The sequence below is a fragment of the Pithys albifrons genome, chromosome 18, assembly GCF_047495875.1.
Source record: "Pithys albifrons albifrons isolate INPA30051 chromosome 18, PitAlb_v1, whole genome shotgun sequence".
In the NCBI taxonomy this organism is placed as follows: Eukaryota; Metazoa; Chordata; class Aves; order Passeriformes; family Thamnophilidae; genus Pithys; species Pithys albifrons.
Window position 1 is genome coordinate 7,070,004 of NC_092475.1, and position 72,089 is coordinate 7,142,092.

A 72,089-nucleotide genomic window follows, 5' to 3' on the forward strand; every position below is an offset into this window, starting at 1 on the left:
GGGATTTGATCTCTGAACCCATGGCCATGGTGGGAACTCAAATGCAAATCACAGTCAGCATGTTTGAACAGAACTGTGCTGAAAAATGTTTGATATAAAAAAAGTGCTGATAGCTGCTTAAACTCTGTCTTCCAAGTTGGGAGTCAATCAGATGAGTCCTTAGAAGCCTTTGCTGCACAACTCAACAGGAGGGTTTGCTGGAGGCATTTATTAATGGAGGTATTTATTAATGGCTTTCAAATGAACTTTCAGCAAACAGCACCTTGGGAGCCCCCCTTCAGCCTGGGCTTCAGAAACATTTTGAAATTAAATGTAACAAAACAGACAGCTAGAAAAAGCATTAAAAAAATCCCTCATAGGCAACAGGCTGCAAGGCCATTAAAATTCTGGTCATGGCTGGGAAAGCAGAATACAAAATTTGGAGACAAGGGGGAAAAAACAACTAACAGCAATTTTGAAGAGAATCCCATGTGATTGTGGGAGCATCAGCTGGCTCTGCCTTGGCTGTTGTTTATAGACTCTGCTGTGACCCCTGCCCAGCAGAAATAGAACATAATGAAAGAGCTCTGCCTTCTCCGACAGTGCCAGCCCCATGAAATGAAGGTCTGGGCTGCTCCCCTGAGCTCCTTCTACACCACTCACACTGCACCTTAATCTGCTGTGTTTATAATGCAAAAACTTCAACAGGTTCTTGGAAATTCAGGCAAATCCTGTAAAACAAAGGAATTATGAAGCCAGCAGTCTCCAAAGGGAGACTTAGCACAGTGATACAAGTGTCTGATTTCATGCAACTTCAAATCTCTGAATCAGTATCAGCACATCAAAATCTTTCCTTTACTCTGATGGTGGGCACCAACACATTGCTTTGTGATCTAAAATCTCATTTAATACAATACATCTACCACTGTGTTCTGCGGAAAAAAACATAGAAAAACTGGAAGGAATGATGAAGGTTCCAATCCTTCAGGTGGACTGATCCATCCTGATACCTTTGTGACCAGGCAGTGGGTAAGGGGTGGATTTCAATGCTCTTCAGTAAACCCTATTCCATCCCTTGAAAACATGAATTAGAACATACCACCTGGGCCTATGAAAACTAATTTTTTAGGTATTTAGCCATGAGTTCTAAGGATCAGGCCCATGTTACTGCAGTTCTAGATAAACATGTGAGCTTCAGACTGAAGAGAAAATCTGTTCTCAAGGCTGGTGAATGTGCTGGTTCAACCTGTGCACCTGGTTCTGCTGCAAATGAAGACACACGTCAAAAAAGACCACTGAGCAAGTAAAGAAATAAAACAAAAGCAATCAGAGTGTATCAAGCCTTCAAGATAATTAAACTCTAATTAAACACTGTTCTCACTTTGAACCACAGATCACACAATTTGAAGCAATTTTCCACAGGGATTTGACAGTCTCGTGTGGCAAAGGAAAAGCAACTTCCAATTGATTTTGTTTCACTCTGTAAGGAAGTAAATTGAGTAATACATGGGGTAAACAAATGCTAGAAATAACAGACCCTCCCCAAACAAAGACAAATGAATTTTTATTTTATATATTGTTGCTCCAGGTGGACCCTGGCCTTGGATCAATCCTTCCTGACTCACTGCAAAAGGTCAGCAAAGGTCTGCCACAGAAATATTTTCCTTGCAAAAACTTGTTTTTTCCAATCCAGCTCTTCATTTGGCTTACACAAGGCTGTCAGTTTGCTGGGATTTATGTGGACATCCCTCCCTCAGAGCCACCCTGGGTCCTCCTTGCTGCCTGGATCCAGGAGCATTCCAGTGTCTCAACACATGGAGTTGCTGTAAGTCTACACCCACTACAATTAAAAGACCCATGAAAGTCTGGCCTGGACTTCATTTTGAGACAAACACATGAAGAAAAGGGCAAGTTACTCATGAGCACCCTGAGGACTCCAGAGCAGAGCTCCTGAGCAGCTCCAGCTGGGACAGGTCCCTCCAACTCCTTACCTTTCACAGCTGGCAGAGCAGTTTTACATCTCATTTTGTCACCTTTTCCCTTCCTGCACTGCAGAACAGCATTTATGTGTTTCATTTATGCTAAATGTAAGTACACTTTCATTTTACTGACTGTGCCAGAAATAGAGCTCACTCACACCTCATTAATACTGTCTGGCTTTCAGCTGAGTCATTTCACCTCATGGAGAAATAAGTCTTTATGCAACTATTTACTTCAGTTTTATGGACAATATATTCCAAAAGGATGCACTGCCTTCAGCACCACAGGTTTTCTATATCATTTGTTCTCTCATATGGAAAATAATCTTGATTCAGTCAAAAGGAAGCAATAAATCATATTAGCAAGTGAATTTCTCTTGTTTCTCTTCTATAACATATTTTATTCAGTTGTCTCAAAGTACAGACAATTATCTGATTAGAAGCTGTAATTTGGTAAAGGCACGATTTCAGACTACACATAAAGAGCATGTTCACCTCCGAGGTGGGAAATGCCACATTTGGGAAGTTCATAGCAGAATATGAAAGTAGAGGACAGAAGGTTAGGGAAAGTCAGCCTGGAAATCTGCGAGACAACACTCAGGCAGCTGGCAGATTTTAACTGTGGCTGGGGTGCAATTCCACAAGAAAAAACCCAAACCAAAAGCACCTGAATGAGCACAGGTAATTAAAGTCTCATTTTTATGTGTCCTTTAAAGGATAATTTGTCCAGTAGGACCAGAGGTCTTCTCCGTTCTCTTTTATGTGGTCCTTATCCTATTGTTCCTGAAAATGGCAGGACTGTTCCTACATGAGCATCCTGGGGACTCTTGATTGTGGCTATGCCATTCTTGTTGTTAGATGTGGAAAATCAAGTATCACAATTCCAGAAGGGTTGGGAGGGACCTTAAAGTTCATCCAGTTTCACCCCCTGCCATGGGCAGGAACACCTTCAGCTGTCCCAGGTTGCTCCAAGCCCTGTCCAACCTGGCCTTGGACACTTCCAGGGATGGGGCAGCCACAGCTTCTCTGGGCAAGCTGTGATGTAGGAAATCCAGCCTGGACTGGGAATAGAGTCTGTGCCAAAAACTGGGCCAGTGTAGACAATGCCAGTCTCCTCACCTGAGCACATAAAATTCTTCTGTTAGCCAGAGAGCCCTTCTGGCACAACCCACAGGTTCCCTTTGGTCCCAGTGATAGGGAAGCGAGGAGGTTGCCACAAAGTAGGTAAAACCAGCATGAGGTATTTTGGGGGCTTCACCTCTAATCCCTGGGTTCAGGGGGTCAGGAGCACTGAGCAGGGACATGGGAAGGAGCTGCTCCCATTTCCATTCCCATTCCCATCCAAGGTTGGGATTCCCATTCCCCAAGGCTGGGATTCCCACTCCTGTCCAAGACTGGAATTCCCATTCCCAGGCCAAGGCTGGCATTCCCATTCTCAGGCCAAGGCTGGCATTCCCATTCCTAGGCCAAGGCTGCCATTCCCATTCCCAGGACAAGGCTGGCATTCCTGTTCCCCAAGGCTGGCATTCCCATTCCCAGGACAAGGCTGGCATTCCCATTCTCAGGCCAAGGCTGGCATTCCCATTCCCAGGCCAAGGCTGCCATTCCGTTCCCAGGACAAGGCTGGCATTCCCATTCCCAGGCCAAGGCTGGCATCCCATGGCAGACACTGGCATCGCGCCGCTCCAGTGGCTCCAGGAAACAGCCCTGACAACCAGAGCCAAACAGACTCCCAGATACTTTCGTTAATCCTTCCTATATTTGTCCCGTTCTGTGGCTGGAAAGCCCGGAATTCATTTCACCAGAAAGACTGTAACTTCTTTTCCTTTGTTGTTTTGTTTGGGGTTTTTCGATGGCTTAGAGCAAATCAACACCTTGCTCTTTTTATCTCTAAGATTTCCAGAGTGTTTAAACACAGGATAGCTGGGAAAACACTTCTATACAAACCCAAGCAGCCTGAATGCCTCAGCTTCTAAATCCCTTTTTTTGGCTTGTCCAGAGATAAAAGAACCCCCAGGCTAAACACTATGGAGAAAGCCACAAAGTAAACCTTTTCCTGGCAAGTTTATTTGCTGGCATTTGTAAATCCATAGAGGAAGTGTCAAGCAATCAATATAGCCCAGGTTTAGGTTCTAATTAAAGCCTCCTGTTTGAAAACAGCTTTTCCTCAAACACTACGGGGCTACTGGTAGTGATAGAATATTCCCAAAAAAATAAGAGAATGGTTCATTAGTGTTTGTGGAAAGAGAAGATCAATGTGCCCTTGTGAAAGTTAATGAACCCACAGAAATCCCACACCCTGACCCCTGCTGCCCATGCCTGAGGCTGCAGGATTGTTATGCACTCACTGGAATTGCTCAGCAACAGGACTCAGATACAGCTCTGATTGAATTAATTTTATCTGTGTGATTACCTAAATTAATGGCATTCTGGCTGCAAGTCACAAACTTCAAGAAATGCTTCTCTGCTTAAACATTAATGATGCTTTTCTGCTGCAAGGTGTGAGCGAAGGAAACCTGAACACCAACACTTGTAAGAATAAGCATTAACAGCACTACAAGCATGAAAAATAAAGCTCTTTCACTCAAATGCTAAAACAACCCACTTAAATCACTGCCCTCCCTCATGGAGGAAAAAGTGTTTTGTAACATTTTGGTCAAGTAGAAAATGGAAGATCTCCTTTATTAAAGAAAAAAATACACAAAAGTTTTGAACTGGGATGAAAATACCTTGAAGTCTTGAGTGCCTTTTGGTGAGTCCTTGTGAGATTCCATGGGAATATAAAATGGAACTGGAGAGGATGTTCCTCTCAGCAGCACCAGCATTTACAGCACTTACATTCCCCTGAGTGCTGGTTAGATAATGGCATTTACATTCTGTTACCTGTAATAGAAACATCTACAAAAAAGGAACATAATTGGAATTCTTGACATTAGATTTTTTTTCCCCCTAACACACTCGATTCCAAGATTAGCCTTTTAAGATCATTATTCACCAAGTTCTGCTGCAGTCTGGACCTCCTCCCTCTCCCCACTGTGCTATGAGCAGTTTGCTGGTTCATTCCGGCTCAAAAGCCAGAACTTTCCTTAGCATGGATTTGAAAGTGGGGTCAGCAGCTCAATTCTTTCTCTCTGATCCCTCCCTCTCTTCAGCCCCAAAACATATTCTTCCATCTGCAGTTATGACCTGCAGCTTGGCCACTAGTCTTTTGTGGGATGAAAGGGGCCAGGGTGGGCCATTTCTGCCAGATCTTGTGTTACCAAGAGCTGTATGAATGGGAGAGGTTACCCAGAGCCAAGGACCTGCTCCTCAGGATGACTCTGCACAACACTTACAAAAGTTCTCTGGGAAGCCCTGTGGATGTTCAAGGAAGAATAAGGTTGAAGGATATAAAAGGCCATGCTGGAATTCAGTGGAGCAGTTGAAACCAGTCTATAAAATTGTTATTGTCCTTTTTACACACAGCACAAGCTCCAAGGAGCCTCTGTGAAGGCCTGGGAACATGGAGGGGCAGACACTGAAGAAAAACAGCTCTGAACACCCAGCCCTCCAAAGGGGTTTGCAACACATTTTCTGAAGTACAGCTCTTCAGACAGGGCACAGCTCAGGTGCCTGGAGATTTCCACTCCAGTTCAGCATCTCTGCACTGGTGTACCAGGTACCATGGGCACCCAACGGGCACAAACAGCATGACCACACCAGTGCTGCACACACACACTCTGCTGTGCAGACTCAACATCCTGGCCCCAAACCAGGGAAGCTCCTTCCCTTGCCACAAAGCCATTAACTCCAGGAGCAGCAAACTCTCTCACTTCCCTCAGCCAATGATGTTGGTAACTGAGCCAGCAATGATGCAAGCACAACTTCATCTGTTGGTACCAGAAATTAAAACAAAGTAACTTCTTGATATCAGGTCATACACACACAGTAATTCAAAGCAAAGTTACTTTTAGGCCATTTTTCCATCTTTCACAGGCAGTTTCACTAGAAAGAATAATGTCAGAACTAGTTGATTTAATGACCCTTCATTTAAAGGCCAGGGTTAGAGGGGGTTTTTTTGTCTTCTTTGTAATTGGACTGTTCAAGTACAGATAGTCCTGCTGTATCAATCACTGCATGAGTGAAAGGTGAATAAAAGCACTTACTGCACTGTCATATCCATGATAAAACAACAGATGCTGCCAGCTCTAAAGGGAATACATTAGCAGAAGCAAACCTGAAAGATAAAGGCCCATTAGTCATAACATGCCTTTCAATCACTTATTTATGTTAGCAGTTCAGCTTGGAAATAAAGTGAACATAATCCTTATTTACAATAAATTAGGCTTATCTTTGCACTATGGTGTTCCTCAAACAAGGATGGCATATTGATTTTTTCCCTTCAGAAACACATTTACCTTCACCACACTCAGGGTTTGCTTCCCCAAGAGCCTCCCTCACCTCCAGTTCTATTACTACAACCCTCCTGAATGTAGAAACCCAACATCTTACCTTTATTCCAGTGTTTTACTTCACAGTTGATAATATGGTTATTAAACTGGGAGGTCCTAAGCCCAAACCAGCCAAAACCAGACCTTACTGGAGTGACTGGTTACTTCAGGATGCTGTAACAAACAGGTTGAATTGACTTGGAAACATCTGCTCCTTCCTTATTCCTGGAGAGAAATTCTGGTTAGTAGAGGAAAGTAAAGACATGAGAGAGCACACATTGCTTTCCCAGGACACCCAACAAGTGGTTGTGTGGCTCTGGATGCTGAGAGAGATCCTCAGCAAACCCTCCTCCATCCTTCCTTCTACTCCCCCAGTGCCTCCACAGGAGCTGTTTGTGATGCTGACAGTGATGACAAAAAGCACTGCACCACAAATTAAGGGGACTCTTTTATTTTAAACGTTTACAGAGATGGAAATAAATACAAGAAAGAGAAGATAGAGAGGGTGCTTTGAAAAGAAATCAATCAAGTCTTCATCAGGCTTCAAACAGGAAAAAATTGTATCCAATAGCTGCTTAAAACTGGCCACCATTCCAAAGCCAAGGATTAGATTAACAATAATGTAAATAATAAAGATAAGCATTGCCACAGACAAGGGGAACAGAGCAGTGAACACACAGCTGTAAAGGACAGAAGGGAACCACACCACCACAGGAGAGTCTCATGTATTTACAGCATACCTATCATACAAAATCATTTGGAAGTATTTAGGGAGTGATTTCTTCTCTGTCCAGCTGGAATATATAAAAGATACACTGGAGGGTTTGTTGGGTTTCTTCCTCTCCCCAGTAATAGTTTCTGCTCTCGGCAAAGTTTAAAAAATCCTTTGTATTGTAAGAATTTTTCATCCAAGCTGGACTTCTCCACATTTGCATCCTCATCATCATTATCACTGTCATCCACTGGGGCAGTTGGTCAGAGGACAAGAGTTTGTGAAGTTCTTTGCAGTCTTTTATCGATGGTCTGACCCGTAGGTTGGAAAAGTGTCTGTGCGGTGGAGTTTCACTGGGCTGGAAACATCTTCACCAAGTCAGATGCAAAAAAACAAAACAACCCTCAGTAAGACACAGGCACCTCATTCAGTGTTTTGTACAGGACTTCAGATTACAGAATTTTAATTAAACCCATCCCTGCTTCATCTGCTGCTTCCTCTCAGAAACACTCACACTTAGATTTTCTTGACCAATTCCATCAGAACAGAAACTTGTATAAAGAAAATTAATTTAAAACTCTGACTTTGCACCTTACATAAAAACTGTACTTTAGCTCCCAATATTAGCAGCTGATCTTTCCTGACAATAGAGAAGAGGACAAGAACCAATTCAGAAATCACCAGCCCAGGTTGCTCCAAACCCCATCCAGCCTGGCCTTGGACACTTCCAGGGATGGGGCAGCCACAGCCTCTCTGGCAACATCTGCCAGGGCCTGCCCACCCTCACAGAGAACAATTTCTCCCTAAACTCTAGTCTAACCCTGCTCTCTGTCAGTTTGAAGCCATTCCCCTTTGTCCTGTCACTCCAGGCCCTTGGAAATAGTCTCTGTCCATCCTTCTTGTAGTTCCTTCAGGTGCTGGAAAGGCACAGTTAAGTCACTGGAGCCTTCTCCTTTCCAGGCTGAACAACCCCAATTCCCTCAGCCTTTCCCCATAGGAGAGGTGCTCCATCCCTCTGATCAATTTGGTGGCCCAGAATTTGGGAGCCTCATCTAATTAGAGGTGCTGGGGGTACTGCTGAAGTGGGAGCCCTGACTGCTGAACAGCACAAGTCCTCCAGTGTCTCCTAATTCCAGTGCTGGACTGGAAGTCAGGGCTGACTTACTGCACAAAGACTTTCACCTCCTTCTCACAACAACATTCTCTTAAGATCCTGTTGTTCCCATTTTAACACCAAGCTATTTTTCTATATATAAACCAAGTGGTTTGTACCCATACAGTCAATTTATCTCATGTCAGCTCTGAATTAGTGTTTTAATAAAGGGTTCCACAGCTGGGCACAGGGAGCCCAGGGCACTGCCTGTGTCCGAGGGCTGGAGCAGCCCTGGCCCCGTGTGCTAGAGCCTGCCACTAGCAGCTCATCTTCCCATGCCCTAATCTACTGAACAACTGAACAGGCTCTTAATGCTGCTTTGTAATTCATCGCTGCTCTGGTTAACTCGGGCTTTCCATGTGCTGCCTGCCCCCTCTAGTGTTGGAGAAAAGGAACTAGGAAAAGCATCACCTTTTAGGGTTCTTTTTTTTTTTTTTTTAAGTTTTTTTCCTGAAAACCAGAGGACCAGACTAGAATACGGCTACATGTGTTAGGGCTGTAATTTTTAATCACAGATGGTGACATTCATTGTCATGGAGGTGCTAAATTCCACTAGTTATATCTAAAAAATAAAATAACTACCATCTTGAGAAACAACCAGTGTCTGAGAGGAGGAGAAAAAGAAATCAAAAAATTAAAACACTCTGAATGTTTTGCAAACCAGGATGTTTAAAAACATGATTTGTCAATGCTTGATATTGGTAAATGTTGTTTTCACATCAGTGCCAGAAAACCCTGCCAGCTCCTGAGGTCTCCTCCTCAGCACAGGTTTACCTGTGGGTTTTTTTGGACCAGGGATGCTCCTGGGTGCAGCACATATCTGAGGTTTCCTGCTAAGCACAAGTTGGGGTTATTTTGCTCCTGGGTGCAGCACACATCAGCCCTGACCATCAGGGATGACACAGAAATAACTCACACCCTGATGGCCAAGCTGGGCTTCGCTTTCTACTGGCCTGATGGTGAAGGGAAACTGTTTCAGTCCATCAGTCCACTAAGAGAAGCTGTGGCTGCCTCATCCCTGGAAGCGTCCAAGGCCAGGCTGGTCAGGGTTTGGAGCAACCTGTAATAGTGGAAGGTGTCCCTGCCCATGGCAGGGGGCTGGAATTAGATGATCTTTAAGGTTCTTTCTAATCCAGGTCATTCCACAATTCTATGACTTCTGGCATCCAAATGCTTAATCAAGTTCATCATCCATTCCATATGTTATGAAAGAAAGTTATAGCAGGTTCTGGCTCCCTCCTCTCAACACTCCAGGCTGCTGCATTCTCTTAAGGGTTTAGCCCATCTCCTGCTGGCTTTTCCAACTCCCTAACTCCCAGCTCCTCGATACCCACCGTTGCACCACCACTAACTCAGCCAATCTAAGGATCTTATGGTGAGAGTGTGCTTGAAATATGGGGGGGTTTAATTCTGAAAACACACGTGACTACGTGATGCTGACTGTGGTGTGAGGACCAGCAGCTCCTACTCCAGGTGCCTCTGGGGAAACCAGCACAAAGCATCAGTCATACACATCAGGTTGCTGCCACGTACACTCTCTCAGGAGACTGAAGTTCAGATGTGAAACATGCTCTGAAATACTCTGGGGCAGAGATGTTCCCCTGACAGCCACCCTGCCTGCAGGAGCAGCAGGGTTCCTCCCACCCCTTCCAGACACTCAGGAACCACTAGATGTCCCTTGGAGACCATGGTCAGACCACTGGGGAGCATCCCTCCCTCTCTGCAGCCCGGGGAGGTGCTCAGGCATGAGCGGCCTGAGCTGTGCTGCCCCTTGGGCTGGCAGCAAGGAGGGGATGTGGAGGAGACACCTGCCCAGCCTCAGGCCATGCTACAATGCACGGTGGCAGCACAGCAGCTGCTCAAGAAACAGCTTTATAGAATTACTTATCACAGTCATTTCCTTTTACTTTCCCTAATTCAGCTGTTTTTAAGGATGTTGCTGTTTTGGTTGAATGTTAGCAAGTACTCACAATGAATAATGAAGGCTGCATGGCTCTTAGCACCAGGCAGGCTCCAAAGGGGAGGGAGCCAAAGGGGTTTGTGTCTGGCAAAACCTCAGTGTTTGGTAGCAGAAAGAACTGGGCACATTTGGTAACTGGCCATCCTGTAGAAATGGTCAGAAAACCTAACAAATGAAGGCTTCCTCTCCAATGGGAAGCAAGAAGAGGTGACCCTTCTGAGGACAACCTCTCTGCCAAATTCTCCATCCCATGAAGGTTTTGCGAGCTCTCTGTGTGTAAAACTCTCCCATCACTCTGGCTGTTGATACAACAGATATTTCACCTGCAATATTTCTCTGTTTGGGCGAAAGAGGGCATTGCTTACAGAGGGACAGGATGGAGGGCACAGTGTGACTTCTCACAGCACAGAGCCTCAAGCCCCAGCTCAGAGCAACATGAGAGCCTCTCAGCACAGTCCCTGGGGTTTGCACCCTCATGTCTGCCCTGCCCTGCCCTGCCCAGGCTTCAGCAGAGCCTTTCTAACCAAAAGCTGAGTGAAGGCACCACCTCTGCCTCAGCCAGCCAGCCCCTGAATGTCACCCTCTGGTGACACAGGCAGGCAGGGCAGTGAGCCAGCAGTGCCCTGAGCAGTGCCCTGCTGTGCCCCCTTACCTTGCAGGCCGTAGAGCTGCCCCGTGCTGTGCTGCCGGGTGATGTGGTGCCAGTAGGCGCTGCGGGGCAGGGGCACCATGGCACTGAGGGACACAGCGCGCTCGCTCAGCTTCATCTGCAGCTGCAGGGGAGGCAAAAGGATGTGAGGGAGACACTGAAACAGCAAAGCCACCCCCTGCAACAACTTCCACCCAAATAACCAGCACAGCCCCTCCCTCCAGCCCTCCCTCTGCCCCCCTCCACGGGCAGCAATGCCTAACGGGGTTAGTCTCCACAGCAGCAGGGACTAACTGGGTTAGTCTCCACGGGCACACACCATGGGTTAGGAGGCCAGGCTGCTGTTGCACCACCACAGCTCACCTTGGTGCTCCCCTGGTCCTGGGCAAGCCCTGCTTCCCCCAAGGGGAGCGCTACCCCAAGCAGCTGGAACAGAAACCAGGCATCAGCAGAAGGCAGGACAGTGCTGGGATGTTCCCCCTTCACCAGCACAGCCAGCAGAGGGGCTTCCCAGCTACACCAGCAACTTCCCACAGCTAAATACAACCCCAGCACACTGAGAACCTGACTGGATACGTTTCATGTGTGAGGACAAGTTGTTCTTGTCAGTTTTGAGACACTTTATATTCATCTCCCCTCTCCTACGGTCGAGGAACATGCCAGCTGGATGGCACAGCAGTCCAACACGAGAGCCTTCACCCAGACTCCCTGAAGGAGCAGCACATCCAAGTGTGCTCAGGAGAGCACGTGGGCTGCAGTGCATGGCTGGGAGTCCCATCTCACACTTCCCCCTCCATAAAGGGCCTTCAGCTGCATTTTTTTACATAATCACAGCCCCTTGCTATTTATACTGCATTTAACACCAAAAATCATGACAAATACATATCATTTAACATAGAAATACTGACTACTTTAAGGCTTTTTTTCTTTTATGAATTCATTAAGATGTATGTACAAGCTGATAAAAATATTCAGATTTTATCATAAGCTTCAGAATAACCCTGAGATAAGCTCAGATGGTTAAAGCCTGGTGCTAATAAAGCCAAGTTTGTAGGTTTGATTCCTATATGGATGATTCACTGAAGAGCTGGACTTTATGATCCTTGTGGGTCCCCTCCAACCCAGAATAATCTGCGAACTCTGAGAATGTAGCTAAAATTCTCTTCCCAAAGCTCATTCAAACATACCAAGACTGCACTAGACTTTTCTATTCTATGAAGATAGTTTTTTAAAAAACATTAAATTTTTCATTTTAGTTTCACAGAACCAGAGGTGAAAGAACTTTTTACAAGAAAACCAGTACATTTTGGAGCAAAGCAAGCACAGAAAAGAGGTGAGGGCTGGATGTATCCAAAGAGACCAAGTTATTCAGAGGTGCCTTCTACCTCCAACCTCCTCTCTGTGCAGTGGAAGCCTGTGATGTGAAGGTAAAACTAAACCAACCCAAACCCAGCTAGAGTCCTGCTCTGAAAACACCCACCACCTCCACATCAGCTGGATGTGAATCACTGCAGCAGGTGCCACCTACACCATGTTTATCTCAGCTCCTCTGCAGTGCCACCACACACACCTGGGCACCGTGGAAACAACCAACCAGGGGTGTTGGACAGGGAATTCCAATCAGCTCTGTGGGATGGCGTTTCTCAGCTGTAGGTGTCTCTTTTGGAGGTTTCATTTACTGGTAACTTGGGCAGAGAGCTAAGACAGCTTGAGCAATAGTTCAGCTGTCTGCAGGAGACCAAACCCAACAGGCTTTTTTGGGAGGAAAAACCAGAGACACAGCCAGAGAACAACTAAATAATGACACAGCAAAGGGCCTGAACTCAATCAGCAGGGAAAGGTTAAAAACCCCAGAGCTGAAGATAAGAATGAGTGTGTTCTGTGCTGAATACACAGCATCTCATCAAACCACCCCGGAGCACGAGCACAGCGGCTTTAATGGGCATTGATTCCATTGCCACAATTAACCTGCTGCATCTCTGTGCCAACATCATGGGCAGGGATAATTTGCTAATGCCCTGGCTCTGTGCCACAGGAGCACCCAGATCTGGGAGAGGGTCCCACAGCTGGCACTGACATGCTGGAGCACGCCTGGGGACAGGCTGGACATGCAGCTCCACACATCATTAACACAACTAATAAACTGATAACCAGAGGGCACCACATCTTCACCCTCATCTGCTTGTGCTCAAAGGAGGGGGGAGAATGAACCTGAATATGGATCAGCAGCCCCAGAGAGACTCAAACACAGCACCCTGCACATAAAACAGGCAGCAAGTGATGCTCGGTCACATTTAAACCCGCCCAGCAAAGATGGGAGAAGCTGTGAGGGACAACCCAAAGCCACCCCACAGCTCTGGTGGCTACAAGAGATCCATGGAGGAAGGGGATGGAGCACTCCCAGCCAATGCCAGGAGCAGCCAGGGAGCTGCTGTGCCACCTCCTGACACTTCTTGTCACCTGGATGGTGACACCAGCTCTGGACCAGACACAGGGTGTTGGTTCCCATAAGTCCTGTGGCTCAGGGAGGAAAGACTATGTATTTTCTTTCTTGGATCCCACCTTAACAAATGGCCAAAATTGCATTAAAAATTATAAAAATTATGAAAAAGTACTGCTAAAAAAAATAAAAATCAAAACCCTAATAAAAATCCCCTGCATAGCAATGTTCTCTCAGATTATCTGTTTAACATGGCTCTGAAAGGACAGAAAAGAAAGATGATTTAAGATTTGTTAGGTTTGGTTGGTTTCCTCAGGCTGGACAATCCAATTTTCAGATTTTCCAGGATAACTTGCACTTGAAGCAAACCTCTCTCTTGAGACCTCCCTCAGAGAAGACCGCACTCACTGTGGTTTTGAGGGGACTTTCTTCCCAGAGAAGTAGATTCGTGTAAACAACCAAAATCAATCTGAACAATAATTGCTTAAGAAACATTTCTAAGTTCATTACAGGAAAACTACAGGCTGCTCAAGTAATAGAAACAACTTCAGAAGTTAAAGGGCACCAACATATTGCTGCTGTTTTCACTACTCTCCATCTTGCACTAATAGTCAATATTCCAGGAGTTCCTGAGCACATTTACACTCTTAATTCTGAATCTCTGTGGAAGTGGCCAGAGATCACAGAGGCTCCAGTCTGGCCAGGGGCACATCAGATGGAACAAGTGCAAAGTGCCCACTTCAAGAGGGAAGCAGAGCCAGGGAAGGCTGCAGGAAACTGGCTGATAACACCTTTCATGAAGCCCTGAGATTTAGCTGCCAAAACTGGGAAGTTCACAGTTATTATTTCTCAGTGAGATGTCAGGTTGTAATGTCTTTACTAAAGCAACCTGAGGAGAGAGCAGTCAAGTCACAGCACTGCTCCCATCAGTTTTCATGGCAACCAAATACTCCTGAAAATATAACCTGAAGAGGTGTGTCCTTTCCACTGTTTGGCAAGGCCAAAGTGAAAGGAAAGCAACACTTGGACGGGCTGAGTTACCAAATGGCCAGAATGGCTTCATGTCTCACTAAGCCAAGGCAGCTCAGGCATCATTATGCAAAGCCAACTCATTCTTCCCTTTAAAGGAGAAAAAGGAGAGATCTGTGGCTTCACTGAGAAGGAAAACAAGTGAGCCCCAGCTGTGGAAGTGCCCCAGCCTGGCCACAGGGCAGCAGCACAGCAGCAGCACATGGGAGGGTGAGGTTCTGCCCCAGGGACTCACACCCACGTGCCAGCTCAGGAGCCACAGCCAGCTCAGGCACGCACGGAGCCACACACCGCGGGCACAGGCAGGGACTGCCAGGGAGGTGGCAGGCACAGCAGAGCCCACGTCCTCAGCACAGCCTGGCAGCTTCATTTCACTCCAGCAGCAGGGAATATTCAACTCTCTCCTTTTCTTGCACAGGCTGCAGGAGCTCTCAGGTGGGTTAATAAAACCTTCCCCTGAGCCTTGGCTGATCACTCCAGTGCTGTGGCAGTGCTCAGGATTCCAGGAGCAAACAGAAGACACTCAATATAGCCTTCAATTCCCACCACCACATCTACTTTCTTCTGTTACTTACCCTTTCTGTAAATAACAACTCAGGCTTCACTAATGCAAACATTTCACACAGAGTAAGCAATTCTTGGAGACAGAAACAAATACAGACAGCTGAGGATGAAGTGCAAGCCTCTGAAATGAACTCCTTGTTGAGGTGTTCAAATGCAGAAAAAAAATACAGGGAAAATCCATCAATTTGAACAAAGAGGTACTTGATTAATGTTCTGTAATAAGCAGAATAAGCCATGTGAGTTCTACACTGATATAACAGTCCTCTGCCCAAACTCCTAAATCTGAATCCCAGATTTAGAACCTTGAACCCCAGAGAAGCCTCTGAGACTTACTGAGTATTTTGGAACCAGACAACATTTCTGTGGTAGACTTGGGAAACCCGTATTCAGGGGCACATGGAGTCCTCTGAAACAATCACATTCTGCTACCAAATTACAAGACTTTCAGTTCCTCAGAAACATGCTGTTATCCCCTGCTCAGCACTCTAGGGCCTATAAAATTAGATTTAGGGATTGTGTTCCTGAAAAAGCTTTTAGAGGTGCAGCTGCTGCCCATTGGAATCTACAGCAACTCTGCATCTGTGGAGTCTACTGGCACTTGTAAGATGGAAACTTTACCATACAGCATCAGACATCATCTATTAAAGATGCTGTGTCATAAATGCAAAGCCAACAGAAATCACCTGTAAACATATTCACTGCTGTTTCAGGACTGATCCCTGCTGTTGGAAAATGAAGTTGTGCCCTCAACAGGTCACTCAACCACTTCTGATCCTGGTGGGCTGCAAATGTTAGTTATGCTGACCTAGCCTGGGTTAATTTTAATCTGCTTAATTTAGTCACTCTCGAGCACTTATATCATCTACCCATCTGTCTCAATGTGGGATATTTTTGAACTACAACTCCTTTCATTAACTAAAAGATCCTTGATTTTAAACAAACCAAACCAAGCAATGATGGTGGAAGAACAAAAGAAAACCAAGTATTTAAAACAGTTTGTTCCCTTCTCCATCCCCTCAACATCCACTCTCATCTTTTCTTAAGTTTCCATAAGTAGCAATGAAATTTTCTGTTTCATCCCAGCTGGTTCATCCAATTAATACTGGAATAAATCATTACTACAACTTATCCCTGAAACCAAGAGAGAATTCCTGAAAGCATTAGGCATGGGGAACAGAAGTGCTTATGTTTACAGTAAGAGAAAGGACAAAGTCTTGTTGCAGATTACATAAACCAATTACTGCTGCTTGGCAGAGAGAGGTTGTTTATAGCCAAGTTCTTCCCCAGTTGTCCATTCTATACATTACAGAAAGCCTGTTATCTTCAGGATAATAATTTTACTGCCAGAGTCACCCTGGGAGTCCTGGAGTGCAGAGACCAATTGGGAAATGAGATACACAAAACATTCCTTCTCTCTCTACAGGCTTCGTGAGCAAACAAAAAATTGAATTAGAAGTTAATAAGATCCTAAAACACAGTAGGTGCAAGTGCCATAAAACTGCCTTCCTTAGACATAATGCTTTTGGAGAACCTTCACTATCTTTTCTGTTAGTTTTGCATTTTCCACTTCTGTATGTCCTACCAATCGTGTGTGTAATAGAACAAGTTTTAGATACAGAAAGTTTTTGTGGAAAACAGATTTCCACTGAGAGATCAGCCACACATCTAGTCCTCCCCCATGGTTTAATCTGCATCATATGACTCTTCCCAAATCATCCTCAGAGTCAGACATCAATTAGCAAATGGAGAACTGAGCACAAGCCACACCATTTTGCAAATTGATTGATGAGAAATGCTTCCAACCAAACTCATGATGCTGACTAATCAAAGGAAACTAATGAGAATGTGCACTGACAGGAGCTTATCATCTCTGTATTAATTCACACTTAGTGAGAGCTTTGCAAACACAAAGATCAAGGTCTGGAAGTTTTCCTGTTGTTTTGATACTTGAAAGGGAATTCTAGCTATACATAATAACCTAAACTTTATAATCAAGTAGAATATAATAAGAGCAATAACCAGACTGTAAATCAAAAGTTAACATGCCACTGAAGCCACATTTTGCTGGTTGGATATTGCACTGTGGGACCCCAAGCCTGAGCAGCAGCCGTACCATGGAATTTTTCACGCTCTGCAGCAAACGCTCATGTTGTTCTGCTATGGCCAAGGCAGCCGAGTGCACCTTCTGATAGATTGCTTCCCCATCCCTGGTCTGAAAGATGAACAGTCCTTCTCCTGTGTCACACATCCTGCCAAAGCAAGAGCACAAGGGATCCAGCTGTGAGATGGAACTTCACAGTTTGTTCCGCGAACAAGCAAAACTTTCCTGTGCTGCTCTATGAGTGTCATTGCACATGCAGGGAGAAACAGACGTGGTTGAAACAGGGAACAAAGTTATTTTCAAGTCTTTGCCCTTAGTTCTTAGCAGCCCTGGTCCAACCTTACTGCTTCAGACCAAATTGGTGTTGTCCCAAACAGGGACTCAGCTCAGCACTGCTGATCTATCACAAGCTCTGGAGAGGTCATGCACCAGACCCAGATTTTTTATATTTAGACTCCATCTGGAATCTGTGCCAGGTAGGATTAATTTGTCTTCCCCCTTCAGACTTTGAACACTGCTGGTAATGAGTTTTGCAGAGTTTTATCTTCCACTTGAAACAATAAATACAAATCCTCAGTGTCCCAATTGCATTGTCCTGATGCATTATCAGCTAAATGAAAATGTATTTCTTTCCCCTCCCTAAGAGGACCAAATCCTGCATAATATGGGAGAAGGAAATTTAAATGCCTTTTCCCTGTCCAGAGAAGTTAATTGTATAATGGGTTTCTCTTTTACTGTTGTAATTCTTTAATGTGCTTATCTAACATAAAGCATCCATATCCCCTGAAAATGATTTGACAGTTTAGTTCAATAAACCAGGGCTCCAACTTCAGCCAAAGTGTTCAGCTCATGACAAGTGAGCTGCAGCAGCAATACAGAACAACATCTGGAACACAAGGAATTGCATTCAAATGGCTAATAAATCCATTTGGCAAACCAAAAACCAACCAAACAAAAAACCCAAAAGAAAGAGGAGTCCCTTCTCCTTTATTTTAGTTTGCTTTTGGGACACAACTTGGCATTCACTGCTTCCAACACCAAACCCCATTTCCCCTGGTACAGACCCCATCACTCTGTGCCCAAAAGCCCAACATTGTACAAATTCTGAATGATCTGTCAGGAATTCTGAATGATCTGTTCATCCAGTTGTCTGGCTCATAGACTGTTTAAGTTAAGAATAACTCTGTATAGTAGCACACAATGCTGTCCCACTCCTCCTCCATCCTCAGGCACGTTTATTTGGCAACTGTTTCCATTCAGCTGGGATTAAGATAGTTTTTATTCCTTTTTATTTTTTTTTTCCATTTTTTTAGGAGCAGATCCAGACTAGCCTCTGGCTGAAGATCAACACCCTTCAGAAGAGGTCCACAGCACCCCCAGCAGCCCCAGGAAAGCCAAGCACACCCAATAAGCAGAGAAGCTCCACGTACCTCCCTGCTTCAAAGGTGAACCACGAGGGGTCCCGCCCGTAGCGCCGCAGGGCACTTAATGGCCAAGAGACGAGTTTAACTCTGGGATTCTGGATGTCCCAAAGACAGATATTCTCAAATGTTATCTGCAAGGTACATTCCCCATGCACATCTAAATTAGGGGATGGCATCAAATACACATTGAATCTCTCTGGGAGAAAAACAAAAGGTTAGTCTAAAATCCCTGCCCGTTACATGTGCAAGTCATTCAAGGAATTTCCTATTTTCCAGCTCTAATAAATGATCTTATTTCCACTTAGAACAATTAATTCAGTTCCTTCCAGTACTCAATGAGCTCCATGTTTGAGGCAGTCAGAATGCTGCACTCCAACATCTGTGCATTCAGAGCCTGAGGAGAACTGCACCAGCACAAACCTGCTATTTGCAAGCAACTACTAAAATTGTGTGCAATAACAAATACCTGGCTTGTGCAGGTAATTAGGTAATTTGCATAGGAAAGTGAAGTAGCATGGCCTCAGGTTTTGCATGCAATTACTATTATTTATTTTTTGCTTTACAGTGCTGCCAGAGAGTCTCGATCACTGACATCATACAAGAAAACACACAACAAAACATAGTTCCCATCTCCAAGAGCAACCAACTTTTCTTTCTCAGACAAGTGATGCTCCAAAATAATTCTAGTTACCTTCCTTATTATCTCTGGCAGCAATTAAAAATAAAAGGCAAAAATAAACCCCTGAAACAAACAAAACCAACCCCCCCAACCAGGAAGGAGGGCTTGCAAAAGCCATTTGCTCCTATTTATTTCTAATATTCATATGTACAGTGCAAAACTTTTAAAATAATGCAATTAAAAGTTCAAAAGGTCAATATTTATGTACCTACCACTCTGCTCCCTCTCTACTCCAGATGCCAACAAGTCAGGCTCTCCAAGGCTAATGTCATTAATCCGTGTTCCAAGACACTCCATCTGCAGCACCTTGCACCACTCATCTGCCTCAAGTTCTGTATAAATGCCCAGAAAATCTGTGTGTAGGTATAAAATCATTTCTAACTTCACAATTAATGCTTGTGTGTTTACTCATGTGCATTGCCATCTCACCCACCTGACTCACAAGCAAAGGTTTTGGAGGTGTCATCACTGAAATAAATCCCCACAGCATGTTTCTTTGTGCTTTTTGGCATCCTCAGTATATTCTTCACATTATTGAGCTCTGTGATCTGAAAAAGCACAATGGAGAATTTTAATTAGGAGCTTGAAAAGAGATATATCCATTACTGACTGGGCAAGGAAGGAAGAGAATTATATCACGTTGTAAAGGAGAGAGAGAAGGTGAGACAGCTTGAACATGCCTGTGATTGCTCTTAGAGAAATGCAGCCTTGGCAGGAATCACCTCAGACATTCACCCTGAAGACCCTGGAAGATGAAGCAGCCACGTCCTGCAGGTGTGTCCTGTCTGCACATGAGCTCCAGGGTGACACCATCCCAGCAGGGCTTTAGCCAAGAGGTGCAATCAAAGCTTCCTCCGGCCTGAGAAACATTTACATGAAGGGCAGGAGAAAGACCAACCTGATGTAGCAGAAGCAAAGGCAGGTGAAGAAAATCTAAAGCATTCACCCACTTGGAGGAGCAAGTTCTAGCAGAGCTTTCATCACAGAGACCAAAGCTGTGAGAATGGTGAAAGCTGCTCTGTAAATTATCTTCTGATGGGAAGCTGGGGATTTGTTAGAATGGTCCACTCAAAACAACAAAAAAAATCAGTTTTAGTTATTAGAAAGTGGTTTAGCTTTAAAGATTCAGATTTCTGTTGCCAAACACTGACTGGAAAAACAGCTTTCATACCTTGAAAAAATCAACATGGATCTGTTACCTTGTATATAGTTTTGGTAAATACACACCACAGCTCCTTTGTACTTCTGATGGGCACTTTTCACCCTCACAAAATGCAAACAACGCTCTGAAATTTGACTGAGGAGGAATTCTTCATTATTTAAATTAACTTTAAGGTAAAGGCTACCACCCAGACAGGGAATCAGGAAGCTGTATTTAAATATTCATTCTCAGAAAACATTTCACTGATTCTTTTACACAGTAGGTGTTGGGGAGAGAGAGAAAGGGGGAGAATTTAGCAGAGCTGTGCAAACCAACAACCTTTCTCTCTCTCCAGCAGAGAACTGACAGCCAAAAATCCCACTTCCAACAAAGCCCCCTGAAAAAGCTTTTCTTATTGTGAATGGAAGGAACAAAGAGAGCATCTCATGGGCAACATCTCTCCAAACTGAAAATAAATAAGAGCTCCAATGCCAGGAAACTCCTTCTGTGGGCAGAAGGACGTAATGGAAGGAACAGCCCATGGGGGACACCCCAAACCTCCTACAGAGCTGCCAAATGTAGAAGTCAGGTTTTTACATCCTCCAGGTTGAAGATTTGGAGAAGTGTCAAAACTGAGACTTCCTAATTGCGCTTAATTTTGCACGAGGATTTTTTGCCCTTCCAGCAAATCCTGGGATGGAAGCACATCCCCCAGTGCTCACCAGACACTGACAAACTCATTGCTAAGTGTGACAAATCTGTCACAACCTATTCCCATCGTGCTCATGACATGACAGGTCAAGCACAAATTGCCAGCTGCCAAGCTCCAATGTACTTTTCCGAGATGCCAAGAAAGGATTCAGATGCAGGAGGCAACCAAGAGCCAGACCTTTCCATCCAGGACAGCAACCACCTTGACATTTTCACTGAGCATATTCACATTTCCTGCAAGGGACTGTGCCAATGAAGCTTTGTACCCACAGCCCCAAAAATCAGCACACAACGTGGTCCTACGTTTTGGAACTGAATCATTTACTTGCCTTGGAGCTTTGCTAATGGAAAGCTCCTTCCTGAAAATCAGACCCATCACACTCCTGCTGCTGGATACCCCACTGTCCCCAGTACAAGGAATCCTGAGGATGCTGTGCCAGGGCTCAGGGGGCTCAGGAAAGGTCAGGGACCAGGGAACTGCCTCTCTGTGCTGGCTCAGGAGCCAAAAGCACCTTCAGCAGTGTCAGAGGTACCAAGTGACCCCCATCATCTCTGGGCTGGGGGAAAACTAAGGTTTTCTCCAGCACCAGACACAGATGGACAAAGTCTGGCACTCTGGGGCTCACTCTGAGGTCAGTGGCACAAGAGTTGCTTGAATCCAGCTTGCCTATCTTCTGCCTGGGCACAACCTTGTGGCACCTGAGTCTGGGCAAACAACATTCAACAAGCACCTGCCCTCTCTTCCTTCTGGGGCTGAAGGTGCCTTGACCTTTGAGAGAGCCAGAGATACTCTCCATGTTGGTAACAGCCAGAGGCCAGTCTGGACCAGTTTTAGCCAAGAAGCAATTTCTGCTGCCAAGGCTTAACATGCCACCTGCACCCTTGCGGGAGATGCCTCCTAAAGATCATGACATTTGACCTGCTGTGTCACCCAGCAAGGGGGTTCAAAACACCCTCCTTCTCCCAGATGACTAAACAGCCTCCCTGTTGCTCACCCTTGAGCAACAGATGGTTCCAATTGTCTGGCACATTCACACGGAGGAAGTGACAGGCTGCAAACACCCCCTCAGCAGCTCTTGGAAAGGAGTCAGGAGCAGGCACCAAACACCTGCAAGTATCTCAGGCTCAAGTTTTCTTTTTTTTTTTAATTTTCTTTTTTTTTTTGCATTTAAAAATAACTCTCCTCCTGCCAGGCTCTTTCAAAACAAGTGTTTTCATGATTAGCTTAATTCAAGTGGGTTTTATTTATCAAAGATTAGCAAATAATGTACATTTATCAATTTCAATCTAAAATGGTGCCTAAACCACAAATATCAGACCTAAGACAGTGTTAACAGAGAAATCACAAGAAGAATGGTATTTTCTAAGGGGTTAAATAGCTCCCTTGGCATAATTGTCCCCTTCCCTTTACTTTCAAGCCTCATTTACATTAGGATGAGAATCCATGTAACTGAAATACATTTCCTTAAATTAAAAACTCAAATACTTGCAGAGCTGCATGGTAAGAAAGATCAGAACAGGAACAAGGATTCATCATTCATTCCCAGCTGACAGAACAAGCAGACAGAGCTTCACCATGACAGATACACTCAGCCAAAAATCCTTCCATCCCTCCCATTCCCTTCAAAAACACGCAAAACACACAGTTTACTGAAAATGATCTTCAGCATGGTTTGAATTAGTGCATAATTCTCAAATATGGGCAGCCTTTCAGAACACAACAGAGTATATTTACTGCCTGCACAACTGCCACACTCAATGGTTCTCACACTCTTGGTTCTCTCTTGGCTTACTGAAAATTGCACCCTTCCACTTGCCCAGGTTGCTTCAAGCCCTGTCCAACCTGGCCTTGGACACTTCCAGGGATGGGGCAGCCACAGCTTCTGTGTCCAACCTGTGCCAGGGCCTCACACCCTCACAGGGAAGGATTTCTCCCTAATCTCTAATCTAACCCTACTCTCTGGCAGTTTGAAGCTGTTCCCTTGTCCTGTCACTCCAGGCCTTTGGAAATGGTCTCTCTCCATCTTTCCTGTAGCCCCTTCAGACACTGGAAGGCCACAATTCAGTCATCCTAAAGCCTTCTCTTCTCCAGGCTGGAAAATCCCAGGTCCCTCATCCTTTCCTCCTAGCAGAGCTGCTCCATCCCTCTGATCATCCTGGTGCCTCCTCTGGACTGGCTCCAGCAGTGCCATGTCCTTTTGTTGGGACCCCAGAGCTGGAGGTAGCTCTGCAGGTGGGGTCTCACCTGAGCAGAGGCACAGAACCACATATTTTTTTAATTAATTAATTGATTGCTTGATTGAAATAAATAAATAAATACATTAATCAATCAATCTCCAGGCATACCCACATCTACCTTTTTCCCATGGGAGAGCACATCTCAGCTGGGAGTTTTCTCTTGCTCACATACGGAATGGCACACACTGACCATAACCCCAGCACTGACTTGGAAGTGAAAGAAAACTCAAAGAAATGAAAGGCAGGAACAACCAGCCCATTTAGAGATTCAGTTTTTACCATCACCCTCAGAGGCTCAAGGTTTATCTTTCCTGTGGAAGGACACGAACCTGCCCCTGAGAACTGGCATGAGCCTCATGGCATTAGACTGAAGATACCAAAACATCCTGACAAGTTACCTTAATTCTTTTAAAGCCTTGAACATGACACTTCATTCACAGCTAAGCTATATATTCATTAAAATAAATGTTTAACAGCTAGTTATTAGCAGAGTGGTCAAACTTGAAACATTTAATTTGCTACCGATACAGTTTTGCCTGGAAAACAATTACAAATTACACAATTCTATTTTCCAAACGGATTATTCCACAACTAGACAGAAAGACTGTTTAAATTACTTCTGCTGTTTCAAGGCAAGATTAATACAACTGGATTAAAACTTAGACCTCCTCGAGGAAGTGGTGTATTCCTGTCAGCACTATGCAATTAGGTGGGTTTGTGTTGGAATATTAAGGATTCTTCTGGCACGTTGCAAAGTCAGAAAAGTAACTTGGAGAAATCAGAATGTCTTCCTTCCTCCAGTATTATTTTGTTAAAGCATATGGCAATTTGTGGTTGCTTGTTTACATTTAACAAGTGAGAACTAGACAGTTACCTGAAAGGCAAACTCTCTGCATAGATTTTATAGCCTGGATTTTAATTATTTGCTCTCCCTTGTGGGACCAAATGAATTAAGTGGGCAATTTGCTTTGTGTATGCAAATTCCCAGTTCACCCCGTAAGCTACAGATGACTGTTCTCAGACAACCTGTATTTTAGGACACTGTAACCTTTCCACTTTAAAAAAAAAACCAGAACAAAATTAGAAAGTATTTAAAGGTCAATATTATATCCAAAAAAAGGTACTTATTTTTGTTTCTGTTTTAACTCTTCAGTGGTGAGGATGGCCCAGATCAGGCCCTGCTGCAGGGCTGCAGACAAGGATACTTCCATCATGCATTCAAATGCAGACAAATTGGACTTCCCAAAATACCCCTGAGACACCTCAGGAACACTCCTGACTTCACGTGAATAAAGGAGAGACTTTGATGGATCAAGGTGCCAAGGAGATGCTGTATGACCTCAGCCCACTGACTGGTACCCCCACGGTGCCCCCAGCCCCAGTGCTCGGCTCAGCCTCTTCCCACTGAGAAATCAAAGGAACATTTGCACTTTAATCTATCACAGAAAAAAAAGGGGAAAAAAAAGCAACAGGATGAAACACTTCAGTGAAGGAGGCAGGTGCCACTGAAAAATTAGCTCCATTCATCATTTTTCTTTTCCTACTCTTTGCGGTTTTATGATGGATTAAACGTCTCCTGAGATCGATGGGGTGAGCGGGGGCTCCTCAGTTTTCCAGATCTGATGCTGCTTTCAACAGCATTTGAGAATCCCTCCAGAGTCCAGGCAGGAAATTAATGGTCATATTCCTGAAACACTGGTAGTCTGCTGGTGAGCTTTTCCTCCTACAGAATCACCTCTCAGACCGAACCACACTCACCCTCAGGTTCATTAGCACCAGCTTATGGCACAGTGACACCTGACACGTGAACAGGACAGGCTGGGCTCCTATTGGCAGGATTAACTTCCTTGTCAGAGACAGTGAAAGCAGCCACTGGCCAGCAGGGACAGAATTAGAGTTGCCACAGTAAAGCTGTGACATGGAGCTGTTGTTACAGCAGCTGTTCCTGCTGACCAAAGTGTACCAAACCAGCAGGGACTGTCCCACACCTCTAGGTGATGTCTCGATACCACCAAAAGTGGGTGACAAGTAGTGACAGTGCAAGGCTCTGTCATATTCATTATTTGTTGTGGGTTTTATTAATAATTAACTATGGTTTTCATAAGAATCAGCTCATCCACAGAGTGGTACAGAGCAGCAGTGACATGTTCACTTTTTTCAACAGCTCATATTTAATACTGTTAGAAGCTGCATCATTCACCACCTTAGAATTTCACACATTTACAAGGGTTATTTCAAAAAGAAACTAATTTTTATCCACCTCTGCTCTTTGTAAGTGAACGCATTTTGCCCAGAAAACACTGTTTAATATTCATTAGGTTCCTCTCAGTGAGGTTTGTTAAAAATAAACAAGGACCTGTCAACTTGGAGAGCTGGTGACTACAACCAGAAAACAGCTCCCCATCCCAGGGGACAAACAGGGACACTGCAGAGCCCCAGTGGCAATGGCAGCACTGCAGAAGGGACCCCCCACTGCCCTGGGCAACCTCATTTAACCCTCCCCACTGGGCATCACTCCAGTGCAGCAAAGAGGGGCGATAAACGTGGAGAACAAATGCCAGTGGCAACATTGTCAGGGCAGAGATCACTGCCCAGCCTCTCAGCAAGCACATCCACAGCATCCAGGCTGGCACAGTGCTGGGAAGGGAGATCCCTCTGGTTTACACAGAAGGATTACAGGCTCCTCTGGGAGAAAGAAACCTCAGCAATTACCCCACCATTTGGGGCCTGAAGCAGAGAGGTTCAGGGGAAGAGAGGGAGAGATTGGAGCTGGAGTTCAGCAGGTCCCAGGCACCAACCAAACATATAAGCTCAGACTCATCACCTGGATTGTCCTCAGCTTTAGACTCAGAGCTCAGTTGCCCCAGCTGAGCCTCAAGAGGACATTTAGGATATAATCTATCAGTTCCTCCCTGGAAGCAGTACTGTCAGGAAACCACACTGCACTCTAAAGTGTTTTACTCCTCTGAAAGGCAAACATTTCTCTGCCCACTTCCCCTCAAGACACATGGGCTTAGACCTTCCTTCTGCCCAGAGAAGCTGTGGCTGCCCCATCCTTGAAGTGTCCAAGGCCAGGCTGGATGGCACTTGGAGCAACCTGTGACAGTGGAAGGTGTTCCTGTTCAGGGCAGGGGATGGGACTGGATGAGCTTGAGATCCCTTCCAACCCAAACTATTCTATGAGTCTACAAGTGGCAAAATTCTGACAAAAAAACAGACAAAATACATGTGTAAGGTGTCCTACTGCTCTGACAATGTCTCTTGAGACTTCAGCCAAGACTAGGGTTTGCTGTAATATCTGTAACTATTAAATCACAGCTCTGATTACACACAGTTTCAGCTTTCAGAAGCAGAAAACATGATCTGTGCAGCCACTAAAGCAAAGAGTTGATTCCCAGTGACTGATGGTGGAGTTTGACCATCGTTTACTCCTGTCAAATAAGCTATTAGAGAAACCAAGAAATTAAATTTATGAAAGTAATACTTTAAAATTAAGAAACTGTTACATCTAGACTAAGCTTGACTTAAAGCTGAAAATCCCTCCAAGGTAGTGAGACTTGCCATGATGCTTTATAGTGTGCAGACCCAGACTGCTGATGGGTTATATTTGTGCAAATATGGGCTAACCTATAGAACTTCTTGAAAGAAGAGAACAAAGTGCAGCCTCTTTTAGATTCCTCTGGGATTTCATATCTGTTGCCCAGTGGGAACTCCAAGTTAGCAGTGTGTGCTGCTAAAATGTTGCATTAATACAAAGGAAGAAACACAGATTTGCAGCACTAACTGGGAGAGTCACACTAAGGGAAATGCAGGATTTCACACAAAGCTGGCAACTGTCTCCCACATAACAAATGAAACAAATGCACTACTCATTGCTTCTCAAAGTTGCTTAATATAACTTTGAATGAACTATTTCTGGGCCTGACTTATTAGAAACAGCCACAGGTTTTATGACCAATCAACTACAGAATCCATGGCATGTGGACAGACAAGTCTGAAGTCAGGGTCAGTGTTCCCTCAAGATCTCCTAAATGTGTGTCAAAGTGAGTAAGTGCAGATCACCCTCAAGCTGAGCTCGCACATAATTCCTCATCTTCCAGTACATCAAACTGTTGCCACCAATGATTATACATTAAAAGGTTTCTTATTCTCATCTCCATGCCCAGGAGAATTACACTTGTAAATTCACAGGTGAATGTGAACTATGAGAGATGCACAAAATTCTGGAGAAGTGACTGGAGGGAAAAACTTCATTCTTTTAACGCTGATGAATTTAACAAAGGTTTTCACATCATTATTGCAAGAAAAATGTGCACATTGTCCTTGTCTGCAGCTGGTACTGTCTTCCCACAGATGCAAAATCCTACTAAAATGGGAACCTCCAAGTGCCCAGCTTTTTGAATTCACATGTTTCCTTGGATGGTTGTTACTATCCATATGAAGAGCAGCAGCCACTGCAAAGTATTTCAGACCTGAGTTTCAAGGGCTGAGGAGAGGAAAGGGCAGCTGCTTTAAAAATAAAGTTATTTTCCACTTGCTTAGCAAGATGCTTGCTCCAAAGCAGAAAATAGAACACTCCCTCTGCCTCTACTTCACTGAGTGAAAGGACATATGAATGGATTTTAAAAGTTCCAATTTTCAGGCCAACTAATACATGTAAACTTTAGATTTTATTCTTGATATTACAATAAATAACGAAAGTTTGAGAACCAATCTTGTGTCTTACCTTGTGGTAGCATCTGAAGTAAGCAGCTCGTTCATCTGAGAACTTCTCCAGCCTCTTTGGTCCTTTGCTTGAAGCTTTTTTGAATACTAACCAGCATCTCTGGTAAATCTGGAAACACAGGAGAGTAAACTTGGCATCTTCAGTGGCCTGACTATCACCAATATTCACATAGAAGTTAAACTCATAAATCAGCTGTTGCTCTGGAGCTACAATTAATGACTCTCAACAGTTTAGAGAAAACACAAAACTAAGCTAAGGGTTAGTTACATCCTATTTCTTTGGAATTAAAATACAACCAGAATTTCTTAGGAAGGTGCTTGGGAGGAAGAGCTGTGATTATGCCTGCAAATGAATGCAGGGTTTTCTAGGAAACAGTGACACATTTTTCCCTGTGGATTTGTTCCTGCTTTTTGTCTTGCATGCTTAAGGCAGATGTGAAGAAAGCTTGAGCAGACAGTAAGGAATGGACCTTCCACTGCACAGGCATGAGAGGTGACACTCCACGTGTATATTCCATGGATAAGGGGAACTGAGGATACATAAGGGAGAAGGAACTGAATTGCTGGCAATGAAGAAGGCACATCAATTCACTGCAGAACTTAGGACCATTCTGACAACTGGAATTTTGCTCCAGGGTCTGGCTGAATTTAAATCCAAGTCATTTGGGACAGACAGCCTGACTGTGCAGAGTGGTTGAAAAATCACCTTTCCATCTACAGCATTAAGACACTTCTCTCTCCACCTTCTGTCACCATTTCTTGCAATTCTTTAACTGTAGGGCACTTTCTCCCATCCCCTTACGTTGAAACCACAGTGCAGAAGGGAAGAATTACAAGCCTTGCCAACTGTTCACAGCCCACACTTAATCAGTAATTCCAAACTAACACCTGGTAAGTCAGAAATAAATCAAAACTGCCACCAAAAATCAGTGTGATTTCAAAGAAAATAATCAGACCAGCCATTAACAAGTAGTTCACAGCACAAATTCACTGCAGGGGGAAGTGGTGAGACCCCTGAACACACCTCCCCAATTGGGCAGCATCTCCCCAGGAGTGCTGAAAGCCCTTCAGTGCAGTCAATGCACAGAAGAGACGATGCTGTGCCCTAGACAGGAGCTCATCACGACCCTGTTAGGAGCTACAAATCAGGTCCTTGATGCCACCACGGTCTAGCACGTGCCTCAAACTTGTCAGTGTTTCTTCAAGTTGAAGACAGCACCTGGGCTGTTTGTGTTGCTACAGCTGTTTTGACAGCAGCAACAAGAACCAGCCCCAAATGCTCTTTAGGTGCCTCTTCCATCATGAATGCTGAGCTCATTTATCCCTCAAATCAACATTTTCACTACTACTCCATGAATAGGAATTAGTTGAAAGCACCGCTGTAATTACTTCCACTGCAAACACTGGGGCTGACAGTGATTAGATAATCCAAACAGCAACTGGGGATCTGATGTGCTGAGAGACAACAGTAATAGCTGTCATTTACAGAACACCTAAAACTTACCAAGTTTTCCCCATGAGAGATCCTCAGAAAGTCTAACTCAGGATTGAATTCAAGTATCAAAAATTAGCATCTACTCTCCATGGTCTCTCCTGAAAATTCCAGCTCCTCACAGAGCGGGTACTAGAAAAACTCCAGGTAAATAATGTGACTCTTTATGAAGTGCATCACCCCAAACCCAGAGAGGTGATCCAATATCCATGTCCAAGGTCACGTCAAGACAGTTCTATTTTGGGCTCCAAAGATCATCTGCTATAAATCATTACCACAACTGAAGTCAAAGAAGTGACTTCAAAGGAATGATGCGATCCAAGTATCTGGATTCCTGCCCCTCATTCCCATGTTCCTTCTGGTGCTGGAAAGACACTGTGCAGCAAAGGGGCTACTGAGCTCAGCTGGAACTGGTTAGCTTGGAGCCATGGCATGGGTTGGGTTGGAAGGGACCTTAAAGACCACCCAGTTCCACCCCCTGCCACGGGCAGGGACACCTTCCACTAGCCCAGGTTGATCAGAGCCCCATCCAGCCTGGCCTTGGACACTTCCAGGGCTGGCATCTGGCTGAGTAAAGTGGAAACATTTCTTCTGATTTTCTGAGCCTTATAATTCAGTTGGGATTTGGGAATATTCTCATGCAGACAGGGAAACTGAAACCAGAGTCTTGCTGTCCTACATTATGATGCAAACCCTGGAGTGTCCTGGAGACAGGGCTGGAGAGGGAGACCTGTCAGTCCCCACCACCTCCCAGCTGAGCAGAAGAGCAAAATCACCAAGAGCTGGATTTCCAAGTGCCTAAAATGTCCTTCTTTATACATGAAGCACAAGTTGTTCCACACAAAACATTTGACTTTAGAAACTAAAATCTGCATTTCAGTCCAAAGCAAGTTTACGTCACCCCTCAATGCTTTTATTCAGGAACTGATCTAAAAAAGCATCTGGAAATAGCCAAATTTTTAGAAATTGGATCAGAGCCAAACAATCCCTTATTTGTTTGTTATTTAAGAGGGATCCAGAGGTCAGAAACAGCAGCACAAAGTCTCATCTGGCAAATTCCTCCTCCGTGAACAAGTGAACCTTTAGGGAAAGCTGCCTTGTTTTATTCAAGTGTTGTGTTTTTCTGCACTTTGCCCCAAAACAAAGAATTCCAATGAGCTGCATTTACAAGGACAGTGAACTTGCTGTCAAATAAACACAAACTCTGCTTTTTTAAAAGCAGTAGCTACAAGTTCTCTCATGCAGCTTGGGAGGCTTTCCAGAAACCCTGGGCTATTGCCAGGAACTCATTTGTGACTCTGATAAACTCTAGAAAGAGATAATCCAGTAAAAGCACAGCACAAGAGCTCAAGTGACTTCACAGTCTCTTCTGAACTTGGGCTTTTTCTTTTCTGTAGGGAAAAAACGCTGCCACTTTAGGCAAGGCTGGTGGGAAGCTCACACACTGAAGGACCTCAGCTGCACATGGACAATTAGTTGAGCATTTTGTTGGACTTCCAGGGAGTCTCCAGTGGGCTGGAGCTCCAGGTACAAGGTCCTTCCAACAGGGAGTTGTTCACACAGGCAATCAGCCAGCAACTGCCAAGGGTCTGGATCTTAATTCTTCTATTTAAAAAAATGCCATAATATCTCACTTCTGAGTCAAAAGGTTGGTAGGAGTCCTGAAACAGAATTTGTAGTTCAAAGGAAACATGAGGAGACTGGATCTAGAATTTTGCTGTGCCTGTAGAAAAATGAACCAGTGCCAACAAAGGCAGATTGCAGCTCATGTATTAAATTCTATTCCCTCCTCAGACATGTCTGAAGCAGATTTCCATCAGGAAGCTGCTTCCTCAGGAAAAGCTGCAGGACACTTTCTAGTAAACAGCTCTGGGCATCAACAGGTTTGATGCTGAATGAGACTGTGTGAAGACCCCACAATCTTTCCAGGAGTTCCCAAACTAGAACTGCTTAATCTGAATCTGTTTTCCCCATAAATTATGACTTGCCTCTACTTTTTCAGCCCAGCTTTGCCCCACACCCACTTCATCCCCGTACTGACAGCAGCATTAAGCTCTATTTAATTCTGAAAAACCACGATGTAAGTCTAAAATGAAAAATATTACAAACAGGTAGATCACTAGGAAGAATCACAAACCTAACTTGTCCTGTGTTCAGCAGGACTTAAACAATGCATGTGGACTGCACCACTGGATGGTAAAAGTTGTCTGTAAAGACATCTCTGCACTTGGCAACAAGACAATCCCCCTTTCCCTGAATACCCATTTAATGTGTGTTATGAGTCAGCAATATTGCATTATTCATTGTGATCAGGTTATAATGACTACATAAATCAAGGCTGGTTTACATCGAGCTATTTTCTTCTCTGAAGCACTAAAGAAAATAATCTAGATTTCTCCTTCCCCTGAGAAGAAACACATTTGTGGAGCGATAAAGCTCACTCCTTCCCCTCATTCAGTCTTCACAAACAATATTTTCCACTAGGAAGTCATCCACAGCTGCTAATAGAGAATGAGGCTGCAATCTTGGCCCTGTGATTACATTCAGAATGTTCACAATGCACAATATTGCTCAGTATTGCAGTTTTTTCATCAAGTTACACAATCCAGCTTTGGGACTGGCCAGAACTTGCTGTAAGGCCAGTGCACAAAGAAATTCCTGGCAGATATTTATGAATCTATACACTTTTTACTCTTGTTAATGCAAGTCACAACAGGTGTCTGCTGCTCTCAAGCACGAGGCATTTTAATCAGTATTTTCTCTTCAATACCCCTCCCCTCCCTACTGGAATTGTAACAACCAGAAGTGGGATTTTTGTTGATGGTTCAGGCTCAGAACTCAAAGCCATTCCTGCAGTCTTGGTTTAAACCACCAAACAGCTGGATTTGAGCCTGCAGATGCATTCCCATTTGGCACACTAGTTAGAAGGCAGCTTTGTTCTAAATCTTGTTGTTGGGTTTTTTTTGGTCCTTCATGATTACATGAGATTCACTCCACTGACAAGATTTACTGCCCAAATATCCTCAATAGGTGAAAGTCTGTGTGTTGTGATCTGGGCCCCACTGTCCAAGCCACGAGGGTGCTGAGGAGCAGCATCTCAGCCAACAGAACAGCTCCCCCAGGATTACCTGCCAGCCCAGAATTGGAGTATTTGCTTCACTTGGTGTCCCTGCTGTGCTCTGTCCCAATGAGCAGTGACAGGGAAACACAAGCACCATTTTACAGGTGTTACCTGTAACTGGCACAGATTAGTCACTGGTCAGACAAAGGGGGGAAAAGTGCTCCACAAAACTGCTGCTGGCACCTCGGACAGATTTCTGGATGGAATAGGCTCACTAAAGGACAAGAAGGAATTTGCTGATATATCCCAGCCTGCTGGAGGATTATTCTTTTAAGAAGTTCTGAAGGGACACTTGGGAGCTTTTGAGAGCCCTTTACAGTGAATTATTGCAACTGTCAATAGAGCATTTGCAGCAATATACCCTTTAACTGCTGGTGCAATCAGCAGCTGCAAGTCTGGAGTTCAGAGACATCTTCTTCACAGATCCTGGCCAGAGGATGAAGCACTTTATCAGTGAAATCTCTCTGATATACAATCTTTTTGAGGGTTTTGGCAGAACTCTATGGTTCAGCCCAGACAGCGCAGGGGAGACGCCTGAAACAGCACTGTGGACCTCAGGGGGCAGGGAAAGGGCTCCAGGAGTGCAGAGCACCCAGGAGGTTGGCACCTGGAACTGGACACTGAGAGCTGCTAAAGAAAAATGTCTTCAAGACAACAGGGCTTGGATTTAAACCTTGCTTATCCCACAGGTATCACCTGTGTTTTGCATGGGAGTCATTTCTTTCCCTCCTCTACTCGGTGCCTTGAATCTGCACTGGCAGGTGCTCCTTGTCTGCAACTCCCAGGAGACTTGGTGATGAAGTGATGGGTAAATAAATGGCACTGTAATAAACTCGACAGGAGATGAAATTGATAAGAAGTTGTGCAGTTTGGTGTGGGCAAAACAGAACATGACTCCATTTTTCAGTTTCTCTAATGACTACCTGGAATTTCAAGACCTAAAAGACTTTAAAAGCAAGACTTGAACCTCCATCTGCTCTTCCTGCAAAAATGGTGAGTTGGATGGAGTACCACTAGAAAGAGCATTACTGGGAATATCCTTCCACTTTCAGGCCCTTTTTAAAGGACCTACAGCCTTCAAAGTATAGGGTTGCTGGTTTGTTGGGGTCTTTTTAAAATCACACAGAGAGATTCTGGGCTGTGTAAGGCCATTAGAGAAGAGCCCTTCCAAAAGAAGAGCCAAGAAGCACTTAGAGCAGAAACCTTCTCTTGCCAGTGACAGCTTAAAAAAAGCCAGACTGGAGCTCAGTATCCGATTTGGCTCCTTGAACATCTGCTAAGCTTTATATGGGCACAGTTAATTCTAGGCATGAAACTGGATAGGAGAAAATCAGCCTAGGACTGTAATGAGGAAGAGAAAATAGTAAAGGCTTCAGTGCAACTAAAGGCTGACTCTGTGTAGCCAGCTCACGCTGACAGCAGCTGGATGTGCAGCTGGATGTGTCCTGCTGGGCCAGGCCATCAGCACAAATCCTGGGAAGCAACACCATTAATATCATGCCAGAATTAGGGAACTGCAGAATAATTTATGATGACCACCATGAATTATGGGATTCTTCCTTTGGGATTCTTCCTTTTTTAGTCACTAAATATCTGACTTGGTTACTTTCATTATACAGGCTATAGGGGCAAAATGCACCAGGCTCTGCTCGGGGGTGCCCAACAATGGCACAAGAGGAACGGGCAGGAACTGATGCCCAGGAAGTTCCATCTGGACAGGAGGAAGAACTCTGCTGTGCAGTGACCAAGCACTGAACAGAGACCAGGGAGGGTTTGCAGTCTCTTCAATGGGGATATTCCCAACCATCTGGACACAATCCATGTGCTTGGGAATGGTCCTGCTGGAGAAGGAAGGTGGAACCAGTGACCCCTGTGGGCCCTTCCAGCCTGACCCATCCCATGACTCTGTATCCCGAATTCCTGCAGGTAGGTGCACAGAGGGATCTAAGAGCAGATGCCAAAGGGATCAGCAGAGGGATTCCATCCTGGACATGAACTGGATCCTGCACAGAAGAGTGGGATCTGCCACAAGTTTAAAGCTACTCACCAGATGAAACATGTCACCAGTTTGTCCAATATTTTAGAACCAAAATTCAGTCAGTTCACCAGGAAAGGTTCACCTGAGGATGGGGGGAAGGTGTTGTTTGTTTATTGGTTTTTTTTTCTATTTGTTTCAAGTTGGGAGTGGAGGGACTAATATTAACTTAAAATGAGGATTCCAGAGCCAATATTTCCCTGGTGGACTCCAACTTTCCACTGGCTCTTGCAGTCCTCTTGCTTTTGCTCAGGCTAATCCTCACATTAGTTCAAATGGACAAACCCCACTCAAATTAATTTCTCATATCCCCAGCTGTGCAGCAAGAATTAAAGAAAGAGTTCAAGAGTTCACTCACATTTAGGCAGACACCATCCCCAAGAAAGCTGCATTAAAAAAGTCTATAAAAGCCCTGTCTTAATTTGCACTACTTCATTTAACAGAGAATAGCCACTTATATTTGACCATAAGCACCGTGCCAAAAGTCTGCCACTCAATGGGATGCATTAATTCAGAACAATCAGCTAACATCCATCCTCACCCCGTGGAGACATTAGTGAGACCATTTAGAGGAAATTTTCCTTTGCCAACCACAGGGCGTTCATAGTTCCCCAGACAAACATTACTTGGCAAGTAAAGGGACACTTTAACCTCCTACATTATGTTCACTGGGGAAAAAATACCACTGATTTTACCCAACTGATCTTCTGAATTGAAACAAGATACGTTATTTTCAGTAAAGAAAAGCAAAATACTATTCATTCCAATAGCTTGAGCTTCCACTGGTATTTCTGACAGCACTTGATAAAGTCAGACAAAAAGATAATAGGAACAGTCCATCATCTTCCATGGTATACCTAAAACTGCACAAACATCAAATTAAGATGTCAGCCTCAAATTAAGATGTCAGTCTCAAGAGCAGACCTTGCATCTGTTACTTTCTTTCAAGTGTTTCCACAAACACTGCAAAATGTTAATTTATCACTGATGCAACTTCAGGGCAATGGTCACATCCAGCAGCAGGAGAATTACCTTCACACTGCGAAATGAACTGATGATGAAAAGGCAGCAAAATCACCAAAGACTAAATTTCACCTGTTTATAATCAGCTTTTCATTTCCTTTTACTGCCTTTACAATCATTCCTGACACGCCCTTCTCTATGCAGAGCTGGTGCAGTCACACCACAGAGACTTCTGTCTACAAAAGGAAGAGGAAAGAGGGAAAAAGAGAACTGGGATCCACAACCAGCAGATCAGGGAAGTGTTGAGATAAAAGCAGGAGAAAAAGGGTGTTCTGGTCAGGTTTGCATTAAACTTGTTAAAATAAAATACCTTTAGAACAAGATAGCAAATGGGTAAGAACCATTTGTTTACTAGTTAATCCAGTTTATGAAAAAAAGGCAAATTTAGAATGTCATAGTTTTGCTTCACAAAATAAGCCCATCTTCCAGGGAAGAACATGGAAGGTAATTTATCAGAAAACATAGGCTGGAAAGCACAAGAAAAGCTGCTCCTGCTCCTAAAATGGGCCACCACCAAAACAGGAATTTCATACTCCAAATCCTGATCTGCATAATCTCTTGGAGAAAAACAGGAATAGTTCTCAGGTTTAATTTTGGGGGATTTTAGAGCGGTTTTTTGGAAACAAATTAAGACCTTTGCTTCTCCATCCTGTTTGCACAAGGCAAAAATTAGGATACCTTAAGAGAAGAAACAAAATGTAATTCCACCATGTGAGTTGCAAAACCTTCTTGTAACTCACCCAGAACAGTGCTGAGCACCCTGGTCCTCCAAAGGTGCCCAAATGGCAAGCACTGCTCACCTTCCTCCTGCTCAACATCTTTGCTTCAGTTCCAGAGGTAACCCCATAAATATCCCTACTGACTTGGACTGAGATCCCACCAACAGAGGGAATCCAAAGGGACTTGCTCATGGACCCAATGGCAGAAACCAGATGGAGCTGCATTAGGCTGGAAGAACATTTACTGCTTATTCTCCCCCTTAGCTCAAGGATAAAGCTCAAACTTTCCAAGCAATGTTCTGAATCCTATCCCTGCTGCCTCTGACAAGTTCCAAGCAGTAAGAAATCTTAATATCCGTGAATATGTTCTAACACCTTATTTAACAGCTTGCTAAAACTATCAATTTCCAGTGGGCTTAGTATCTTGGAGGTTGAAGTTGTTGTGTGAGAAATCTGTTCAGTTTTGCTCTGTCTCGAGCCTTCCACACCGAAAGGAGCTGCATAGGTGTTAATAAAACACAAGGGGTTTATTAAGAAAGCCGCTTCAAATGGAGATACAGGCAGGCAACTTTTCCTTCTCCTCACCCCCTCCCCCAGCCTTACATCATTCTTCTTTCCAGTTTTCACAGCTCAGGCTCTCAAATCCCCATATTAACTTCCTGGCACGCTTGTTCAAGCACCAAGCTCTTCAACCATATGGTTCTAGTCCTGCAGATTGTCTCTCCCCCACTTTACCTCTCCTCCCACAGGGTTTCACAGAAACACTGCTATGCAAAACTTGTAAAAGTACATGTCATTTGGAACGTTCCACACCAATCTTCTCAATGAAGTTTCCACAGAAGTCAGTTTAATTAAAATCAGGAACAGAAAACCACGAAAGCTTTTGACAATCAAAAATTTTTGCTGAAGTGGACAAGTCTTAAACTATATAAAAGTTTTCCAGCCTCCTAAGCATGAAGAAGAAGTTTTCCCATATAGTTCTAAAACAAATTATCTGCAATAAGATTAAATTACATGTTTCCTGAGGAACACTCCATGGCACAGAATTGTTGGATTTTCCCACTTTAATCTTTCCGCTGCCCAACATGTAACTTCTCACCCCACACAAATACATGAAGATTAACATCCTCCTCATTTCAGGTGGAAGTTTAATATTACCTGTAAAGCATTACCAAAGTAAGAAGTAGGCAATCCAGAAACTAAGAATTTTTTTTTTCACAGAGTTTTATAATTAATTCGGAAATTTTGGAGCGCTGCTCACATTACTCCACTTAAACATCTCCTAGGAACAAACAACAGGCTACGCAGCCATGGCAGCATCAGCTCCCTCCTGTCACAAGCTGAAGACTAAACCTCTGCAAATTCCTGCTGGGGCTGGCCAGAGTGCCCTCATTCTGTGTTGGAGGACACCCCTCACACCACATTCCTTCCCTCTGATGTGATTAAGATGTTTTGGGCCTGTCAGACCCATCCAGCAAAGAAACTGGACACTCACAGATCCAGTTTCTGTCCTCAACAAGGTTCACACTAAAGAGGGAGCAATCCCACTGTTGCTGTTCCAGCAGCCACATCTTTCCCAAGAGACCCAGTTACTATGAATTTTGACTTCCCAAACTTCACTAGGATCAGGAGTTCAGTGAGATTGGTTAAGCTGGTTCAGATCAGTGTTAAACTGTGTTCAGAACAGAGGCACCCACATAAAATGTTTCTACTGTATCTTAAAGTGGTCCTTGTCCCAGTGAGATCAACAGCACCAACCCAGTTCCTTCCAGAGGCACAACTGCTGATCATTTCTCTCCTTCCCTCCACTTGGAGAGTGACCAGAGAGGTGCAAAAAACCAAGTGACGCTGCTCCATCAGTCCTCAGGGCAAGACCACTGAGCAGGACAAGCTGAATCCCTGTCTCACACAGCCCCAGCATGGCCAGGAAAGGGCCCTGCAGAAGGTGCAGTTGGAAGGAGGAGGGTCTGGGATGAGCTCAGCTCATCTTCAGCCCTGTTGCCAGATGTATGGGCAGAAGTTTCTCCACCTTTAGTGAAGTGGTGAAAGGCATCATTTGAAACTGTCATCTGCACATTTGATCCCAGAAAATCTGGCCCCATCAGAGGATTCAGACAGAATTCCCTCCAGGCAGCACTGCAGGGACATGCCAGAGGCTGGACAATGTGTGTGCCATGACTGAAGCCCGGGGGACAATGGCTGATCTCTATGTCCTCAGGACACTTCCATGGGCCACCACTAGCAATGTCAAACTGCACTTCTGGGAGCTGCTCCAACACCACTAACCCTCACATGGGGTGCTCAGATCCCTTTCCTGGATCCAGCCCAAATTTCCGAGGAGGACCCTCTCTAAAAGACAGGAGGCTGATCATTCCTTGCATAACAAGGACGTGCCTCCAGCAGATGGGGTTCCAGCCAGCCCCCAGCACAGGCTGTGGATTTAATTAGAAGGGTTCTTAAACAGATACAGCAGCAAGAACAGTTCTGAGCCTCATCTCCCAAGTGCAAAGTGGAGGGTACCCCACGAGACAGGATTGTGCAAAAACCTATTACAGCACTTCCTTCTCCAGACAGAGGCACAAGAAATAAGATTGCCAGGTAAAAAAATGACACTTTACTCCTCTCTCCCTCTTTATTCTCCGACAAACAGATCAAGAAGTCTGTGCAGACCTGCGTTTTAGGAACAGACATTTGGCTGTTTGCACAGCTCCATAAAAGTCAATGGATCCTCCCAAATGAGTGGTTTTAATAGCCTGCAATAACTTGATAGTAATAGAAACTTGTGGAACAGACTCCCAGAACTCCACATGCAGGAAATACTGTCATAAAATCATGGCAGTAAAAGAATAAATCAGGCTGCCTGTTAATAACGTTCAATTTTGAGAGTTCTGCACATTAGTCTCAGTGTTCAGATGGTTTTTCTGGGTTGTAAACATCCAGTGTGTCTAGTTAGTGATAGTGGATGTTTTATAGAGATAAATAGGTTGTAAAGCTTTTCCAAAAACAACAAATTGCCAGGACTGTTTGTTTTATGCCTTTCTGTCAGGCAACATCACCAATCCACGTATGTTGATTCTGCAGCACATGTTGTCCTATAGTACTCTAATTTTAATAACTTTTTTTTTTATAAAGGGAAAAACTTTGTCCTCTTCTAGAATACAGCTCACCTTAAATTTCAAATTATTTCAGCATTTCCCATTCTGCTTTTAGACACCTGGGAGGCTTGGGAAGGCTCCTGCTGTATCTGTGAGAAACAAAGCTGTTTTACTGGCCCAATTCTTGCATCTTCACCAGGAAACGAAGACACAGACAAGCTGAAGAACATGTTGAAAATAATCAGGGAGCAGAAACAGTTCCAATGTTAAAGTGCAGAAAGCATCACAATGTTGCACTTCTTTTGTTTAATAACAAAACAAAACACTGCAGATGCCTCAACAACTATTTATAAGCCTCAAAAATGTAAAAGATGTTGTCCATCCTTGCTGTTGGATTTTTCCTGGAAGATTGTTCAGTAATGCAGTGCACACACAGAGTTTTAACCCACCTTGTACCACATGAGATCAAACACCACAGCACTCAGAACAAAGCTCACATTCTGATAAACCTGCTATACTGATGAGGTTTAAAAGTGATGCTGTCTGAGAAACGGGGGTAAGCTGGAAATACTTGCACACAAGCCAGATGTGCTCACAGCAGACAAAGTTTGAGAAAAACTACTGTCATATTGGTCTCACCTTAAGAGGTTTGCTTGGAAAGGTGTTCCAATCCCACCTGGAAAGCAGCACCATGTGTAAGGCACCACAGACACACCCTCTATAAAGACATCTATTTTCTAAACAAGCCAGAGAGATGTTTCTGGAAGTCAGTATTTTCTAGTCAACTGAACACTGTGCAGAGCCAAACCAGGCTGTGCAAGGCTTGGCATAGCTGTGAACATGCACAGGTCCTTAACACAGACATCTCTGCTGGCCACCAGCCCATCTCAGCTGGTTCTGAGGCCCTTCTGTTAGATCAGCACTATTTGCTTTCAGCTGAAGACAGCTCAGGGCAGTTGCTGCTCGTCGAGGAGATTGTTTCCCTCTGACAGCAACAGAACTTCATCACTTAATGCAACGAGACACTCTGGGAGTGCTACAGGCATTCCAGAAACTCAGAGCTGACAGCCAACCCCACGGCATCTTGCTCCAGCAGGCTCCCATACATCAAGAGGCAGGGACAGGCGAGATGCCTGCAAACCCCACAGGCTCTTCCAACAGGAATGGCATCATCTTCAAATGCCCTGTACACAGGAGAACCACCAGCACCTTCATGGTGCCACAGCATCAACACCCCAAGAGTGCTGCCTGAGGAACAGGCTTTGGGAATGTCACCTGCCAGCACGTGGAGCCTCCAGCACTTACTCCTGCTCAACAGCAGCAGCAGGGCATCCCCTCAGAGCAGCTTCTGTGCTCCACAGTCCTTGCTCCAATTCAAATGTGGCATCCAGCAAAGCTGGGTTTAGCTGCAGATGCAGGAAGGGGAAACTCAGCCTTAACACCAGGGAGTTCAATAAAAGTGGGAAACTGGAACCAGCACACACCACTGGGACCCTCCCAGCCCATGGGGGAGGTGGGCTGGTGGCATTTCAACAAAGTCTGTCAAGTGCCTTTTCCCTTGTAATGCTCTTCAGGCTCACCAGTGTTACAAAACCCCTCTATTTAAAGGCTTTGTTCCTGTTTTGACTTTTAATTGTTATTTGAACACTCTGTTGAACCAGTCCAACCTAAAATGAGAGCTCAAGTGTGTCCACAAGCAGTGCACATCCTCCCACCCTACAAATGGAAAGACAAGAACTCATTTCTTTCCTTAAGGAAACATCTCCATAATTTATTCCCCCTCAGAAAGGTCACATCTGTACCACAGAGTGAGACACAATTTGAAAACTGTAAGCTAAAAAAAAGCCCTTTTAGATCCAGAGGCCACAAAACAACTCCCCTGCTTCATATACAGACACAAAGCACTTCATCAGCTGAGAGGGGACTGCAAGAGCACGAGTTCTCTTTCCCAAAACACAGGGCCAGTGGCTGGTGGTCTGACAGAAGCACTTCTCACAAAGCAAAGCTGATTTTCTCCGTTTTAAAGAACTCTGGAAGGTTGTGCTTTTCCACTGTCAGCACTTTTCTAGCACACAACCTCCTCTGTATCACTGCTAATGACAGAACACACAGATACACCATTGGCTGAGAGAATTATTTTTCTCCCTATAAGGATGGAGAGAATCAGAAAGAGTGAGCTTTCCCCTGAATATATTTGGCTCTGCAGAAGACACATGTGATACAAATGTTGCTATGGAAACTATTCTATTAAATAATATTAAATTTACATATTTAAAGTGCGTAGAAAGAGTTCAGGTACAAAACTAATTAGCCTAATTTCAACCTTGAAATTACAAAGTAGGGCCTACCAGAACTGTCACGTTCCTTTTAAAAGAGGTTTGCCTTTGAGCAAGCTGCTTCTCTGCACCCCTTCCTTTGCAAACGCAGCACCTGCACCCCAGTTACTCTGAAGAGTCATTTCTTGACATAATTTAGACACAAGCTCTGCTCCTAGTTCCCTTGGTGATGGAATTACCACAGTATTTCAGAGGCTAACCCAGAGCTGGATTCAGTTGGAAAAGACAATGCACTGATTACAGCTGTGCCACCATAATGTGAAGATGTATTTTAACAGCTCCCACTTACACCTTACTACACACTGAAATCCTTCTCGATTAAACACAAGTCCTACACAAGGCTGGAGTAGGCTTGTCCTTCCTAATGTTTTCACAGCATGGCAAAGCTTTTTGAAAGTTAATATTTTAAGGTCTAAAGTATTTTTCTTGGGTTAATTGTGATTACCCATTTCTGCTTGGGTATTGTAAATCAGGAGTCTGGGATTTTAAGCAGTTCAGAAAATGCTACAGGAAGAAACTGCAGCCACATTTCAACTTGTCTGTTCTTGAGTCATGGGCCAACACTCCAAGCTGGAAACTACCAGGAGAGAAAAGCATGCTCAAACTACATATTTTCCAGGATGTGAAAAGGTCACCTCTCCCCCACAGCACAGGAGACCTAAAGCAGTGATGGCCAGATCCCAGCCCCAACCACCTTCCCTCCCTAAGGTGCTCCACAGCACGGGAAAGCTGTCAGGAGAGAGGACCCAAGCCAAGGGCAGCAACTCAGGGCTCTGCACTTTAACACATCTATGGTCCAAGGAACGCTCTGGGATTTCTCTTTGACTCCTTCACAAAAGCACTTTTCATCCCCCCTTTTGCGTTTTCCAGCCACTGATAATGATACAAACCTTTGGAAAAAGAAGGAATGAGATCAAGTAAAGAAACTGCCTTTTCAAGGGAAACATTTAACATTTGTTCCATCTCATGGGCTCTTTATCATTATCCATTTCTCCCCCTATTTTTCACTCAGGTGTCACATGCACACCTGAGAGGGTATTTAATGTTTCCCCACCACCACCACCCTCCGAGTGGTCTGGAAAGCCTTAACAAAGGAAAGGCACAGGCATTAACAGAAATTACAACTATCTCAGAGTTAGAAGCACCTTATTCACATGTCCATTGAGTTTCACTGTTACAGTATGGAAATACGTATAATAGTTTAATCTTACTCACTGTTTATGCTTCAGCAAACTAAACACTAATACACATCCAGTAATGAAAAGACAGTCATGGCACACTAATTCTGCTAAATTTACTACAAGTCCTCTTGTAAAGATGTGATCTCCATCTGCCACAGAATCACACAGCTCAATCAACTGTGCCTGCAACTCCAGGTACAAGAAAACCAGGCTGATGGGATGCTTTTAAATGCTTCCCTGTTTCTGAAAAAGCCAGGGAGACACAAGTTACAAAAACTGTGGAGAAGTCATTGACCATGGAGGAGCCGGCAAAAGCTTTTAGAGGACCATGCACACAACCCCGTCACAAACCCTGATGCAAAACTCACACTATGGACATTCAACTGCCAACCTATCAGTTCTCAGTAAACACAAGAAATTAATTCCTTTCCAGTCCTGAGTGGCAGACACACTAAGGAAAAGATTTTCCATACACAAAGCCTCCCTCCAGGTGCATCCCCTTAAGCCACGCTGGCTCCCTGAGGGACTCAGGAGATGTGGAGCAGCTCCCATCGCCTGAGCGGCTCCAGGAGCTCCCTAAGGGAGCAGCAGCCCGGGAGCAGCAGCCCATGAACTGGAGGCACAGACCAGGATTCCAGAGCACATCCCATCCCACGGAGCAGGGAACTGCCCTGCCACTACCGACATATCCACAACCTACAACCCAAACTGGGGACACGCCACGGTAATCAAAGAACAGCCTTAAAATGAGTTTAAAATTAAATACGGAGCTAAAGCGGGCTTTGTGGATTTCCATTTTGCGCAACTCGAAGGAAGTTTAAAAAGCCTTGAAGACATCGCAAGGTCTTCACCTGTCCCACGTAAGACCTCAAAACCTAACCTGCAGCAGGAACAGCAGCACCCGAGCAGCTCTCAGCCCTCAGAGCTGCCGCAGACCCTCAGTCCTGGGGGCACTGCCACCCCCAGCCCCGCACTGCCCACTCCGAAGCCGGCGGGGCTGCCGCGCCCGGGGCGCTCGGAGCGAAGCGCTGCGCCGGGAGGCGGAGGCAGCGCAGCCCAGTCCAGCCCAGCCCAGCATCCCCGTCTCCCGAGGGGAGAGAGCGGAAAAAATATATATAATGTACATTATATATTATTATATATTTAGGTGCCTTTATTCTTCTCCCCCGATCATTTGTTTCCTGTGTCCCTGCGGAGACACTCGCTGAGCTCAGTCTGCAAAAAGAGGACAAAGGAGCGGCAGGGAGGGGAAAAAATAAATACAAGAGGCAAACCGGGGCAGGCGGCGGCACTCACCCCGAGCCGCCGGCTGCGGATGCGCACGTAGCCCTGCTTCACGATGTCGTTGAAATTGGAGGCCATCCTTCCCCGGGACAGGCGGCGGCGGCAGCGCCGCTCAGCCCTCCCGCATGTCGCGAGCAGCCGCCGGAGCCGCGCCCCGCACCGCCCTCCGGAGAGATCCGCACCGCCCCGCACCGCCCTCCGGAGAGATCCGCACCGCCTCCCGGTGACACCCGCACCACCCCGCACCGCCCTCCGGACACAGCCCGCACCGCACCGCCCGTCGGAGCGATCCCACCGCTCCACCCGCACAGTGCGCACCGCACAGTGTGCACCGCACCCCTCCCCGAGAGCCCCGCGCCGCCTCCCGCACCGCTCCCCGGAGTGCTCCACCCTGCTCCGCTCCGGTCCACCCCTGAGCGCCCCGCACGGTGCGCCCCGGGCTGCGGGAAGCGCTGCGCCCCCGGCCCCTGCACTGCCCCCGGCCCTGCACCCCGCGATGGCCCCTCCAGCCCCAGAGGGGCCCAGCGAAGGGTAACCCGACCTGCCCCACCGGGCTGGCCCGTGGAGCTCAGACCTGTGGGTCTCGCCAGGAAAGTGGGTTCCCCAGAAAGTTGTTCAGATGCCTGAAATTCGGCCAAGATTCTCCAGAATCTCCTCCTAAAGACGGGCAACCTGAGCTGCTGCCCTGGCCATGCCTCATGGCGTGGAAATGTCACACGAGCCTGTTTTCTAGGCAATGTGCAGTTGCAGTGAGGGCTGACTTAGCCTGGCACTGGGTCCTGGGGTTGCCTTCTGCTGCTCCCAAGTTCTCTATTTCCAGGAACGTGCAAATACTGCCAAGTACACCAGCGATCCAGAGGAGGGGGGATCTGGTGACTCTACAGGGTTTACCTGTTAGTGGTGCGCTATAAATACTGTGTCCTGGAAAGAGGAACTGTTCATCTCTTCATAACATCTTTTAATAGCATCACAAATATAGGCACTCCAAGGAGGTCAGCCAGAGGGATGACTTTGACTTTGGGAATTATCCTGCCATGGAAATTACAAAGAGCAGAGCAGAGAAGCACCACAGAGCACACAAGGAGCATAGAGCCACAGGGTGGGTGATGTCCACGTTCAGTTAGTTGTTTAGTGGCCACAAAAGTCACCTCTGATAAAACTGTCCCCTTTCTGGTTTAAATATGTAGCTCCTTCAGTTTGGGGGCAGGCAGAAATGATGCTGGTTGCTCTGCTGTGGTGCTCTCAGTTCTTGCTTGAAGGGGTGATTACACTTTGCAAGGCTTTGGGAAATATTAATTGATGAAGTGGCTTATGGAGGCAGAGTGTAGGACTCTTGCTAAAGGGCTAATTCACTCAGGATAAAGGAGGAAAGCCTGCAGTCCTTACTTGGGTATTTTACACTTCTGGTGCCTTTTCACTGAGCTATTTTACTGAATGCAGAAAATGGAAGAGCTTCAGCCAGAAACATGAAAACCTTTCAAGCCCATGAACCAAAATACACCAGAATTGACAATATTCTGAGGCAAGTCTCTCCATTGGGTAAAATGGGTAAGGCCACCAAGATGATCAGAGGGGAGCAGCTCTGCTGTGATGACAGGATGGGAGAATTGGGATTGTTCAGCCTGGAGAAGAGAAGGCTTTGGGATGAACTAATTATGTCCTTCCAGGACCTGAAGGAGCTACAAGATGGAGAGAAAAAATTGCCAAGTGCATGGATTGACGGGACAAGGGGAATGGCTGCAAACTGCCAGAGGGCAGGGTTAGATGGGATATTGGGAAAAAATCCTTCCCTGGGATGGTGGGCAGGCCCTGGCACAGGGTGCCCAGAGAAGCTGTGGCTGCCCCAACCCTGGAAGTGTCCAAGGCCAGGCTGGACGGGGCTTGGAGCACCCTGGGTGCCCATGACAGGGATGGATTAAGATGATATTTAAGGTCCCTTCGACCCCAAACCATTCTGGGATTCTGCGTAATCAACAGAATTGCATAGGACAAAATTACCGATAACAAAAAGGTACTTTTGTTAAATATATTGCAGAGCCCAGGAACAGTGCCAGGGCCAGTTTCACAGTGCCACCTGTCAGATTTCACTGCTGGCCCAAAGCTAGAGAAGTTCAGCCCCTCAGCCTGCTTGATCTTGTACAGAAGTGGGTGCAGTGCAGAGGCATATTTCACAATCTCAGGCACCATAAAAATACTAATGCTGGAAGCATCAAGTATGTTCTAAACCCAGGATTAAAGAAATTAAAAAAAAAATAAAAAAAGAGAGGCTTATTTTGGTTTCAAAGGCATTTGTAGCAGGAAAGAAATTACAGAGTCACTTTAGGTGTCTTTTCAACAAGTTCAGACGGTTCTTCTAATCCCTTCCAGTGCCTGTAAACACACACTGCTGGTTTCATTAGTCACTGGCATATTCCTGCAGGTAAACACATTCCTAAGAGCTTTGCTAAGTAAAGGTGGATTTAAGCCTGTGCTTATTCTTTGATGAATTAGGATATTAGTGTCCACTTACATTTTCACTTTGAACAACATAAATCCCTTACATATGCTGTGGTTCAAAGAGAAAATGCATTTTAATTCCCATGTGTGCAATATGTTCCAAGAATGTGCCAGGAAATCTCATTGTTCAGGTTTTCACCTCAATGCTATCACTAGAAAAAAATTATTTCCCCCCTTTTTAATATGCAAATGTGTGCTCTGGTTGTTTTGACAGGAGTCTTTCTTTCAGCTCATTTCTATTGACCATTAGCCCTCCCTACCAGGAAATGCTTTATCTATAGTCATGTTTATCTGTATTCCAAACCGTCTACAACATTTTAATAAGCTTTCATTGAAATTCTTTTCCTTTTCATGTCAATGGTGTTATTTCTTAGGAAGATGAGAGTCAAAGGTCACTTTGAAGTACCAGCCTGCTGTTAATAATTTAAGTGGATTATTGTTATATTCTAATCTCATAGTAACTATCATTGTGCTGCCCTCCAATGAGCTGGTTTGCTTTTAGCCCTGTGCAAACAGAAATCACTGTTACACATTTTAACTGAAAATGAAGGGAACTCTCAGTTTTGCCCAAAATGCCATCCTGACATTTTAAAAAGAAGTTAAATTCACCTTATTATATTTGCAGCACATCATCCCCTGTGTCAAGGGTATTATTTCATCACAGTGTACAGGTGGAATTTGACAAACATCTCTGAGACTTCCCAGGTTAAAGGATGAGAAATGCTAGGGCCATTTTGAGGAAGCAATATTTTCCATGGGAGTTATTTCCTCGAACAGATGGAGCTGGGACTAGTCAAGCATTTCCTGACAAAAAGAAAAAAAAGTTTATTTGATCACCCTGAAATGATTTGCTGGAAATCTATAACACACATCAATATTTTTTTTATGAAAAGCTCCCATAACGTTTTGTCTCCATAAGGTCAAGATGCCAACATTTTTCTGCTATAGTTTAGATTTTTCAGAGTAGTTTAGAGATGATAACATCACCAGGAATTGTCCTGACCTTTTCAAGTGCTTTGAGGTTACTGGAATGCAATATTTCAAACGCAGTATCTCCATGAAAAGCTTTTGGACATTCCTATGTCTAACTTTGTTTTGGTGTGAGATACATTTTTGACATTTCCCTCTGATTTTTGCTGTGGGAATTCTGAATTTGGACTAGTTCTAACTGCAAGGAAATGCAACAGATAATGAACAATAAGTGACTGTAATTCTTTATAAAAATTGATGGTTTTTTTCCTGTGTTACCTCAGATTTTGACATTCCTTATTCTCCTTTTTGCAAAGGCAAACTTGCAGTACTGCCTTGGATCATTTAATTTCAGAAAAAGAAAAAACCCCAAAGTTTATTCTGTTTTTTTTTCTTTCACAATGCAGAGATTTGATTAGTTCTGCCTTATAATTGTGGCTTGTTCTGCCACTGGTGCAAACAAACCACAAGCTGGACACACACAAAATTGCTCAGAAATTCACCTTTTACGTCTCATTGTGCTAATTTTGAGTGAAAGAATTCTGCTGAAATGAAGATTTTTCTCTGCTGTTACATCTTCTTCTGTACATCTGTGTTTGTACATCTAAATCTTTGTTTCTAAGATTCAGTGAGGCAGCTCTTGCAATGTCCAGCTCTCAGGCTGAGGAATGGTGTGTTGGGTCACAGAATAAAGGAAACCTCCATAAAATGTGTGCTTTTTGAGCAGCCTCCCTGGTGAAGTGAGGGCAGGACCCTTGGTTAAAACATCCTCATTTGCTCCAGGGATTTTTGAATATATTAGGCCTAAAATTGCATTAGTGAGATGCACACAGAACTTACTGGCAGAATTACTATGCAGATGTCAGTCAGTGCCAAAACATGAAAATTCATGAGAGCTGAACAGTTAACTTAAAAAACCCTCTCCCATAACAGAATGTGGGCATTGAGCTGCTTGTGCAGGAAACAGGAAAGTGCCTGCCAGCATCAGCCACTGATAATCAATATTTAATGCAAATAAATAATCTATTAACCAGGCTAACATGCCATTTTGCACAGCACCATCCCAGAAGCAGGCACTGAAATTGCCTTCCCCCTGTATGATTCATTGAAATCATTCTGCTCCACGTAGACCAAGGTGAGGAAATGGAGGATAGAGCAGGGGGTTGGGCAGCAAACCAAATCATCCTTGCACTGGAAACTCTGGTTCTGATTGTAATATTTTGTCCCTAACAAAATTACTGTCAACACAGTGCATGTTAAGCTAGAAATAAATACATGCTGACTGAGTCTGCAAGCCAAGTGAATCCAGGGGAACATGAGCTATTGAGAAACCCACCATTCGTTTCGCTTGCTTTGTATTTCTGTGACACTTACAAGCATTTAAGCACTTTTTCAGCCTCACTCTCCCGAAGACAGACAGCAAGGGACCTTCCTGCATCTGCACAAAGTGGCTGGGGGGATTAGGCAGGGCTGAGTGGGGGGTCAGGAGGTCACCAGCCATCCTCCCTGTTCCTACAGGAATTTCTCAGAGCTTGCAGTGTCTCTGGGAGCGGCAGCTCGCTCTGATCTGTGGGTAGCAGAGCTGGAGTGAGGCAGCCTATGCTGATACACCTTGTATTGATTAACCTTGTATTGGTACAGCCTGTGCTGATACACCTTGTATTGATTAACCTTGTATTGGTACAGCCTGTGCTGATACACCTTGTATTGATACACCTTGTATTGATTAACCTTGTATTGGTACAGCCTGTGCTGATACACCTTGTGTTGATTAACCTTGTATTGGTACAGCCTGTGCTGATACACCTTGTGTTGATTAAACTTGTATTGGTACAGCCTGTGCTGATACACTTTGTGCTGGTACAGCCTGTGCTGATACACCTTGTATTGATTAACCTTGTATTGATACAGCCTGTGCTGATACACCTTGTATTGATTAACCTTGTATTGGTACAGCCTGCGCTGATACACCTTGTATTGGTACTGCCTGTCTTGGTACACCTTGTATTGGTACAGTCTGGCTTGATACACCTTGTATTGGTACAGCCTGTATTGGTACAGCCCGTATTGATTCAGCCTGTGCTGATACACCTTGTATTGATACACCCTGTGTTGGTACAGCCTGCAGGGATACAGCCTGTGCTGATACAGCCTGTATTTTTAAGGACATTCTGTAGGAATCTAAACCTTCTGGAGAAAAGGTTATTCCAGCACTCAGGGTGTGGTATGCCTTGTCAGTGCTGGAACAGGATGCTGGTTGCTATTAACACTGTATTTAAATAAAGACTTTACTATTATCACACTGCAAGGAAAACATCAGCTAAGTTTCCGTTGAAACCCAGATGTTGAGGATTTTGCTTGAAAATTCAAATAGATACTTCTTTGCATTACATCACAATTTTAAACGTGAGAAGCTGTTTCCAAATGAGCCTTCAGTGTATACATTTATAAATATTCCAGCACCCACTGTTTCCAGGGAAATTTATTTCCTGTTGCTTTGCCCTAAATCCTCATTCCTGAGCCAATGGCAAGCTAATTTGAAGCCTGTGTTAACAATAATGGCTACAAGGCAAATTCTTATCTTGACTCAGTGCAGCTTTCAGCATTTCTTGCCACTTGTCTACAGAAAATTTACGCCTGAAAGTTTTTTGATCTTTTTATTGCTGTTAAAAGACTTAGGAGAAAAGTTTATATTCTAATTATAGTCTTTGCAGATGGCATTTGGAAATGATATCAAACAGTGTCAGTTTGCAGTGCAGTTTGTGATTATGTGCTGCCTTAGTAGCTTTGGGGACTGGATTTTACCAGTTTCAAGGTTAAACTTCCACGAGTATTTACCAGAACTGGGCATATGAATAAAATGAAGGATATGAAAAGAAAGACCATTTCCAATTGCAGCAGGACCTGCAGGTAGGAAAGGCCAAAGCTCTCCCAGTGCCCTGGAGCTGTTGGACAGGGAAGGTGTGATGGGTGGATTTTGTACTCGTGTCATTCTGCCAGTGCACCCTTTGCATGGAGGTGATGCAGGAAGGGTTGGGCTTTGTAGTGCTCTAAAAGCCTAAAGCAAGTTATTTCCAGTTAGAAGAAAGAGAAATTGCTAGAAAAAAATGATGAGTGATCTCAGTAGCTTCACACTGGAAAAGATGTCTGACTAAGAAGAGGTAATTTCTGACAGTCTTTAACTGGAGCTGAGACAATTGACTGCATCAATCACCCTCCTGAACCCTGGACATGTTTGGTTCATGTGTGAAAACCTGCAGGTCACTTTTGGAGAAGGCACCCCAAATTTGCAGATGTGCTTTGCTAACTTTGAAGGTGAAAATTCAAAATAACCATTATAAATCAAAAACTAACTCAAATAAGGCAGTCACTGGCAAGTCCTTCTTTTTGTGGCATGCAAGCAAACCTGGAATTTGTATGTCAGGGTGAAACTAAAAATATTATGAGCTGTTTCAGAGTGATGAAAGCAAATGACAGGCTCTCTGCTCAAGAATAATCAGTGCTATTGGAATGACAGTGTGCAAAATATTGTGTAAACTTCTGTGAAGTGCCCAGAAATGTCAGTATTTTAAACTGAGTCACCTGTGCCCTTTCTGTGTGAAATGCTGTGTATTAATTGCATTTGCACTGATGAGGAACTTAAAGTCTTACTGAGGATTTAAGGGGATTGTCAGTGTTCAGTCACGGTGCTCCCTTCTCTTGCTAAACTCATCCAGCAAGTCTGATGTAAAATGGGAAAGGATTCCTCAGGGAAATAGCAGGAGAATTCACCTCCTGAGGGCTGGGAATATTGCTAGTGGTCAATATTTTGAGGAGCAGATTCCAGCACAGACATAGGTTGTTTGAAACAGGAAAACTTTGCCAAAGGGTTGATTTCAATTTAGTGTCAGGTCACCCAGAAACAATGCACAAAAGTCAGGGGTTTTCACTGTAGAATATCCCAGTAAAAATATTTGTTTACTGTTCCCCAAAGTGTAACAAATTTTCCAACAAAGCTGCCATAATTGAACATCTGGTTGGTTTTGGGTGGAACTTGCAGACCCTCCTCATACAGCTCCTTCCCCCGGGAACTGAGGAGAATGACTTAAGGCCCAATTATCTTGCAGTTTACACCCAAAATATTGTAAATTGCACCTGTCATGCAAATGATTTCAAATGAGGATTCATTAACACCGGTGACTTTGCTTGCCAAGGCTCAGCTGGCTCTGGGGACTCATCAGTTGTCCTAAATGGTGGATACACACATGGATTAGAGAGGGGAGAAAGGCACAGGCATAAATATACAAAGAGCTCTCATTCATAAACTAAAACAACAAAGACAACCTGAGAAACTTGCAGTGCCCAACATTAACAAGTCCTGTCAGCAGTGCCTCTGTTTCCTCACTGATATTTAATGTTAAATAAACTCAAAGTTCATTTTGTCATCATTTGTGGCCAGACACATCTATCTCACTTCATGTTCACAGCATTTCAATGAGTAGTTTACAACATGTTAAAAATGTTAAATGAATATTAATAATATGAATTTGGGTGGCCAAAAGCACTGAGCTAAAAGGCAGGAATTATAAGATGCAGTGCTGCAGAATTACTAACCCCCTGCACAACCTGTGTGCTCTGTAACCCATAAACTGTGTGCTGAAACTTCCAACACTGTATTAAAACTTCAGAATATCTTGATTATGGGACTCTTAAGGGTGATTTCAGCTCAGTCAATTCGTTCTGAGCCACACTTCCAGCTGCCACCTGTCAGAAGAGGACCCCCTGGGTGGGGGAAGGTGAGAAGCAGCAGCCCAGGCTGCATCCAGCACAGTTCTTTGCAAAACAGATATCCCAAGGCTGAGGAAGAGCATTTTCTCTGGGCACCCTGTGCTGTTTTATAGCTTTGCCCACTCTTTGACACGAGCACAAAACCAAACCACAGCTCACTCTGCTTTAAACAGATTATTCTGGTTTCCCCTCTGAACAATTAACTGCTGGGAATTGATGACCAGCACAGGTCGGGGGGTGTGGGCAGTTCTCTGCTATTTTGTACCTCCAGCCCATCATTATCTGCTCAGCTTTGCATTGATCTTGTTACAGACATTCCTGTAAACAGCAGGAAATTGGATAGAAGGACTCCACATACTGTTTAGAAACAAGTTAAACCTGCCAACTGTCTTAAAGTATTGAAATTCAAATTGTGGTCATTCAGGGCCAGTCCTTGTGAATTTGTACACTCTGAGCTCAAGGAGCTTTCTCCTTCAGAACAAACCACAGCCAAAAAAAAACCAAAAGGGAAGGGAAATAATTTTAAAATTGCAACTAATTTCACTGTAATAATGTTGCTGTCCCTTTAGGTTGCCAGAGCTTGGAGTAGGAGTGGAAAACTGGCAGCATACCTGCTCTTGGCACTGGTGCAGGACTTCTGGGCATCACTCTCGTGCTTCAGAAATCACCTGTGTGCATTGGGCTTTTCAGGAGGGCTTAAAGAAGCTCAACTCTTAATGAATTTTCAGTGGGCTTTGGATGCCTACTTCTGTCAGAGTCCTTGGAGGGACTTTTATTACATTTTGAAGGCTTTGCACCGTGCAGGAGGAGCGTTCAGTTTTATCATTTTGCTGTAGAGGTTTCAGGCAGGGGCAGAAGGGGCAATAAACAGAGTGAAGAGCTGGGGCTTGCTGGCAAAAGGGAATGTAGGGGCTGCCCTTGGAGAAGGTGCCACACTCCCCTTCCCTGCCTGTGCTGGGGTCAGATGAGGGGAAGGATTTGTTCCTCTCCCACAATTCTTGGCCATTTTTGACCATGAGCACCGAAAGGCTACAGCCCTGACTCATCAAGAGCCTTAACTGTGAACCTAATTTAATGCACTTCCATAGTGATATTCTAAATTAATGGTCTTACTCATGTAATAATGTTTGTGAAGTGCTCAGGCAATGGCTGTTCCAGGGCCTCGTTCCTGGAATGATGGATGAGTAATTCTGAGGCCCTGATTTTGCTCTCTGTCAATAACAGTAGTTATGGGTTTTTTTCTGGAGAAACTGGTGTCTGCTTGTTGTAACTTTATGATGAGCTTTTGGTTGGAGTCTCAGTAAAACTAAACTGGCAGGATTTCATTCCCTCCAGCTGAACAATGTGCACCAGAAGACATATTGGTCTATCCTTTGTCTTGGGAATTTTCCTCATGGTTTCCAAACCCAACACATGTTACAAACTTCACATGTCAGAGAAGCCCGGAATGGTTGGGGTTGGAAAGGACATTGAAGATCATCTCATTCCACCTCCTGCCATGGGCAGGGACACCTCCCACCAGCCCAGATTGCTCCAAGCCCAGTCTAACCAGACCTTGGACACTTCCCAGGATGGGGCAGCCACAGCTTCTCTGGGCAACCTGTGCCAGGGTCTGTCCACCCTCACAGGGAAGGATTTTGTTCCTGTGTTTAACCTAACTTGCTCTCTGGCAGTTTGCAGCCATTCCTCCTTTCCTGTCTCTCCAGACCCTTGGAAATAGTCTCTCTCCAACATTCTTGTTAATCCCTTCAGGTCCTGGAAGCCATAATTAGGTCAATCTGGAGCCTTCTCCTCTCCAGGCTGAAGAACCTCAACTCTCCCATCCTTTCCCCACAGCAGAGCTGCTTCATCCCTCTGATCATCTTGGTGCCTCCTCCGGACTTGCTCCAGCAACTCCATGTCCTTCTGTCCTGGGACCACAGAGCTGGAAGAGGCTCTTACCATGTCAAGTACTTGTCCACAGTTAATCTTTTATTTCAGGATCTCACACATGATCCAAAATTTCCCTACAGATGGTGGGGGCAGCAACAGTGACATCCAGGCTGGCAGGGCAGCTCCTCTGGCCCTCAGCAGCTTCTCTGGCAGCTTCCTTGTCAAACAATTCCTTCATCTGGAGAGATGTCACCAACTAATACATTTTTTCTGGCTGTTTGTTCCCTCTTTTCTGATCATCCTGCACCTACCCATCAGGCCAGTGGTGCATCTGTCACTTGATGCAAAGGTGGGCAATTTATCTCCCATCAAACAGGTGGATCTGTTGGTGGCTCCTGGGGGCAGTTTGTGTCCCCTGGCTGGGCCAGGCAGATCAAACAGCTCTGTGGTTAATTGGAAACCCGTCTGGGAGATTGATGGAGCCCTGAGATTGATGAGCTTTATGGAAAGAAAACTCTAATTCCCAGCTGTGGTTCAGTCCAGGATAGCAGAAGAAATGCTTGTCTTTAGTCCTGGCAGTAAATAATGGATGAGTGTTGCCATGGCAGTGGAGCAGCGTGTGGAGCTGAAGCAGGAACTGCTGTCACATCCCTCTGCTCCTTCCACTCCCTGACACTTCATTTCCTTCACCTGAACCAAATGGTATTTCCTCTTATGAAAATCAGTAGTTTCTATTACACTGACTTGGGGCAGATTTGCTAAAAATCATTTTCTGTGTAATATTCAGTGTCACCCAAAAGCTACTCAGCACATTTTCTCCTTTTTTTCCAAGTGGAGGAGGAATGTTTGCCAATAAACAAAGGGTATCACTGTGATTCTAATGGTCTTTATAAATGTGGGTATTCTCATGAGCAAAACACACTTAACCCCTACTTTTAAAGGTCCAGTTGTGAGGTCTCTACCTTTAAAAGTGAAAGCAACTGGTGATTTTGTTCAGTAAAGATCTTCAGTGGCTTTTCTCCAGAAGCTCTTTTTCCTGTACATATCCAGCTTCAATTAAGGAACTTGACTGCATTGCATTGTTACAGATGCTTGGAAAAAATAGAATAGAGGACAAAACAAAATAACTATCCAGTGGAATCTCTAAATCCCTTTTAGACATATCCAGGTGTTACCACTTCTCAAAACTGGATTGCAAATGTGAAAATTAGAACCTTTTTAAAGCCCCAGCTCCTCGTTTAATATCACCAAAAACTACTTTTTCTTAATATTTTGTAAATCCTCATTTCTGAGTAATAACCTGACCCTGAAAAATGGCTTGCTATGAACCATCTTTTAGGTCCCAGAGTCAGAGTCTGTGGGAATGGAGTTTTGATTTAGTTTTGCACATTTCTTAATGGACATCTCAGTCTAAACAACCTTAAGAGTCCCAGAAAACATTTTGCAACTGTCATATCTGGCCATTTTTTGCTTGTATCTTCATTTCTGGAAGAAAAGCAGAAAACCTATTATATATCTTTATGTTGACTTCACTTCCTGACTCTTTTTAGGGCCTTGGAGTTCCTGCTGCCAGCTAAGCAGGATGGAAAATTCATCTAGTCTGTACTTGGTAACCTCATTGAACTTCAGCAGCAGCACCAGGAGCAACAATAAAACGCTCTCATATGTGGACTTTCTCATCTAAAATTCCTAAACTAATCCAAAAGGAAGATTATCCTTTCATTCAACAAGTTGCAGTGGGCAAGATAAGCAATCATGCAAGAAGATTAGAAAGACTCCAAAATATCCTTGTAAAATAAACTATTAAGGCTTTGATGTTCCCTTATCTGCCAGGGAAAGAGTCCCCAAACAGTACAGAACATAAACAATTGCACTTCAGAACTGAAAGACACTTTTTTAAGTGCCTGTGTGCACCTTTTTAGCCTTTAATAACTGAGCCAGTGTAAAATACAGCCCAGTTTTTAAGCACAAGCCACACAGTTGCATTCAAACTGCATCTACATTCCAAAAACATCAATATTAAGCAAAAAATTGTTTATCAGGAATAAGAGGGATTTTTTGCCAGAGCCTGGAGTGACAGGAAAAGGGGAAATGGCTTCAAATGGACACAGTAGATTTAGGTGGGATATTAGGAAGAAATAAACTGCCATACTACATAAAAGGCTCTTGGACCAACAAATCCATGTTCCATGCCTGCTCTAATCTGTGTGTCCATGCACATATGGAATTGGAATATTTCCAAAGCATTTGGCCACAAAAGCTTCTCAAAACCGATGAACTAGAACCCAAAGTACAGTGGGATGAAACTCAAAAGCATGTCATGAAACTACAAATAAGATCAAAAGAGTTTCAGATTTATTTAAGAAATCAGTTAAAATGAAATGGAATAACTACAAATGGCCACATTGGCAGTGCCTTTCATTTAGAGAAGATTTCATATGGTTAATGGTAATTACAGAATATGTGACAAATTAACTCAAAAGAAGTGAAAATATATATGACAGATAAGAGCAAATATTACACTACTGCTTCCAACTCCTAAGTCTTCCAGTGACAAGAATTTTAGAACCAGTCAGAAATTAGTTTTGAAAACAAATGTTAGATAAAAGCAGTATTTGGGGTGATGAAGCCACTGTAGTTTCAGAGGAATCAGTCAGTTTGATGTCCTCTGGCACTATGGATCTGATCAATCTTGAAGGTTTTTGTTAAAGCTCAGAATTTAAAAAACCTTAAAAAAGAGAGTCCAATCAAAAATCATATTTGTGCTTCCCATTCCTTTCCTGCAACTGTTGTCACTGTCACACCAGTCAGGGGTTGGGAAGAACTGGAAGAAATTCCAGAGAAAATGGAATTTGCAGCAGCTGAACTGTCTGGGGCTCCATGTGATTTCTCGAGAGAGAAAACCCACTGTCTTTCCTTCCAACAGTTGCCCAATAGCCTTTTTTTATCACTAAGCTGTGCAATCTTGGCTCTTGTCCTGACCTCAACATGTTAAAACCAGTACAAATTCCAACCCAAGTGGTGCTGCCCTTCTGTGGTCTGCAAAAGGCAGCTCTGCTCTCAGCACAGCACCAGCCAGAAAGGGGCAACATTTGGGATGTGCCACCCCAAACCCACAGGGCAAAGGGCCTTCTTGGTGACCTTGCACAGGAGGAAAAGAGTGTGTGGTCCTTTCCTCCAGCACAGCCAGAGGCCCTGGTGGCAGCACCTCCCGAGGGAGACATGCCTGTTTTGTGCTTCAGAGCATGTTTGATTACCAGAAACATGTTGCCTGAATCACTGCCAAGACAAGGAGCACAAGACAGTTTAAAGCACCATTTGCTTAAGCCTCACAATTGCATTAAGCCCCATAATTCCTCTGTCATGCAGGTAAATTGCTGGGGCAGGGCTGTGGTGTGGGGCTCAGGTTTTTTTAGTTGGTTTTGTTGTTTGTTTTTTTTTTCTTTTCAATGTACAGGTTCTGAAATGAGGGCAAAATTTTAAATCGCTTTTTTATATATATACAATTTTACTCTTTTAGCATTATCTCAGCTCTGCAAATGAGGAGATGGAGCATTAGGAGCACGACACCCAGCCCAGACAACAGCTGGTGGAGGCTCTCACCTCTCCCTAAGAGCCAAGAGGAGGAAAAGCAGAGCAGTTTTGCAAGAAGAAAATGATCCAAGACACACTGGGAGTTTAATGGGATTTGCATCAAACCTGTAATTCGCTGAATAAAAGAGAAAACAATAGGACAAAGAGCTCCATTTTTCTCCTGGCTGATAAGGCTGGAAATTGGGAAAAGCCCCATTTTCCCCAGGAGGAATTAACAAGATTCCAGTGATCAACATCCCTGGTATTGAAAAGCAGGTTATGAATGAGGGATCAGGAGAAAAGGATGTGGAGCAATGACAAAGAGGGCCATATTTTATTTAGCTAAATGGATATTTGCATTTCCCCCATGGGGAAGTAAAAGCTGAGTGTGGCAGGTGATTTTTCCTGTGTAAATGTAAGTAAATACACTTATGAATCAAGGGGATAAATCCAGCCCCTCACACCCAGCACTCTCTTACAATCACTCTTTCAGTTGAGGCCATTACTGAATAAAAATGTTCCTTTAGTTCCACTCCAGTTTTTCACCTGTGACTGCCAAGATATTCCCAGCACCACAACCTGTGTGGGAGCTTCTTGGTGCCTGCTCAGAAGGCAGAGGTGACACAGAACCAAGAAAGTAGCCCATGGAGCATCTACTCTTCTGGGATGTGCAGTGGTGATTTAACCCCAACAGCTGAATTTTCTGCAGTTATTTTCATATGGCACAGTTAGGATGGGCTGTCACGACTTGATTAATGCCACAAGGTGCTCACCATAAAGCAGCCCTTTAATCTGAAGTCTGCATGGTCACAAGTGTCACTTGCTCCCACGTGGGGACCAAGAATGTGGGTGACAGGGAGAGGAGGGGGATTTCATTAAAATTAACAAATTATTGGTGCAATTCGATGTTAAACAGATGTCACAGTGCAGACAGCTCATGTTTCTAAACCTACACATTACATTTTACCCTGGAGTAATGATTTATGCAATTAAGATGATTTCTTCATCTAACCTCTCTCCCTGTTTTCAGGTGTTCCAACCATCTTCATTACACTGCAGCACCCTCAATGCAAAATTTATAGCAAGACTCAAATCTCAAGGAAATTGGTGTTCAGTACTTTTTTAAAAAAAAGTACCTCAAATTAAGGAATAAATACAAGAGATTTCACTACTCAGTCCTAAAAAAGTTGGAAGACTGATTTTACATCTCTCTGTGCCATCCCTCTGATCCATCACACAGACCACTGACAACACTGTAGCCATGCTGTGTCTGAGCTACATTCTGTGATTCCATAAGGACCATTAGTGTGTATTTTTTAGGACACAAAAAGAAATTTTTCTCAAGTCAAATCTATTCCTTCTCATCCCACTGACTCAGTCCAGTGCATGTCACAGTCCTGCAGGGAACCGAATCACAATGGTTTGAAAGCACAATCTGGTGCCACCTTCCTTTGATGGATGTGCTCATGAATATGGACCAGAAACCCAGCACTTGCCTGTTGGGCCAAAGATGATCATCGTGTGGTTGTCACACCAGCATCCCATACCAGTTCCCAAGGAGAACTAGCACAGCAGCATCTGCCAGCACATTCTGGGGAGTTGCAGAGAATAGAGACACTGTATAATTAACAAGTCAGCACCCTGCAACTACCCTGAGGCAATGTGAGAGCTAAAAATGACTGGAGAAATGTAAGGAGTGGCAGAAGGACCTGCTATGTTCATTCAAATAATGAATTTGCTTCAAAGAATCGAGTGGAGCTGTTGTCTTAGTAACCCAGTTCGAGAAAGAAAATATTTCAGGAGGTTGGCACAGAGTCACATTAACATCTGCACACCGAGGCAGGCTGGCAGATTCAGGTCCTCTGCAAACACCTGGCATCAATTCTGCTGGAATTGAGATAGTGCTGAACTAAACAGAACAAAAGTTGCTTTTCCTCTCATACTCCCCATTTCCCAATGACAGCCAGAAGAAGAATTGGCTGCTCAGAACACACCTCACTGGGCTGTATTCTGGGTTCGGATAAGAACAAGACCCTCCTCGTGCCAAAACTCCCCATCCAGTCAATAAAACTCACCAATGACCAGTCACATGTCACACATGGGAGAGCATTTGCTGTTACCCTGTTTGAAAGGATTTTCAACGTTATGCATTCAGAGCTGCAAAAGACAGTTATCAAAATATTAGCTAAAATAAGAAAGTGTGTTCAGGCAGTGAACTGTGCAAGAGCTCCCTGTCATGGAAATGTGTGCTGCAATTACAGTTTGTTAAAAATACATAGTTCCCTCAGGCTGAGCCATCTGCAGGAAATGAACTTACCTTCATGGATGCCATGGGTCTAAAAAACCTGGTTTGTATCCAGGATGGTGTGTCCAGCAGGGATTGTCCCTCTGTGCTGGCGCTGGTGAGGTCACACCTCCAGGGCTGTGTCCAGTTCTGGCCCCCTCAGGACAAGAAGAACAACTGGGGGGCTGGAGGTGTCCAGGGAAGGGAATAGAGCTGGAGAAGGGGCTGGAGCAGTTGAGGGAGCTGTGGGGGCTCAGCCTGGAGAAAAGGAGGCTCAGGGGTGACCTTCTCGCTCTCTGCAATCCCTGCCAGGAGTGGGGAGCTGGAGGGGGTCAGGCTCTGCTCCAGGGAACAGGGACAGGAGGAGAGGAAATGGCCTCAGGCTGGGCCAGAGGAGGGGCAGGTGGGACATCAGGAGAAATTTCTCCATGGAAAGGGTGGTCATGGAAGGGGCTGCCCAGGGAACTTTGGAGTCCCCACTCCTGGAGGTGTCCAAGAAAGGACTGGCTGTGACACTCAGTGCTCTGGGCTGGGGGACAAAGTGGGCATCAGGCACAGGGGGAACTCAGTGATCTTGGAGGGCTTTTCCATCTTAAAGGATTCTGTGATTTGGGGATTTACAGAGGGGAAAAAAAACAAAACTAAAATCCCTCCAAACTGAAAATCAATCTTCAACAAAGTTGTTCTTTTACAGCCCCCACTGTTATTGGAAAAGAACAATTACTGTAGCAAATAGATTTAACTGAAGTGCTTGAAATGATCTTTGACGAACAATATTTCATAAACATGTCCATATTTCATTAGTTTGCTCTGCAAACAGCAGAGAGCTCTGGAAGTGACTGCACAACAAATAATCTTTGCAGCACCACTTTGCTCTTCTAGTGATCTGAAATGATGGTGTAACAGCCAATAAAGCACTTCAGATCATCTGGGATCTCTTGCTGGAAGTTTAAATGTGGTCCCCAGTGCTCGAGAGCCTGAAGTTCAATTGGCTTTAGTGGTTTAAATGCAAATGGAAGTTAATTAGTCATTAAAAAAAAGTGTACATGATAAACATGGAACCCCAATTTGTATTCAAACATGACTTCTCCTGGTCTAAAATAGAAAGCAAAGCAATTAGCCAGCAAAGGCATTAACTGCTTGGATTATTCAGTATATAATGAGCAAATGCATCCACCCTCCAGTGTACTTTGCAGGGCTGTTTTTCATTTCCTCTTAATGCATTCATAACATCAGGGTTTGTTTACCATTATGGTGATTAACAACAGCGAAACCAGATCAAACTCTGCTCTCAGTTGCTTTACAAGGCCAGAAAATTTGTTGTAGGAACAGCATTTGGCCCACTGCAATTTCTGAACTTCAACCACAAGCAATTTAGCAAAGCAGCAACTTGAAACATTGAACACCCTCTTCAATGTGTCGACAGTGCTGGTTGACCTGCTGCGTGTTTGACTTTGTGTCTTTTCAAATGTAAATAAGAGACTATCAAATATCTTCAGCTCATAGAACGTGTGGAAATAAACAACCTTTTCACTGAGGGGAATGCAGAAATGATGAATTCAGCGATGAATGACATCCAGCAGCAAACAAGGAGCTTCATGGCCTAGGGCAGAGTCACTGAGTGGCAGTGCAGGGGTGCGAACAAGGACACTGAAAACAACCCCCTGAACTGGCCACTTCTTTCCAGAGGCACAAAGACAACAATCCAACAGACACCATCCCCCAGCAGCCGGACATCACATCTGCAGAATAGCACCTTAAAGAGACATCTAAAATATTCAACGGGAGAACTTCCAAATCCTGACTCAAGTGCTTTACCCTCATTTGAATTGCATTACTTTTCTTCTCCCTCTCTGAATATTAATTGGGATTTTTGACAGAGGTTTACTGTCAGTGAGATGAAAGATATGCCTGTCAGCTAATGTTTACAAGTCAGTCTTCAAGCTGAGAGATAAAATTAAAACCATTACCATACCACCAGTTTCAAGCCAACCTTAATATCACACCTAATACTTTGCAATTAAGCTGAATTAGAAGAAATTAAGCAAAGTATCCTTCACTTTAACTAGAATTAGAGTTCTTACCTCAGGACATTATCCAGACACACTTATAACCACAGATGTGAGGAGAGGGAAAGGGAGTTGACCAAAACATTAATGTGCTTTAAGGTCCCACATTCAGAGCCATGTTCTTGCTCCAAACCTACCAGGATAATCTGCTTGGATCAGGTGGAGCAGAGCATGACAGTCATCCTCTGGATGTTATGGGCTGCTCCAGGCACATGCTGCCAATGTGGACTGTTCTCTCTGCTGGTTTTGCCCAAATTCTCACCCAGCAGAAGTAACCAAACAATTTGATTGTCCCTTCTTGAGAAAGGGTCCCTGTTCTGGTGTGAGAAGTGACAGTGACAACAACCATAGACAGCCATCATACCCTTCAGCTTCCTCACCTGGGAAAGGCTGAGTGAGAGCTCCTGGGATACAGGGACAACACAGATGGCACCTGTGCCCAGCCCACCATGGAGGGTCTTCCTGCTGCCTCTCAGCAGAGTCCCCAGTGCCCAGTTAGCACCTTCATCCCCTGATGCTGGGAGAAGACACAGCTCGTGGCTGTGGGATCTCAGTTCACCTCAAGACCAAAGGACAGTTGAGTTACTCTCAGACAACATGCCCGGTGCTGGTGAACACCTGGGTGAGACAGGAGCAGCCTGGGGCACTTCTCCAGGCACCTGGGAAGGACTCAGACAAAACAAAGCAGGATGATTCCCAACACTGATTTCTCTCGCAAGTGGTGCCCATCAGCCTCCAGCATTTATCAGCAGCGACTCACTGTGGGGGACAGGGAGAAAGGTCACTTTTCCTGCTATTGGGCAGAGGAATCCAAGGCTGGTGACAAAACCACATTTTCAATCACTGGCTTGGCAAATAACCATCAGGTTTATCCCACCTTTAGCATGAAGAACACGAGGCTGTTGGGAATAGTGAATTGGGTTTTCAAATGTTCTGGAAAAATGAACTATTTAGGATCTATTTAAGAGCATCCATAATTAAGTGGGGAAGGCAGGCAGGTAATGGAGAGTAGTGAAGGTACAGGAAGTAGGAAGAGACATGTGGAGTAGAGTTTTAGACTAGAAAAAGATCATAGAATTATAGAATAGTTTGGGCTGGGAGGGACCTTATTGATCATCTCCTTCCAACCTCCTGGATGGGCAGGGACACCTACTAGAATATTTTCTGCTTGATTATTTGTTGTATTTACACCTCAATTCAACAAGCCTCAGTCACTTTTGCTTCCAGGCAGAACAACCTTGCTAACATTTAATAGACTGTGTTGCCACATATTTTAGCAGATTTGTGTTAGAATTACCACAAGACTCCTAAAACTGAAAAAATAAGATAAAATCCCCCTTATAAGAATTCAAGGCATTTGAAGTCAAAGTTGCAGCACTAAATGCTGATAGAAAAATCCATCAAAACATTTCAGGAGTGTAGGAGTAGAAAACAATGTCAATATTATTTAGCCCAATCTTGGCAGTTTTCTGAGACGAGCAGGGGGGCATTTTGTGGGTTTTATAAGAGTCAGAACTTGTGAACCACACACCCCAGACTCCGGTATGGAATATTATTTTTCCTAGCACCACTTTTTGAAGTTCTCTGGATGGAATAACAGTTCACACCACAGGCCAGAGAACACCATGGGCCAAAACTGAAACAGGTGTTCATTTTATTCCAAAACCTGTTGGTTCTGAAATATCTCATTTTGGAGGTTTTCTGTGGGCAGTCGGGCAGAAGAAGGTAGAACTCAAGTTGCTTCTGCCAGTACAATGCCTGGCTCATGCATTTTCAGCAGCCAGCAGAGGAATGAGTTCATTTGGAACTGAAATTAGCTAATTATAATTTTTTTATTACTGGCTTCTGACCAAGCAAGGAAAGTGCTTTCTAATATTCAGAACACACTCTACAATTTACTACTTTACAAACAATTGTAGAAACAATATTATGATTACAAAATTATACTCTGGGTTTGATTCATTTGGACTAGTAACAGAAGCTGGGGAAAATTATAGAAAATATAAATAAACTCACAGATTTTGGTGAAATTATCCCACAAGACTTGTGCTTAACCTGCTACCTGTAATATTTCAGCAATAATTAATACAGTAGAACTTAATGAACCTGCTTGTTCTCTTTTTTTTCTTTTTAAATGACAAAGCTATGGTAGCATTGTCATGAAAACCCCACGTGTCTGAGCACTTAAAACAACTCCAGCATAAAGTTCTGCTCTGCACTGCAACATAGCCCAGGTGAGAGTCTGACTATAGAAATCAAAACTTATGTTTTGGGGGGAAATTCAATGAAAAAATGGCAAAAGCAGCACCAAAACTCAGGGTACTGAAGGGGGAGGATAGTGAAGAGATGAAGAAGGATCCTTTAAGTCATGGGAAGCTCCTTGGAACGATTTAGGAGCTGAGGGTCTGGGTACTGAGAGGCATCAAGAGGGACCCTAGACCAGCATCACTCCAGAGCCACCAGTTCTGTGTGGCTTTGGACACCACAGAGTGAACCTGAGCCAGAGGAGTCCTTTAGTTCCCTGCACAAAGAAAGGAGAGTGTGATTCCAAGCAGACTTCCCGTAAACCTGACAAACCCATGCATGAAATCCAAGTGTGCAGCAGCCACCTGCCAGAGAAGGTGAAAGTTCCTGCTGTTCCCAGGCTGAACACAAGGAATTCTGCAGGAATTCTGCTCCAGTCTCCTTTCCACACTGCTGCTCAGCTTGAAAAACAGCCTCAGTTTTAAAGAACCTGCTCTTGATCTCTGCTCAGTCCAAAGTCCTTCAAAGGCAATTCCTGAGGTTTTGAATAACATTGTGTTTGATTCTCTTGGAGGAGCTTCCTGAAAGGGAGCATCTCCCTGCTGGGGTCATTGGCAGCCCATGGGACAAAGTGGACCTTCCTTCTTTAATAAAGGAGCAATCCTGGCAGAGGAGAAAACCCACAGAAGTGCAGAGCTGGTTCCTTCTCAGGCTCCTCACAGTGGCAAAGGAAGAGCTGCATTTCTGAGCAACTCCATTTTTTTTGAACTGAAGGTGGAGAGGCAAGACCTTGTGGTGAGAATGTGCCAAGGCTGTTTCCTTTATACCTCCTGGAGCTGCCTTTTCATTTCCTGCTGCTTTGTATTCAAATATGTTGCTTCCCTATTTTTCTGTCCATGTGAATATAGAAACAGGCTAACAAGTGTCCTGCCTTTCCTGTGTGCATTCCCTGCCTCCCAGGAAGCCAAGACCTGGAGATGTAGATGTGCTCAAACCAAAAATGTCTCTCCATTTCTTCTGCAGGTCCAGAAATTCCCTGATGTTTTACAAACCCTGTCACAGCTTGTGCCAAAAGTGCTCTGCAGAGCTGTTTTGTTGCATCCAGGTCAGAGGTTAAAAAAGAAATTCAAAAATTCCTTATGTCTGGATCATCAGAACTCTGAGATAATGAGCTACATTCCTTCAAGGGACAACTAAAAGAATACATAATTAGATAAAAGCAAATTGTAATTGTATTGAATGATTTTAATGGAAGTCATCTGAAGCATTCATTTCAGAAGCAAGTAGTCCACATTAAGCTCCCAGAAATGCAAATGGCTAAAAGCACAATGGGACATTTGGGAAAAAAGCATAATATGTTAGGGTGATAAACCTTCTTGTGGAGTGCAACCAGCTTTATGAGGAAAAGAGATCCCTCCACCAAATTTACATTGAAATGGTCAGACATAAGGCAGATCTAGGAAAGATTTCACTGTATCACTATTTCCCTAGGCAGGGCTTGACTTTGCTTTCCATATTTGTGCTACTGAGATGAAAGAGGACAATTTGCAATTTTAGAAAGCCAAGTTGCCTGAGCCCCAGAATAACTCCTGTGGCTCCTGCTTTACACTGATATTTATTCAATACATACACTGCTATTTATACAATACATATATCGATATAGTTAATGTGGCACTCAGTGATGTGGTTTAGTTGACGTGGTGGTGTTTGGTCTGAGGTTGGACCCAATGATCTTGGAGGTCTTTTCCAACCCTAAAGATTCTATGTTTCTCTGAAAATTAAGGAATAATAAGCAGGAAAGCTCACACATGCATGATGCCCTTGTAAAGTGCCCAAGTTCTCCCAAGCCCAAAGGAAGAGCAGACAACCTTGCAGCTTCCTCCTCAGCCACAGAGCACTGCCTGATGGCCCCACCTCCAGTTAACTCAGAATTCCTCAGTTACATCCCAGCTTTCTGCCAGACAAGGCCAAGATCAGCCCACATCTGCTCCAGATGGGATTCCAGTGCCCCTTGTCCCACTCAGTGCAGAGAAGTGAGAGCTGTCTCACTCTGAACTTTGGGGCTGTTATAACCAATCCAAAACCATTTTCTCCCTGAACTTAGACATCATCTTTTCCCTGCTCTGCTGTTTTCCAGGCCAGATGAGGCCTAGGAACACCAAGAGTGAGGGATTTGATAAACTGATGATAAATGAGCACCCTTCTCCTGACTTTGTAAGGGATATTACCTTGTGCAATACTGCAGACAGGTTTGATTATCATCAGAAAGCTGGACCATGAAAAACCTCCTTACACAGTAAATCTGTTTCCCCTCTATTGTTGATTCATATATTTGGGCTTCACTAAAGAAATACATTTTCTCCTTTAGCACTTGCAGAGCTGGGATTTCTTAAGGAGCAATGGATGGCAGGAGCCACCTGAGCTGTTCTGGGGCTCAGGCAACTTGGCCTTCTGAAATTAAGAAGTTGCTTCTTTCATCCAAGTATCACAAATAGTTCTAAAGAACCTGAAAGAAGAATTTAGCTGACAATGTAACTGCAGGAGGCTTTTTTCCTCCCCCCAACAGCCTGACTTTGGATCCCAGCTGTGTTTACTGCTATGGCAGAAAGCATTCTTTGACTTGTAAGCTGATTAAATTTGACCTAAAAGTTAGAGCAAAATGAATGTAGCATTCTGTTAATCCAATTTTTTTGCTCACCATACAGCATTTTATAAACAGCCTAACACACAGAGCAAGTTGAAGAAGCAGCAATAGTTCAATAAAATAGTACAGCTTGCATTTGCTCCGTGCTAAATCTAGAGAAATGCTATCAAACCTTTTCCTTCAAACTTACAGTGGGGATCAAACCCAGCACATTTCAGAGCTGCCTCCCAGGATTTGCAGAGATCACCAAAGGAAAAATCAGCCATTTGGAGACAGAGGTGCCTCCTCCACCAGCGATCCTCACTGAGCTCCACAGACACATCCTTCTAGCCCTCACCCCCCTTACAGAGATATATTAGTGCTTAAGCTACATGTGACTGGCAAATGCTGCCCTGTCCTGCTCTGGGATGGGGCCAAAGTTCTGAGCTCTGTTTTTTCAAGCACTGGTAGCAAGGGCCAGGCTGAATTCCAAGCACTAGGGGCAAAACTCAGTAGGATTTCTGGTTATTTTCAAACTAAGGGTGTCACTCAAGCTGGATTTTGCACCTTCAGGTGTCCCCTCTGGATCATTTCCACCCAGTGGGGTAGATTTTGCCCGAGCCACTGCTGGAGCAGAAGTTTATCTCACCACAAAGTCAAGAAGTCTCTAAAGGGGTTCACCAACAGTTACTTAGGCTGGGATAAAATAATAGAATCATGAATTATCCTGAGCTGGAAGGGACCCCCTAAGGATCATCCAGCCCAACTTCATTCACACACACAGGTACAGAAAAGAATTTGCAAAACAAATACCCAAGAAAATAGCTTTAAAATAGGTCAAGACATTGGGCAGTGACATTCAAGAGGAGAAAGCCTGTGTTTCATTGGAATAATAATCAAACATTCTATTGGCAGCCAAAAGAAAATAAACTTTACTCTGTTAGTCCTTCTGTCAGTCCATCTGTCCCCTCCTTCCACTCAGCTTCCCAGCCCCACTCCTCATATGTCCTTGAGCAACAGTGGTTTCCTGTACTTGCAAAAAGAAAATGTTTTCAAATATTCAATTTCTTAATTTCTAGAGGTATTCCTGTGTGTTTCAGAACCCAGAGAATGTCTGGAAGCAGAACTTAAGTTGATCAACATCCAAATATCAGCATCAGTGGGAAAGTTTCTCTCCTGGTGACCACAGAAACTGAAATGTGTCTACATGGACTTGAATTTGCAAATCCAGACTGGCCAAAATGCTCCTTTTCCTGCCACTCCACACACACTGTTTCAGTCCTACAATCAAATTTAAACTCAAGATGTTTTTGCCATGAAAAGGAAGTATTATTGCTTTAGAATCCTTCCTGCAGTCTTATTTTCCCCATTATTCAAGGTTTACTTGTCTTCATCTTAAGTTCCCTGCCTAGATTTGGTTTAGCTTGTGAAAATCCAAAATCCCAGGAAAATAAACAGACAAACCCAAAACCTGCCCAGGAAAAAGAAAAATCCATGGCTGATTGTTTTGAATGTCTTAAAGGCAAACTGGAGCTGTTTATTTTTTCAAAGTTAAATCATTTGGAAATATTATCTATTATTACATTTGTTGAGAAAAAACAACCATACATTCCACAGAGTACTGTGTTGCTTGACATTTATTTTCACTCTGTTTCAGAACAGAGCTAACATTTGGATGTTCTTCACAGACTAAAATCTCTATTGTTTTATGCAGAGAATGTTTAAAATATTAAAGGTCAAAACTAATTATGACATGTCTTATTCAATATACAATTATTAACTATTGCTATTATTGTGGCATTACAATAATTATTGTGATTATTGCCTAATTACATTTAAAATCTGAACAAAAAAGGAATTAAAGGTTATCAGAACTAAATAAAAAAGCCTAATTGATGTGTTTTAATAAATCCCTATCAAAAAATTGCCTGAACTAACACATCCCTTGAAATACTTTAATTCTGACATGTTGGAAAATTTATGATGGAAAAAAACAGACTCAGTTATTGCTTGTGTGTTGTTCACTTCACAGGATAAAAACCCCACTGAGCTGTTTTTCAGTGAGGCCCAAATAATCCAAGGAGGTGACACCCAAGGGCTCATCCTTGTCCATTTCCCAGCTGCGCCATCCTTGTTCCCACCCAGCCCCTCCCCACCTCTCTGCACATGAAGGTGAAAGGCAGGTGAGTTCTGCCAGGGGTGAATCTCCCCCAGCCCAGCTCTGTGTGCAGAACTGCCAGAACTCAGGGGGAACAAACCCCTCCTCATAATAAAGGCAGGAAAACCACTCAGGGAGAGAATGAACACAGAGGTTGTACCAGCAGGAACTTCCCTCCTAATGAAATGTCTGTGCCTTTCCCACAGAACTCACCCCCCTGCAACTCCTCAGGTCAAGGGAAATTACAAATTTCTGCCAGGGTTTCTGTTCCTCTGCCTCCTGGCAATTAGGCTTTACTCAATTTAAAGACCATTTTTCTTCCTAATTCTCAGGAAGGAGGGAAGGAAATGCTGCCAACCTCTTCACAGAGCTTCCAAACTGCATTTCAGAAGAGCCAAGCAGAGAAAGTCCCAGTTTAATTGACTGCAGGACTCATTTTGAGCCAATCTTGCCCTTTCCAATTTCCTTCTCTTTTTATAACAGGCACCCAGCTATGAAACCCCAAACTGAGAATAAGGAGCCCGAGAGCCCTTGTTGTGATCTCAGCACATTCCTCTGGTCCTGGTACACCCTGGGGGTGTCCCTGCCCTACTGCACAGGTATTGAGCTGTGCCATCCAAAGGGGTGGGATACAGAGGGACTCAACTGAAAATAGAGGAAAAACCAGGGAGTTATTCACTCTTCTTTTGAAGGAGTTTGTCTCCCATAACACAACAATTGACAACTAAATAATCCCAGTCTCATTATCATAGATTCATAGAATGGCTTGGGGTAGAAAGGAGTTTACAGATCATCTATCCCATCCTCTGCCATGGGCAGGGACACCTTCCACTAGCCCTTAACTGGCCTTGGACACCTCCAGGGATGGGGCAGCCACAGCTTCTCTGGGCAAGCTGTGTCAGGACCTCCCCACCCTCACAGGGAAGAATTCCTTCCCAATATCCCATCCAGCCCACTCTATCAGTGTGAAGCCACTCCCCCTTGTCCTATCACTCCATACCCTTTTAAAGAATCTCTCTCCATCTTTCTTGTCACTCCCTTCCCAACCTCAAACCTTGTGCAAATAAACCTCTGGCAGCATGGGCTGTTCTTCAGGAGCAGGATATCAACTGCACACCATCATAAGCCTTTTGTGGCCTTTCTGGGGAGCTTCCAGGAACAGATGCAGCTGGAATTCACTGCAGGATGTGGTTATTTGCCTAATCAAACAAATTAAGAATTGTTTTGGAATTCCCAAACTGTGACACTTCACAGCTAAGCCTTGAGTGCTGTGCAGTCAGAGCAGACCAGGTTTGGGGGTTGTTGGAGACAATGAAGTTGGATCCATCACCTCAAGGTCTTGAAGTTCGTAGGGTTTGCTCAAGGTTCAGCTCCATGCCATGGCAGCATTCCCTGGACATCTCAGATTGCTTAAAAAGCTTCCACCTGACATCATGATCAGAACATATAGCGCAGCTAAAGTTGCAACTGAATCACTTCAGTGACAGACAAACATGTCCAAGACCTGGCTGCTCATTAGTTGGGCAAAACCTTCCCATTTTCCCACAGCTAGATGCAATTTCATGGATTATTTATTACATCCTCCAAGCCTCAAGTTCTTCTGCAATACCAAGCCCCAAAGTGTTTCAACTGAGTATTTTCCTTGCTTCCTTCACCTAGTTTTGAAGAAGTGATCATTTCACAGATTAATAACACAACATCACTTGAGGCTTCTCCAGCCTGAAGAAGCTCAAACTCCATTACCTGAGGCTGGAATGTCTGCATCCCTTAAACCCTGCTGAATTCTGCAGGGTGCATAACACTCCCTTCAATCCTCACCTCGGATTTTTCCATTTATTTATCAGCAGCTGGTTTAGAGAATTAAACCATCTGTTCTTTGAAAAATGAGTATTGCTGAAAAGTAGTTTAGCCTTGGCAGTAAATTCAGCCAGACTGCAGCTTGTCTTACCACTTCTGCTCCTACTAATCAGATTACAGCAAGAATATTACACATGTCAAGAGCCTTCATAATTGCCTTTAAAAGTGAAGGATAGTTCAGATCAAAATTGTTAGCCAGTTGAGTAATCCCTGTGTTTAGTTTTTCAAGTGTCTGAAAGTGATTTGCTTGTAAGACAAGCAACAGACAGAGATGTTCATCAGTTTAATTATGTTATTTGAAGACAAGCACTAATGGGACTGATGATAAACAAGAGCCTTTGTTTTCTGCTTGTCCTTTAAGGAAAGAAAATTCTGCAATTTAGGAAATGCAAAAAGTAGAAACACTGGACTTCAAAGGGCATGAAATAAAATTCTACCTACATAAAGGGCTCCAACCAGAAAACTGAGGGTCCTCTGTTGCTCACCTCATTGTTATTTCCAGCCAAAACCCTCAAAGCAAATCACTTGCCATTAACTTCTAGGTCTAGAAAGAGGAAATAATCATGCCTTTGAAATCAGGTTTACAGAGAGGTTTAGTCACTATTGCTGCTGTGACACTTAGAAAGTTTATAAAAGAACCTGCAGGTGTTTATACACATAATACTGTGCCACTCCCCTGTATTCTGATCTCCCAAACTTCTGTTTTAGGTTAGCACTGGCTCACTACAAGGGGTTTTGACCCTCTAAGTAAACAGGGACACTGAAAGCTGCATTGTAACACTGCTGCTGTTCTTCCTCCTCACTCCCCAAATCTTTCAGGGATTTCAAAAGGCATTAGGAGCACAGTAATCACCACAAATTCCTGCTGAGGTAAAAGGCTGGGATTTTCAACTGTGGGTGCCTGGTGTTATCTTCTTAAGTGACTCAGGATGTAATGAAGATGTCAGTGGGACCTTCATCACTCCTGAAGAAATAGG

General features: G+C 44.2%; 1 protein-coding gene across 3 annotated transcripts; it reads right to left on the bottom strand.

Annotated features, from left to right (window-relative positions):
- Nucleotides 1-6,823: 6,823 nt before the first annotated feature.
- Nucleotides 6,824-44,415, bottom strand: DOK5 (docking protein 5). Of its 3 annotated transcripts, none has more exons than XM_071573039.1 (8): nt 44,213-44,415; nt 27,916-28,023; nt 19,533-19,647; nt 19,312-19,452; nt 18,427-18,577; nt 17,009-17,144; nt 10,866-10,986; nt 6,824-7,468 (listed from the first exon to the last, which is right to left on the bottom strand). In XM_071573039.1, the coding sequence occupies exons 1-8, from the start codon at nt 44,276-44,278 to the stop codon at nt 7,401-7,403; spliced, it is 906 nt and encodes a 301-aa protein (XP_071429140.1). In that variant the 5' UTR covers nt 44,279-44,415; the 3' UTR covers nt 6,824-7,400. The 3 variants fall into 3 exon arrangements, with proteins under 3 accessions (XP_071429140.1, XP_071429138.1, XP_071429139.1); XM_071573037.1 differs by having other exon boundaries at nt 18,427-18,616; nt 44,213-44,412; XM_071573038.1 differs by having other exon boundaries at nt 18,427-18,616; nt 19,312-19,431; nt 44,213-44,410.
- Nucleotides 44,416-72,089: the final 27,674 nt, after the last annotated feature.

Bases quoted from the DNA above. Each gene is read 5' to 3' on its own strand.
- DOK5 (XM_071573037.1), bottom strand. From the start codon at position 44,278: ATGGCCTCCAATTTCAACGACATCGTGAAGCAGGGCTACGTGCGCATC. The intron at 19,648-27,915 runs GTAAGACACAAG...GTGCTTTTTCAG, and splicing joins ACTTCAGATGCTACCACAAG to ATCACAGAGCTCAATAATGT. The intron at 17,145-18,426 runs GTACGTGGAGCT...TTGCTTTGGCAG, and splicing joins TTCACCTTTGAAGCAGGGAG to GATGTGTGACACAGGAGAAG.